At 34.9% G+C, this 71,245-nt stretch overlaps 6 protein-coding genes and 1 non-coding gene across 9 annotated transcripts; 4 read left to right on the top strand and 3 right to left on the bottom strand.

Moving 5' to 3' along the window:
- Positions 1–13,031: 13,031 nt before the first annotated feature.
- LOC118034523 (large ribosomal subunit protein uL14mz) lies at positions 13,032–15,460 on the bottom strand. 3 transcript variants are annotated; one of them, XM_073412117.1, is made up of 4 exons: positions 15,259–15,460; positions 14,196–14,287; positions 13,394–13,769; positions 13,032–13,195 (listed from the first exon to the last, which is right to left on the bottom strand). In XM_073412117.1, exons 1-3 carry the CDS (start codon positions 15,290–15,292, stop codon positions 13,395–13,397), a joined length of 501 nt encoding a protein of 166 aa, XP_073268218.1. In that variant the 5' UTR covers positions 15,293–15,460; the 3' UTR covers positions 13,032–13,195; position 13,394. The 3 variants fall into 3 exon arrangements, with proteins under 3 accessions (XP_073268218.1, XP_073268219.1, XP_034895739.1); XM_073412118.1 differs by having other exon boundaries at positions 13,032–13,061; XM_035039848.2 differs by having other exon boundaries at positions 13,032–13,769; positions 15,259–15,459.
- Positions 15,461–17,633: 2,173 nt separating this feature from the next.
- On the top strand, positions 17,634–19,114 carry LOC118034524 (transcription termination factor MTERF15, mitochondrial). Its single transcript, XM_035039849.2, has one exon. The coding sequence runs from the start codon at positions 17,692–17,694 to the stop codon at positions 18,823–18,825; it is 1,134 nt and encodes a 377-aa protein (XP_034895740.1). The 5' UTR covers positions 17,634–17,691; the 3' UTR covers positions 18,826–19,114.
- Positions 19,115–34,158: 15,044 nt separating this feature from the next.
- LOC118034526 (zinc finger CCCH domain-containing protein 34) lies at positions 34,159–40,260 on the top strand. The gene is made up of 7 exons (XM_035039850.2): positions 34,159–34,614; positions 34,700–34,845; positions 35,053–35,118; positions 35,405–35,524; positions 35,637–35,942; positions 36,028–36,345; positions 39,203–40,260. The coding sequence occupies exons 1-7, from the start codon at positions 34,527–34,529 to the stop codon at positions 39,575–39,577; spliced, it is 1,419 nt and encodes a 472-aa protein (XP_034895741.1). The 5' UTR covers positions 34,159–34,526; the 3' UTR covers positions 39,578–40,260.
- A 3,040-nt stretch (positions 40,261–43,300) lies between these two features.
- On the bottom strand, positions 43,301–48,288 carry LOC118034527 (GTP-binding protein OBGC, chloroplastic). Its single transcript, XM_035039851.2, has 7 exons — positions 47,183–48,288; positions 46,399–46,672; positions 45,635–45,926; positions 45,335–45,494; positions 44,363–44,471; positions 43,774–43,893; positions 43,301–43,569 (listed from the first exon to the last, which is right to left on the bottom strand). The coding sequence occupies exons 1-6, from the start codon at positions 48,250–48,252 to the stop codon at positions 43,798–43,800; spliced, it is 2,001 nt and encodes a 666-aa protein (XP_034895742.1). The 5' UTR covers positions 48,253–48,288; the 3' UTR covers positions 43,301–43,569; positions 43,774–43,797.
- A 3,637-nt stretch (positions 48,289–51,925) lies between these two features.
- Positions 51,926–57,436, top strand: LOC118034528 (probable serine/threonine-protein phosphatase 2A regulatory subunit B'' subunit TON2). Its single transcript, XM_035039852.2, has 12 exons — positions 51,926–52,281; positions 52,571–52,662; positions 52,928–52,990; positions 53,093–53,191; positions 53,486–53,644; positions 53,758–53,829; positions 53,967–54,099; positions 54,766–54,830; positions 55,599–55,674; positions 56,187–56,288; positions 56,409–56,601; positions 57,002–57,436. The coding sequence occupies exons 1-12, from the start codon at positions 52,143–52,145 to the stop codon at positions 57,237–57,239; spliced, it is 1,431 nt and encodes a 476-aa protein (XP_034895743.1). The 5' UTR covers positions 51,926–52,142; the 3' UTR covers positions 57,240–57,436.
- LOC118034583 (small nucleolar RNA snoR104) lies at positions 56,759–56,874 on the top strand. The gene has a single exon (XR_004685049.1). It is a non-coding gene; the product is annotated as a small nucleolar RNA snoR104 (small nucleolar RNA).
- Positions 57,437–60,987: 3,551 nt separating the features above from the next.
- On the bottom strand, positions 60,988–69,776 carry LOC140955995 (uncharacterized). The gene is made up of 7 exons (XM_073411720.1): positions 68,297–69,776; positions 67,113–67,888; positions 65,738–66,415; positions 64,816–65,464; positions 64,591–64,734; positions 61,990–62,102; positions 60,988–61,395 (listed from the first exon to the last, which is right to left on the bottom strand). The coding sequence occupies exons 1-7, from the start codon at positions 69,774–69,776 to the stop codon at positions 60,988–60,990; spliced, it is 4,248 nt and encodes a 1,415-aa protein (XP_073267821.1).
- Positions 69,777–71,245: the final 1,469 nt, after the last annotated feature.

The following is a 71,245-nucleotide window of genomic DNA, read 5'->3' as shown; positions in this document are numbered from 1 at the left end:
GACATGGTAGTGAAGGATGATGTGGAAGTTGTTATGGCGGAGTATGCTTGCGTGGCAGGAAGGATGACATGGTGGAGTATGCTTACGTGGCAGGATTGGTGATGTGGCTCTTCCCGCTGGTGTAGATGTTCTCGCTGACGTGTTACGGATGGCGTGGCTAGGGTTAATTAATTTTGCATTAGGAGTCTCTTGTGGTTGCTAAGTCCCTATGGTTTCTTTGTAACTGTTACTAGCGGTGATTGTGGAAAGAGGCGTGGCTGCTAAAGATGAAGAACTATTGTTGTCTCTTACAGTGTCGATCTACTCCCAGTCAAGCTAAACGCAACAAATGGCTGGTTGTGGCGAATGCTATGGTGGCGTGGTCTGAGGTTGTTGACACTAACTGATCTGTTACTACTGGTGTGGACAATCTAATGTGGAGGTGTTGCGGGGAGTGTTGGAGGCAGCAAGTTGGTGTGGATCTGTGGACTGCTTGTGATGTGAAGTGGTGGCTGGATGATAGATTTGCCACTGTCATGGAAAGTGACCTGCTATAAGGGAAGATGCAATATGTCGTCATGGATGCTGTAAAGATCTGTCTTGGGTTTTGATGGCTATTAGGGAAGCCCGATCTATTCTCTAGTGAGGATACCATGCTCTGCAGCGAGTGTTTGCTAGTGTGGATGGCTATCGTTGTTAATGGAGAAGATGAATGGGTTTTTTTTTAACTGTAATCAAAACAAAAGGATTAGAGAATATTTTTTTTTTTTTTTCAAATCAAAAAATTCCACAAGCCCTAATTAGATCGATTAATTGTGAGAACAATTAAAAATCGAAGGCTTTGATATCAAATTTGATGCAGAATAATGAACCAAAAAAATTAAAACAGAAAAAAAAATAAGTTTTTAGATAAAGAAGTTGAGAATTAAAAGCAAAGTATGAGAAAAATGAGGATTAGAAATGTACAACTCTACAATATTTTTAATTAATCATTAAAACTCCCTTATAAAATAAAAAACAATATATAAATAACATAACCCTAAAATATATTACTATTAGGCTCATCTTTTTAACTAAAACTCTTTAATATAAATAACTTAAATAAAATAAAATAAAAAATGAAATAAATTTAAATAAGCTAATCTCCCAACTAAAAAGTTACTTACCTTCTATGTTTCTAGTATCTTTCTATGTTGTTTCTTCCACATGCCTGCAAAATCTCACTTCTACGCTTGCTTTTTCATGGACACCTCGTGCAGGGATAAAAAAAGGGTGCTGTTGTTCTTGGTCTGCTAACCAGCCTTCTGTCTACTCAGCCTGGTACGTATTCTATTCCCTTTCTTTTATTTTTTATTAAAGATCAATGAACATGTTGGTGCCTTTTCATTTAGTTGGGACTCCTAGTTCTGAAATGTAGCTGCTGCTTTGCAGTTTTTTTTTTATTTGTTCCCCACTGTCCGTTTCATGGACTCATCTTTTTCACCTTGTTGCAATTGCGTGCCCAAAAGTTTTGTTTTGTTAACCTTCGTGAGAGGTCTGTGCCTCATTGCCCACACATGATCATTGTCCTTTGTCCTCCTGGTTTCGTTGGGAACCACGCAGAGAAAAAAGACATGATGGCATATATCAGTTACTGTTGAACCAGAAAAAACTACACTTTTCCTTTCTTAGCTTATACTGTAGCTTTCCCAGATTTGTTGGCCAGTTTATTTTTTTTTGGATTCGAGGAAACCCCACCCTCCACAAAGCGCACTTTGTGGGCCCAAATAAGCGAGTAAAACCCCGGCTGTTCCAGGCTCTTACAAGAAGTGCACGTCCTGACTCGAACTCAAGACTTGTTATGCAGATCTCAAGCCCTTTGCCACCACGCTACACCCCTTGGGGACAACTTGGGTTGGCCAGTTTATGCTTACCTGTTGTCCAGAAATGCGATACCTTGGATATCCCATGTTTGCTTCGGATCGAGAGTGTTGTCTCAGTTTACACCTCTAGGATGTCCTGTTCGTTGCATTTGCTTTTGAACTTCCCTGACTTTTCCATTGATGCCAGCAGCTGGGTTCTTAAAGCTTCGTCTATATACAGCGCACAAGTTCTCGAATTCCTCTTTGATCAATATAGTAATATGGACACAAACGCGGCGAGTCATCAACGTGGCCAACTTCTCCAAAACATGGATACAAGAACATGAATTCATGCAGGGAGTTCACGTCCAGAGTGTTGACACAGAAATGTTAGTTCATACAGGGACATATAGTTCATGCATTACTATAGAATGAACAACGTGGTCTGTAATAATAGAATAGTGGTGTAATTCCTTGTAAATTGTTTGTCATTCTGTTTGTTAATTCTGTTATCTTAATTCCTGTTATGTATGGCTATAAATGCCAATTAGTAATTTAATAGAAATATACAGAAAATTAACCCAATTATCACGATTCCCTCCCCTGTCTTCCTTCCTTCTTCTTTCTCCTTAAATTAATTCTATCATATAGATATAAACTTAAGATATGTGTTTGTGTAATTGTAAGATAATATAGCTAGTTGTTAGGAAGTCAGGATATAAGATTGACAACTGTTGTTTTAAATTTGATAAAACGAAGCTGAAACTCATGATAGAATGCCTTTAATTAATGTTCTTATTATGCTTAACATTATTATTTCTATTAAATTATTTGAAATTAGTAGCTCTCTTCGTAACAAAAGAATTATAGAATTGGTTTTCCTTTAGTTAGTCGCTGCAAACCTTTGGACAATTTGGAACGCCGTTCCGAGAGCCTATAGAGACAACAAAAAGAGCATCATAGTTGTATGGATTAGCAAGTAGTCCAAAAGGGTCCTCAGATCAGTGCTTGCGACTTCGGCCATTGTTGCAACACTGATGTTGTTAAGGATTGAGGTCGGACCTCAGCTTTGTTTTTGAAGTTCTCTTGAAATCTGATAATGGATTGATCTAATCATCTTGCCAAAGCACGTACTTTAAAAATGGTAATTATACCTGGATTGCCTCGGGTCATTCAACTTATCAAAATAAAAGATTGTTGTAGAAAAACTCAGATTGTTTTCAATGCCTCATGCCATACAAATAAGAAACCTGTTTAGCGATTTTTGCACTTCTTTACTGCTATCAAAGATGTGCAAATGATCAGCTTATTTCTTGATTCTTCTCCATGCACTAAATAACATAGTTCAGCCCGCCTCTGCACGCTGATGGACAGGTTACGCTAGATACAGAGAGAAGACAACGCCCCTACACCGAAGAAAAGTGCCTCGAATTCTTCCAAGAAATAGGTTGGCTCTCCTCACATACCCTAATTGTCTTCTATTTTGCCTCTGCGACTCCTGGCACCAATTCTCTAAAGATATTAGGTTCAGTTTTTCCTAGGACTACTGCTGCAATGCGTTTGTCTACATTGAAAAAAATGGTTCCATGGTCCAAGGTTACTAAATACATCCTGTTTACAGAACTGATAATAGTTTGGTCTTGAACTATTCCATTACAGTTAGCTACACTTGCTTTTGCCACCTCCATTTGCCATTTGCTTTAGTGTTCAGTGGATGCTTACAGGTTGCCTGATTAGATCAAAAGCGATTGATCATTGCTGCTTCTAAACTTTGTTTTTTTATAACAAAACAGAGGCCAGTGTGCATCTCCTCAGAAGTTGACATAGATTAAGGTTGGCACAGACCAAAAACAAAATTGAACTACCTCTCTTTGCAGTGAGTTCAGAACAGATAAAGAACCTCTTTGGCAGCTACAAATCCAGTTACAATGCCGGAAAGTTTCATATCTTAGTCGTAGTCGGTTCAGCAGTCTTTAAATAAGGTTTTGCTTGCATAGCCTGTGCCCGAATGCAGTTGCCATATTTGCAATATGAAGGCACCATGGTCTGCAATGTTCCAGGACCAATCTACACCTTCCAGAGCATGCCACAAATACAAAAATTTATGTCTGCAACATGATTTCCTTTAATTGTCATCATGCCTTTCCTACTTTTTGATTGCACACTTCAGGCTGGTTCGATTTGCGTATTGAGGTGGTATGTTTATCCTTTCATCGATACAAAACACTTTTTTCTTCCTTCCTGTTGCAGATGGAATGAATAACTAGGAATCTGCACGTCAACCACGTTTTGCTCACTACCATGTAGCTCGCTGCAACTTTTAGAACTTTTGGAATCATCGTGGACTACAGCTGCCAAAGTCCCTTCGTCGCAGCTAGGATGACAGTCGTTTGATTAGAATCGATGCAGCTTTTTGCTATTAGTATCTTGTCTGTTTAAAGTCTTCTCGTTGCGATGTATTACGATGCTTTAAACGCTAGAACTTAAGGTCGTCGGTGTTCATCATCATTGATGTATTTATGCAATCTCAAACCACTACTACTAGAAACTTAAAACCCGAAACACTCCCTTTATTGCGGATTTGGATTATTATATTATTTTGATTAATTTTTTTTTAATAAAAATGGCATGTTTTATTATTTTTATATATAATAAATCTTTGATTTGCGTGTTATCGAATTAACAAGGTTATGGATCAAGTGTCAAGATAATAACACGGCTCAAGTTGGTAATTAATTACCAATTGGGCTCTAATACCAAGGATGCATAGACATATACTCTAAAAGAGTACCGACACGGCCACCTCTCTGGGCACTTAACAGTTACTCACTAGAGTGTCATGTCTCTTCAGATGATAACAAAAGCTTTTAATTCACTTTAAGGTATTGTGCAAGGGGAGAAGGGACTTGAAAGATAGAGAATTAGGAAGGCACATTTTTTTATTTAAGAGACTTCTCCTTTGAGTTCTACCCCCCTAAGGTTCTACCTTAAAACATTACACACAGCCTCTATATATACTACTTAAAGGCTTTTGCTTACATCACTTATTACATCAACAAGCACTAACTAAAGCACACTCACATGACACTTATTTTAAATAACTTATGACGTGGCAAACACTAAACAGAAATGACAAACTAGTACAAGACATTAATATCTGCAAACAATAGGTTCATGATATGAAGAGAGATTCTGATCTGAAAGGTCATCCTGCCCATGAATAGTTTGGACTTGTAGGGCCAACACATAGTCTCTTCAGCAAGCATGTCCATCTCATAGGGTTCTAGAAGTTTTAGTATTCCCAAAATTATATGTTGGAGTTTTTTGTTGCGGTACTACATCTTCAAGTCATGAGGAAGAGCATAATATTGAGGATCAAGCAGATCATAGTCAATTTCTTCATCTGGATCTATTCCTTTAGGTCATATTTCATCAGGAATAATGTTGTTCTTAAGGCATATTGTTTTTTGCAATGCCCTAATGTCTTAGAGGTTAGTTAAGGGGTTGTCATATAGGAAGTATTGATGGGTGTTATATACTGCAGCCGGGGAAAACTCATAACCAAATTGTCTGCTGAGGCTTTGAAGGGCATGTGGAATAGGAAAACAGAGAACAAATAGGCAAAAGCTTGCTTAACAGATTTGTTGCAAAGTATATTGCAGTGTACTTCAATCCAACAGGTTTATGCATTAGGCCATTTGAATTTTTCCTGTTGGAGAAGAGAGATCCATTGTGTGGGGTTGTAAAACCATACGAGGAACTTTCGAGAATAGTTCTAAAGGTCTACCGGCCAAGATGGTCTGAGAAATCTGGAGATAAAGAAATCAGTGGAAAACTCGATAGCGATATGATATAGGTGACAGAAATACCATAAGAAAAAGTAGAGTTCTTTGGGGAATAATGCAGCAGGTTTGAATGTGAAAAGGTGAATAAAAAGGTATTTGGGATGGATGTTTAAACTTTGAAAACAAAAGGAATTCATATCATAGTTGAAAAGAAGGTGGTCTTGAAGGCTAAAAGTTTACCTTTTGCCTAAAGATCAAGGGTGTTATTAAGAACAATATCTTGAGCAAGAGGAGGTAATTCATTTGCTGGGAATTATGTTTCAGGTGGAGGAGGAAGCCATAAGAATCAATGGGAGTAATGTTTGTAATTTGGGTGGTCAGGCAAGCATGTCTGGGATCAAGTTCTTCTTGTCTTTTATATGCTCAACGATGAAGGTGTACTTGGAAAACCACTTAGCTAATCGCAAAAGTTGTGGATGAGAAAGCATCTTTCGCTTAAACTGTAACATTTTTGGAAATGAGGAACAATCCATGACAATTGTGAAGTGATAAGCTGCCAGGTAAAACTCAAACTTTTGGATGCCATACTTTACAGCTAAGATTTCCTTGAAAGTATATTGGTAGTAGATTTCTGACTCTTTGAAAAACCCACTTTTATAGCCACATTTATTGTGGTAGCCATCTTTGTCTTCGAGGAGTACAACACTCCCTAACTGGTCACTTAAATCAATTTAGAGTATGCGTTGTCCTGTTGATGAAATGACTAAAATAGGTAATTTTTTTGTGGTTGTCTTTAATTGTTTGACAGCTTGAGTCTGATTTTTTATCCAAGGAGCAACATCTTTCTTTAGCATGAGTTGAAGTGGCATTGTCATCTTTACAACTCTTGGGATAAAATTTCTAAGATATTGAACAATTTTCAAAAACTGTTGAACTTGCTTTCTTGTGAATGAGCTATCTGAAAACTTTTAAAGTTCTTCAGCAATATAGGTGCCAGATATATAAAGACCATCTTTGAAGATCATACTAGTAAACTTTATTTTCTATTGACAGATGAGCATCTTGCTTTCAGAAAGCATGATACCATGATGGCGAACAATATCTCCAAATTGCTTTAATAAAGTAGTATATGACTTCTCATCTTGTGAGAAAAGTAACACATCATCAATGTAGATTAAAGCGGATTGAAGCATGGGCTCAAATACTTTAATCATGACCTTTTGAAATAATGAGGGTGTTACTTTTATTCCAAAGAGCATGACTCGCCATTGATAATGATAATCTGGCATGCAGAAACCTGTTTTATATATGTTTTTAGGATGAAGTAAATCTCAATCCTCACCATTATCAACCACATATTCATTCTCCAAGCATAAGTGGTTACTTTACACTAAAAGTAAAATGGCAAGAAAGAAATTGAGCTCATGTTTCAATCCGTTTTAATCTACATTAATGATGTGTTATTTTTCTCATAAGATGAGGAGTCACATTCTACTTTATTAAAGCAATTTGCAGATATTGTTCACTACCATGGTATCATATTTTTTAAAAGCAAGATGCTCATCTGTAAAAAGAAAATAAAATTTATTTGCATGATCTTCAAAGATAGTGCTTATACACCTAGCGTCCATATAATTGAAGAACTCCAAAAGTTTTCAGTTATCCCTTTCACGAGAAAGGAAGTCCAACAGTTTTTGAGAATTGTCTAATATCTCATAAATTTTATCCCTAGAGTTGTAAAGATGACAATGCCACTTCAACTCATGCTAAAAAAAGTTAATGCTCCTTGGACAGAAAAGTAGGCACAAGCTGTCAAATAATTAAAGATAGCCATGAAAAATTTACCTATTTTAGTCATTTCATCAACAAGACAGCACATACTCCAAACAGATGCAAGTGACAAGTTTTGGAGTGTTGTACTCCTCGAAGACAAAGATGGCCACCAAAATAAATGTAGATATAAAAATAGGTCTTTTAAGGAGTCAGAAACCCACTACCACTCTACTTTCAAGAAAATCTTAGCTGTAAAATATGTCATCTAAAAGTTTGAGTTCTACCTAGCAGCTTATCACTTCACAGTTGTCATGGATTATTCCTCATTTTCAAAAATATTACAGTTCAAGCAAAAGATGCTTCCTCATCCACAACTTTTGCGATTAGTTAAGTAGTTTTCCAAGTACACCTTCATCGTCAAGCATATAAAAGGCAACAAGAACTTGATCCCGGACATGCTTCCCGACCACCCAAATCACAAACATTACTTCCATTGATTCTTATGGCTTCCTCCTCCACCTGAAACAGAATTCCCAGCAAATGAATTACCTCCTCTTGCTCAAGATATTGTTCTTAACAACACCTTTAACCTTCAGCCAAAAGACAAACTCTTTAGCCTTCAAGACCACCTTCTTCTTAACTATGATATGAATTCTCTTTGTTTTCAAAATTTAGGCATCCGTCTCAAATATCTTTTCATTCACCTTTTCACATTCAAACCTGCTGGATTATTCCCCAAAGAACTCTACTTTTTCTTATGATATTTATTGCACCTGTACCATATCGCTATCAAGTTTCCCACTAATTTCTTTATCTCCAGATTTCTCAGAACATCTTGGTCGGCGGACTCTTTAAACTATTCTTGAAAGTTCCTTGCATGGTTCTACAACCCCCCACAATGGATCTCTCTTCTCCAACAGGAAAAATCCAAATGGCCTAATGCATAGACCTATTGGATTGAAGTATACTGCAGTACACTTCATAATAAATCTGTTAAGCAAGCTTTTGCCTATTTGTTCTCTATTTTCCTATTTTACATGCCCTTCAAAGCCTTAACAGACAATTTGATTATGAGTTTTCCCCGGGCTGCAATATACAGCACCCATCCATACTCCATGTATGACAACCCCTTAACTAACCTCCAAGACATCAAGACATTGCAAAAAACAATATGCCTTAAGAACAACATAATTCCTAATGAAATATGACCTAAAGGATAAGATCCAAACGAAAAAATTGACTATGATCTGTATGATCTTCAATATTATGCTCATCCTCATGACTTGAAGATGCAGTACCGCAATAAATAAGTCCAACAGATAATTTTGGGAATACCAAAACTTCTAGAACCCATGAGATGGACATGCTTGCCAAAGATGACTATATGTTGGCCCTACAAGTGCAAACTATTTATGATCAGGATAACCTTTCATATTAGAATTTCTCTCCAGATCATGAACCTATTATCAGCAGATATTAATATGTGTACTAGCTTGTCATTTTTGTTTAGTGTTTATCATGTCATAAGTCATTTAAAATAAGTGTCATGTGAGTGTGCTTTAGTTAGTGTTTACTGATGTAATAAGTGATGTAAGCAAAAGTCTCTAAGTAGTATATATAGAGGCTATGTGTAATGTTTTAAGGTAGAACCTTAAGGGGGTAGAACCCAAAGGAAAAGCCTCTTAAATAAAGAATATGTTTTCCTAATTCTCTATTCTCCAAGTCCCTTCTCCCTTTACATAATATCTCAAAGTAAATTAGAAGCTTTTGTTATCATCTAAAGAGACATAACACTCCAGTGAGTAGTTGCTAAATGCCTAGAGTTGGTCATGTTATCACTCTATCACAATATATGACTCTACATAATAAGTCAAGTTAACAAGTTATAACTTGTCAAGTCATGCAGAGAAAGAAGAGAGAGAGCGCGCGAGTGAAAAGTGTGTGTGTGTGTGTAGAGAGAGAGAGAGAGAGAATAAACTAAAACAAATATGTAAATCAATGAAGAAAAAACACTTAGCATTAGGAACAAGTCATGGTGGGCTGCATTATCTATTTATTTTTCCATTTTGGCCATCAAGTTTTTAAGCTTAGCAATTCCACCCTCAAAAGATACAATACCATGGTGTTTTTTTATTATTAATAATTTTTTTCTATTTGCATTATCTCATGTGTTGAGTTTTGATGGATATTCCAATATGAATTGGGTTATGATTTTGCAAAATCATGATTTAATTAGGGTTGAAAATATAAATTATAAAAATGAGAACCATATTTGACAAAGAAAAAAAATTACCTACTTAGATTTAGTAGGGAAACTTTAGTTTGACCTCTCAAATTTTAATTTTCCCATCATTAGGTGTTTGTTGTTATGGGAATTCATGTTTTGATATCAAACTTTATCTTATTTACATTTCAATTCTTGTGTATTGAGAGAGGTGACATAAAGTTGTTGGAAAATTTTAAGGAGAGAAAATGCTCGAGTGACCACATTTCAACTACAAAAAATATCAATCTTTGTATCAATTAATTCATCTTCTCGAGTGGAGTTTAATAAAGATGATGTTTCCTTATAAACATGTCAGAAAAGTATATCATGGTCCGTTAAGTTTTTTATTTGTAAATCATTATAGAAAAAACATTGTATAATTGATTCATTATGGACCACGTTATTCATTTTGAATAGTGCATTTTTTTTCCATTTCAACCATCAAGCTTATAATCTTTGCAATCTCATCCTCAGAAGTTACAATACCATGGTTTTTTTTTCATTTCAATTTGCATTTTCTTGTATATGATGAGTTTTGATGGATATTCGAATATGAATTAGTCTTTGATTTTGCAAAATTAGGATTTAATTTTTGTTAAAAATACAAATTATAAGAACAACGATTAAATTTGATAAACAAAAAAATCCTCATTTAGATTTGTAGTGGAAAACTTCAATTTGATCTCTCAAATTTTAATTTTCTATTATTTGATCCATGTTATTCTAAACATTTATGTTTCGATACCAAACTTGATTTTCTTTAAGAATTGGTCATTGTGTTTGAGCGAGGAAAGAGAAAGACATTGCTGAAAATTTTTGTGAGCAAAAATGCTTGGATGACCATATTTCAGCCACCAAAATAATTAACCTTTATGTCCGTCTTCTCGAATGGAGTTCAATTGAGGTGGTGTTTTCTTATAAACTAAAATAATACATTAGGGTCCATTAAGTTTTTTTTATTCGTAAATCATTATAGAAAAAACATTTTAGCACTAAGAATAATTCATTATGGACTACCTTCTTCATTTTGAATATTGTGATTTTTTTTCCATTTCAACCATCAAAATTTTATCGTTTCAATTTCATCCTCAAAAGTTACAATACCATCATTTGTTTATTCATTTCTTTCAATTTGTGTTAAATTGCATGTGTTAAGTTTTGATGGATATTCAAATATGAATTAGTCTTTGGTTATGCAAAATCAAGATTTAATTAGGATTGGAAATAAAAACTATAAAAATAAGAATCATATTTAACAAAAGAACAGAAAATGCCCTATTTAATTTTTCATAGAAAACTTCAGTTTAATCCCTCAAATTCAATGGTCCTTTTTGTTTTGAAAATCCAAACTTCATTTTCTTCAGGTTTATGTCCTTGGTTGTTGAGAGATGTGAGAGAAAGTTGATAAAAAAACTTCAAGGAGAGAGAAAATGCTTGAATTATCATAATCTAGCCATCAAAAAAATCAATCTATGTCAATAGACTAGATTTCAACGGAGGTTGTGTTTCCTTATAAACATGCCAAGAAAAAGCAATCGGGATCTATTAAGTTTTTGTATTCCTTTAATTTGTTTTTAATTATTAGAGGGTGTTTTGATGTTAGAAAAAAATTTATTAAGGTTCTTAAATTTTTATAAGATTTTTTAGGTATTTTTAGGTGAAACCAAGTTGAAAAACTAGTTCTTGTGGTCCAAATACCTGGACCACGATTTTCTAATAAAATATATCTAACAGATGATAAGTTACTAGCCATAACAGACAACTTCTCGGTTATAAAAAAAAAAAAAACAAAAACAAAAATTAAAGCAAGCCAAAGACCTCTTAGATGCATGGGCATAAGCTACCAAGCCCATCACGCCTTGGTTTTTTTATGATAGGTCATGCTTTATGATTCAAAGAGATAGCCTATCCTAGCTCTCTCTTCTTCTTTTTTTTAGATTATTTTTTAAAATATTGATTAATGTCATCTCTCTTATTTTTCAAAACTATTTGGTTTAACTTTATTTTTAAATAGTGATTGATTTTTTTTACAAGTTTAAATAATTTAAAGGGATTCGTATAATTTGTCTCCAAACTTTTTCCTCATATTTTATATAAATTAGTTATATTTATATGATGCATTTACAAAAATATTATTAGCAACAACAATTAGCATCTAAGATAAAATAAATGAAAACAGCAGCCGATGTAAAATATTTCACGTGCATCTATTTTTTACTTTTACTATATAAAAAAAAAAAAAGTTTCTTGTTTGAGTATTTTGTTACCTATGGCAACTATTTCTCAATTTATCAGTCCATATAATTTTTAATTTATTTTATAAAACATAAACATTATATTTTCCTTTCTCCATTTATAAAAATAAATAAATATATATATATATATATGTGTGTGTGTGTGTGTGTGTGTGTGTGTGTGTGTGTGTGTGTGTGTGTGATGCATAAAAATGCATCCCTGACTTAGTCATTCATTTAGAAATTAATGCTACAAGTTTACATAAAACTACATTAATCTTAGTAAAAGATGTTTTAGATGTGCATGGTTCTAAGTTAATGCCAAAGAAAAACAGATATTGGTTATAGCTTTTCTTGCTATGATCCAGACAAGGTGTTACTTGTGTGTGGGTGTGTCTAGAATTTCCTAAAACCAAAATGGTTGTGAATGATGCTAATTGCTAGTTGTCAGGAAACTTCTTCAAGCTACGGCTTCTTATCAATTATTTCTCAATCAGGAGTTTTTATTTTATCTTATTCATTCATATTTACTAGGTTTCAAATATTAATTTAATGTTTTTTCAAGCAAACAAAAAACACTACTAAAAGCAATAGTTGTCAGACTACATGTATTACTTGAACAACACATTAAAATTGATATTATTTACATGTTTCAAGAAAATGAAAACAGCATATTAAAATAAAAATGGAAGTCATATTATATTAATAAGTGATTATCAATAAAGACAATGGAGAATGAAGGTGATTACTTTTTAAATAGATGGAAGATGGAGGTGATTACTTTCTAAATGCTGAAGATATTTCTGTAAAAACAATAATGCTAAATCTTATTCAAAATATTCCCTGAGAACAGTTGTAGAAAAAATCTCAACCATTGAATTTGTGGGATCCATCCATGAGATTCCCTCACAGGGTTGGGCTTGCAATGGGGGGGCAATTTTTCATTGAAGCATGGAAAAAAGATTTTGAACCAGTATGCATCTGAGAAAGATGTCCTAAAATTGACCCAGAAAGATCACAAGGTTCACAAATTCTAGCTCTGATGAAGTGTGTGTGTGTAGTGACGGAGAGTGTGTAGAGAGATTCAAGTTACAACCAGGTTGCTTAGTGACCCATTTGAGGATTTGCGAAGCTAGCCTCTCATGGACAGGAAGAATAAAAACTTGCCTTGATTCATTAGTTTCTTGTAAGAAAAACAAGATGTTAAAGACTCGCCACTTTCTTTTTTGCAGTTCAGTTGCTAAAGAGCCATGATTCCACAGTTTAATCATGCTGCAGTGCTCAGTGTCCAGCACTTCAATTAGGACAGGAAGGATCCTAATGCAAATTAAATCCAGGGGCAAAACAATGACTTTTGCTGCGATAACTAGTTGCTCAGCACTGGATGCCATAACATTCTCCATGAAAGTATAGAACAATTTTGTTCTCTTTTAAAAACTCTACCCATTTACCTTTTTTTTCTAAATGAAAAATTCTACCAGATGTCTAGAACATAGAAACCAAAGTAATCCATACCTCAGGCAATATGCTCTGCCAGAGCAAGGATCTTGACATGCTTTTTCTTCCTCAACTCATGTGGAACTGGCCCAAAAACCCTGCTCCCCACTGGCTGGCCTTGCTTGTCAATAATCACTACTGCATTATCATCGAACTTGACCTCACTCCCATCACAACGGCCACGCTGCATTGCAGCACGCACTACAACACCTCGCACAACCGCGCCTTTCTTCACTTTTCCATTTGGAGCAGCTTCCTTTACAGAGGCAATGATGGTGTCCCCCAATCTTGCCCCTTTCCTCCCCTTCAAAGGTTGAATGCACATCACCTTTTTTGCTCCTGAGTTATCCACAACCTTGAGAACAGTCCTCATCTGTATGAAAGTTCTTTGATGCTGTAAAAGTGTAGCAGGACATTCAGACCATGATCATGAGGAAGATAACAGAGAAGCAAATTAACTGATCCTAGCAATAACTGATAATGCTAGGCATTGGTTGAGATAATCTACGTCCCTCAACATGCAAGAAACGCCTTGTTTTAAGTACTCTCGAGGAAAACTAGGCACAATTGTAAGTCTCTTGAATCGAAGGGAGAGAAACATGGCTTTTTCAGGAGAACAAGTCTAGCAGCCATTCACATAGAAAATAGCAGAACTCCTTCACGATTTCAGAACCCAGTAAAAAAAGCCATTTTACTTGACAGTTTCTTGCACATCTAAATGCAACCTTTTCAAGTATATAGGAAATATACCTCAGGTTTCTGATACTTCCATGATAGAAGACACTTGATTAAATCAAAGTACATAGAGAAATAATCTGACCTGAGATAAGAAATTGCTCCATGTCATTTGAGTGGCTGTGCTCAGTAAATTAGAAACATTGGTACCAAGGCCCCTGAACAATGAACAGTCCCCTAGTTTTGTTCCAGTACATCATACAAAAAATATAGTAAGTGGATACATAAAATTTTGTTACTTAATCATGCAAACTAAACTAAGTTCTCGGTTTTCATGAAAAGAAATCAAGGAAATAGCATCACCAAGAAGTTAAAATAATTAAACAAGTACAAAAAATGCTCAAGAAAGCTAAAAAATATCCATATTTGGCTGGCTGTCTCATGCGTAATTTATTTTCATATCTACTTGGCAAGAAAAAAAAAAATTAAGGAGCAAGCCATCACTACTCCATACCAAATGAACCAATAATTTTCCATGCTATTATAGCTCAAGTGAATAACTGTGTGACAGTTACAGTAAATACAGCCTTGGGAAGTTATAGAACATGGCAGACTTTCATTGTTCTTAAAATGTAACAAAGCTGTCCAACACAAATCGTCCTTAAGCATCACTATTATGATCCCCCAAATCCAAGTGCCCCGTGTTGCACGAGGTGAAATAAAGCTACATCATAATTCCACTAACTGCAGCATTCTATGTATCATGGTAACTTTAGGACTTCAAGTACATATTTCTAATACATCCAACCAACATGAAGAAGTTGAAAAGGAATCAATTTAGGACTTCAAGGTCTCCATTATCGAAACCTAAAACCCAAGCTAAATGTCTCCTAAGGATACCTAATTCAACTGAAAACAAGCAGACAACTTATAGTCTCATCAAAAAGCTTAAGATGCACACAACCCAAGCCTTTTGAGCTTCAGATAGCTGCTTGCCTTGAGCATGGATTTGAATCTAAAACCCCCAGAGTAAAAAAAAAACCTACAAAGACATGTTGAATCCTAATATTGTATATTCTCCTAAAATGAACATCCAAGCTCCACAGAAAATCAAGCTATAAAAAATGTGCACAACACCGCACCACAGAAACTCGCATAAATGAAATGAAAGAAAGGAAACCCTAACAGAGTAATAGGGATTCACGCACCACGAGAGCATTTAGAAACGAAACTGGCAGCCATTTCTCTAAAAATCTGGGGCTCAAACGAGGAGAAGACAAGGTTGCCGAAAGTTACAGTGATGGCTGCTTGGAATGTGAAGTGTCTGTTTAGAGTACAGAAAGGGAGGGTTTCTCCGTTCTTTTATTTATTTCTTTCTTTCTTCTGCAGTGTTTTGAACTTGGACTAGGTCTAGGCCCCTCCCTACCAATAAAGCATATTATAATTATAATTATAATTATAATTAAAAAAAAAAAAAAAAAAAAACGCAAAGCCATGTGGATAAAGTAATGCAGCTAAATTCATTGTTCTGCAATCAGCAGTGTAATTTTATTTTTTTTTTTCGGTTAAAAATAATTTATCTTGATTGAGTTCTTATTATAAGTAACCCATATTATGCGGGGGGTTGATCTAAATTTTTTCAAAGAAAAAAAATAATATTTAAATAATAATAATCCAAGATAAATCAGTTAAATTTATTAAAGCATAACTCGAGATATAAAATCAAAACAACACATGGAAAGAAAAATAAAAAAAATCATAAAGTTCAAGATCTAATAACTTAATATAAAAAAATAATCAAAAAACATAATGGCAAAGAAGAAAACCCGAGTCAACTCGATCTAACTTGATAAACTCACAACCGCTATATAAGATTGGAATTAAAAAAAAAATTCAAAAGAAGTACCTAGCAAAAACAACAAAGTTCAACAAAAAAACTTCAAAAAAAAAAAAAACTGAGCTAACTCGAGTTAACTTTACCAATTCGCTATTATAATAACCAAATAAAAAAAAAACAAAACAAAAAAAATTACAAAGTTCAAGGGCAAATTAAAAATAAAACAAACTCATAAACAAATCAAGGAAATAAAATCAAACTCCCAAAAGAAGCACTTAGCAAAAAATACCAAAGTTAAATAAATAATAAAAAAAAAACTTAATAAGAAAATACAAGTTAACTCAGGTTAACTTTACCATCTCGTACTCAGGATAATTCATCATGTACTAATATGTGCAGCTATTTTTAAATAATATTTAATAAAACAAGCTCAAGGATCAATAATTCATGAGACTCAAATTATCCTGTAAAAGGTTGACAAGATAAATTCAAAAAGAAAGATCTCAAATCATAAAAATAAAATAATAATAATAATAATAAGGACTAAATCATGCACAAAAATAATTGAAAGAAACTAATTAGGGATTAAAATGAAAAACAAAATAAATAAATAAATAAACTAAAAAATTAAGGACCAAAATTGAAAACCAAATAAAATTAAATTAAACTACCTAGGACAATATATATATATATATATATATATATATATATATATAATGAAAAAGATAAAGAAATAGCAATCAAAAGAATGAGTACTATATTGGATAAAAAAAATATAATGAGATTAATGAGGGATGAAATTAAAAACAAAATAAACTTAAAGAAGCATCAAATTTAATAAAAATAAAAATAAAAAATAAGGATCAAATAAAAAATAAATACAAATACAAATTGAATGACATAATTGATTTTTTAAAAACTCTGCACGAATACCAAAGCCTAGGAAAGAGAAAATAATGGGAGAAGAGAAAAGATCAATTGTCATTGAACCGCTACTCAAATGACAAAATTTGTCACCCTAATAGATGTGACAAAATCACCCTATAGCGCACCTTCCCTATCAGGCGAGTAAGTGATTGACTTTTTTTGCCACTATAATGGCCCCCATGCGCTACAAGAATGGGGGGATTATTATAAAATTATTTGTGGATCCCTCATATATTTTTCTAATCATTTTATTTAATATTTGAATTGTAGATTTACATTGTAAGATATCGAGTCAATACTAAATATACATGTTTTTTTTCTTTAAAATTTGAGAAGAATAAAAAAAACATTTTAAAAATTCTTTATTAAAAAATTTAAAAATATATTTTTATTTATATAAAAACGATAAAATTTTAAAATTTTTCATACATATTTTATAACCATAATAGTTTTGTAGATTGTTAAGTTTTTTAATAACCATAATAGTAGAATGGATAGAAGACAATATCTCTTAGAAAAATCAGTCAAAAGTAACGGATTTGAAACGCCATCTTCAAATTCAATAAATGGAAGAACAAATGACATCAACATCTGTGCCGTTGATGACCTATAATTTTCATGGAAAATCCTCACTTTATGGCCAAGAATCCTTTCAAAGGTCTACATTTTGGTGACTTTTTCACCTTATCTTAAAGAAAAGAGAAACAGAAGAGGATTGGTTTGTGGGTCTGACATGTCCATCGACACCGATTCGCCCCGTTCTCTGCTGATATGTCCTAAACGTGTAGAGGTAGAGCTGTAAAATCAAGATTGAAAGAGAGGTAAGTAGCTTTGTATTCCTCAAGCTTCATTTCCGTTGTTTGAATCCACATGCAGAATGTTAGGGAGTTCTGTAAGAGCTTCAACAAATCATAGACAACACTATTTTCTCGAAAACCCTTCGTTATTATCATCTCTTAGACACGTCTCATCAAGCAAAAGCAATGGAAATGCAAATCGACACTCATTTACTGTTTCTTACCTCGTTAACAAATGTGGGTTTTCTCTCAAATCTGCATTAGAAGCTTCTAAACGTGTCCATTATGAAATCCCACATAAACCCGATTCTTTACTTAGCTTCTTCAAGGACCATGGCTTCTCAGAGAACCAAACTTTAAAACTTACCAGAAAATGCCCTGAACTGCTTTTGTACAATCCTGACAAAACCCTTTTACCCAAACTTGAGTTTTTGTATTCTAAAGGTGTTTCAACCGCTGATGTTGCTAAAATCATATCCTTCTACCCTTGGATTTTGAGATGCAGCTTAGAAAACCAGCTAGTCCCTACTTTTGATTTTTTGAAAAATTGGTTCCCAAATGATACCATTGTTCAAGTATTCAAAAGTACTCCTCTTGTTCTTCAACTTAATCCTGTTACTGTGAAATATATTTCCCAGATTTTGCGAGATAATGGAGTGCCTGACAAGAATATTGTTATGCTAGTTCGTAGCCACCCTAAAACATTGTTGTTGAGTCCAAAGAAATTTAACATGGTGCTGTGCAAAGTGAGGAAAATGGGATTAGATCCTTGCAAGACTCAATTTGTCGTTGCGATCCTAGCATTGACGTCCATGAGCAGATCCACATGGGAAAAGAAAATTGATGTATATAGGAGATGGGGTTTGTCCCATGAAGAGATTCTTGCAGCATTTGCAAAGTCTCCATGGTTTATGACCCTATCTGAAGAGAAAGTTGTGGCAGTGATGGATCTTTTTGTCAACAAATTGGGCTGGGAATCTTCTTTTATTGCCAAAAACCCAACACTTGTCTCGTATAGCTTGGAAAAGAGGCTCACTCCAAGGGCTTTGGTTTTGCAATTTCTAGTGTCTCAAGGTTTGATTGAGAAGAGTTTCAGAAGCACTACATTCTTCATTGCATCTGAAAATAAGTTCCTGCAGCAGTTCATAAATCAGCGTGCTGAATCTACCCAGATATTGAAACTGTACCAGGAGAAATTGAATCTTTCAAGATAAAGGATCATAGATGAAAAGGGTACCGTGGTTTTCTAGCAGTTCTAAGCTCTTTCACGTTTTAATCACAGTCACCACACTTTTCCTGTGATTGTTTCAACTGATCTAATCGTGTCCTTTGTTTCTAATTTCACCATTTGATTTGGATGGAAAGGATAGATCGAGGTCTTGCAGTTCTAAACTCTTATTATTTTTCTTGATTTAATTCTAGTTGTAAAAGTACTGTAAATGAGTTATTGAATTCTTTGTTTTCATCCAGATTGAATCTTATGCTCAACAAGGTCATCCATCATGATTGAATAACAATCCCTTCCCTGTCTTGTGTGAACTTAATGATTGTTTTTATGTGGTCACGTTTGTGAATGTAGTGGAAAAATCCACACATATGTTTATATGGTCTGTAGACTTGAGGAATATTTCGGCTTCTGCAAGGCACTCTGCTTGATGGAAATTGCTCTGAGATTTCAAAGATAACGGTGCAACCTTCTTTCTTTGGATTCTTGCTTTCTCATACTTGTGAGAAACTTCTTGTAATGGTGGAACTCAATTGTACTTGATTCTTACAGAAAAATTGTGGATGGATACTGTGCAGAGACACTTTTTTTGCTATATTATTTTGGTGGTGGGCGAGTAATGAAATTGGGAAACCACTAGCAAGATATAGCAGACATTCTCCGGGATTATTTCTTGATATAACTTGGGAAACTAATGCACAGTTGTTTCAATTTAGTTAATTTTGTATTTGGAAGCTTTCTTACTAAAATCCTTTGCTGCCATTGAATAATTACGAGTATGGCTTCATTTTACCTGGATATTGATCTTTCTGCGGCTTTTATTATTTGTGTAAATGAATCTCAGGATGTTATTGAGGCTTGATTGGTGCACGCTCGGTACCCTCCTTTTGGTACCCTTTGGATAGACCGATTCAAATAATAAAAAGGTTTAGGTTTGCGATTCAACCACATGTACAGGAGTGATGCAGTAGGATTGCTTTGCTGAGCAACTGAGAGAGTCTGAGAAGAATGACTTCCCTGCCGCAAAGCCACAGTTCCTCTGTAAATGCATGTGGCAACTTGGTTTGATGTTGAAAGTTGACGGAAAAATGAATAAAATAGCTCGTGACTGGAAGATCCAAAGAACAAGTTGCGAGGGATCTTGTCAATAGATCGGGCTGGACACTTTTGTATGTTGCCAAAAACTCAGCTCTGGTGGCACTTGAGGTCTTGGTATAGTGGTGGAAGAGGCTTGTTTTTTTCTTTTGCACTAGGGTTTAAATCTTATTATGCATGCCTGTCACCCCCGCGGTGCCTTATATACTCACTGGATTTGCAGGATGTTCAGTGAACCGTGGAATTAGTCGTGGTACGCGTAAGCTGGTCCGGACACCCACTTAAATAAATAAAAAAAAATTCAGCTCTTATAACATTTAGCATGGAGAAAAGGCTCACCGTTAGGGCTTCAGTTTTGCAATTTTAGTTTCTCAAGTATGTTAAATAAGAGTTTCACAACCTAGATCCTAATTAATCTAGATTAACTGATCGGTTGCATGTTCATTAAAGATAAATACCTAAAAATATGCAAAAATGACTTTGAATGATCAATTGTTTTAACTATTCAAAGAATTGTATATAGAATTTAAATATATATCAAATTTGTAAATCATTCCCCTAATCATTGAAGTATATGTGTGATTCTCGTGTGATTCCCATAAGAAGAAGAAATTGGAGAAGAGTTTTCCTCCAATTCTTTTGCAAGACACGTGAAGCAATAGTTCTAATTACCGTCCACTCACATATATTTCTTTCATATTGTATTAAAGACGAATTTTCCTTCTAATTTCATACTCTCATGTGAAGAGCATGTTGTTGTTTTTTCAAAAATTTTGTTAGCTATATTTAACAAAATGATACAATTCAGAAATAATATTTTTATGGTACAATTGACAAAAAATAAAATACTTTGGTTGTGTCGTAAAGTTTGCCTTTCTTTTTAGTTTTTGGTCATGTTGTGAACTTTGTCGGTGTGACTGTGACTGTTTTTATGTGTTTACTTTTGTTGATAAAGCCACTTAAGAGAATCATTGAACATATGGAGAAACAAAGTTGGGTGATGTTTGGTTCTGGTTCTACTCCAAGGTAAGGTGCTGAGCTTGATGCCATTGTATTTGCTGTGAAATATTAAATATAATGGTTATTAAAATAATGACTTGCTTTCTCATGCTCTTGCACAGCTTCTTCTTGTATGGTGAAAACATGCTGTGCTTTTTAACATACATGGATCTTATAGATAGGGTCAGTAAAATAATCTGATTATTTAGAATATGCATTAAATTAATAAAAAATACAAACCCGGGAAATCAAACTAAAAACAGGTTACAAAATTTATATATAAAAAATCAGTTTGGCAGTTTCGTATTTTAAAAACCAAAAAAATTGAATCAAGATAAAAAAAAAAAAACATAAAAAAATAAATCATTTATTTTCTAATACATGTAAAAGATTCAAAGTGACTACTAAACTCTTTCATCGTTCATATAAACAGTGAAGGAGATATATATTTATTTTTTTGCATCTTCCTTTTTTTCTTTTACTTTCATCCTTTATTTTTTAATTTTATCCTTCAATATTTACTTGATTTTGAATTTGTGTTCATAAATTATTTTAGTTTGTTTTCTATAAAATTATCACAGTCTTAAACAAATGTCTTGACATTTGGTTTGTTCTTTATTTTATGATCATCTATTTTTATCATCATTGAATTAAGTAAAAATAGTTTTTAAAAAAATATATAAAGTTCTTATAGCCAATGGAGTCTATCACCCGAATCGTAAATTTGATGGGTTAAGTCGTGAAACTTAAGTTGATCCAATATGATGACATCTCAATATTTCAAAAAAAATATATAGTAATCTTGAAATTTTTTTTAAACCAAACCACGTTTTTTACCATTCATCCGAGTTGCCTTTGAACTCGCCAAGTTGATTGAGTTTGTCACATGGTCTAATTTTAAACTCGGGCTAGCCAAGAAGTATGGTCAAGAGGTTTCACGGTTGATTCGTTGGGTCAGGTTCAATAACAATGCCAAATAGTTTTCTATGACATGGACATATTTGTTTTATATTTTTTCGTATTCAAGCGGCAACATAGTGTGGCATTGTAAACTAGTAAATACTAAGTTTCTAAGAATGTAGTGCTTCAATTTATGTTAGTGGCATATTTGAGTTGTTAAATCCATCCATTTTGCCCCTAGCATAATGAAATAGTAATCCATCTTTTTACTTATTATCAGCTATATAGCTCTTAGTTTGGTTGTTGAAAATAATTGAAAAGAGAGTAGGTAGGAAGAGAAGGAGAGTACAATGAAAAACCATTCATGTATCATATCATATTACTTTTCTAAGAGAATAAGTCCTATGAAAACTTGGACTTGGACTTAGATAAAATACTCTCAACACATATATTTATACTAGTCCATAAATAATTCTAGATATTTAGATAATCTCATCATTAATGCTCTACATACATGATGTAATCCTGGCTACAACATGAAAGAATCCATTAGGAATGTCCATTGGATCTATTATAAGACCTAAATTGAAGTGGATTCAAAAAGAGTTCAATGAGCTCAGTTAAAAGACTTGGGTTAAAAAGGTATAAATTTGCTAGTCTAGACCCCTATCCACTTTTTTGGTCATATATGAAACTAACAAATAAATTTGGATGCTATTCTAATTGGATTGGAAACTAGACATATGTACCTTTTTAACTATATATAATAGGTCATCTAATTCATCTGTATGAGAGAAAATGACATGCTTGAAGTTGAGCCTAGAATCTGTCAGCAAAGTGCAAAAAAATAAAATAAAAACATTGTTTTTTTAAGAGTTATGGATTCCATTCACTACAAAAAGTCTTTAATGCTATTGAAAACTTATGTGGCAGCCTTTGATTACTTATTTTACAAGGATTGCATATCAAACAAGAAGAACTAATTGGTTAGAAATTAGTTCTTATTTTATATGGCATTAAGCTTTTGTTCAATAAGGATTCTTCAACAATTATCTCTCTTGGTTATTTTTCACTATCATATGTACAAAGGGTGAAAAATAATCTTAAACTATTGTTTTATTTATTTTTATTATTTTAAACCTTATTTTAACTAGCTTGTGCTTTATTTAAATTGGGTGCATGTCTAACCCATTAGTTTTAGGGTTTTCTTATAAATACTCTTATATAAGGATTTTATTAAATCTTGACAATAATAACAAAGTTGTTGTATATTGTATGTGATGAGTGATTCTTATATGTTGGTTCTTGATTGAACTACTCAAACTAATTTAAAGATTGATCAATCTTCACGGTGTTTTCTATACTTCTTGTTTGCGTCTCGATATAGGCATAAGGTGAGGGTGGTCTTCTTTATAGTTTTGGTTCTTCATAACAAGGTTCATACTAGGTCAAACTCAAATTCAAACATGATCTTATCTTTCTTGGGAGGAAGTCAATTTGTCTATGGATTTGCGGATCTTTATATTTATAGAGTCTGCATCAATACATGTATTGAAAAAAACTAAAAGTACATTTTAGATATAGAATTCAAAATTAATCCTAACACTTTTCCTTTGATGAGAATCAATAAGCAACACTAAAGGATCTATTAGAGGTGTCGTTTAAGCTTATTACAAGGCCAATAGACAAGAAGATCATATATGCATTTAATGGCAGAATTCAAGATATTTGGGCCAAGTCAAGTGTTAAGATGATTTTAAGAAATGATAAGACTTTAATTTATATATTTCACATAAGAGGAGTTCAGAAAGTATAGTAGTTTATGGATTGGGCAAGAAATCTTGGTAGCTTGCAGACTAGATAAGAAGAAGTAGTTTTGAGCTAATTTTTTCTAATGTATAGTTTTATGCTAACTAGTATAACTTTTGATTCAACCATTGGTTCAAGTTGGAATTTGTCCAGAAGATTCTAAAGGTCTTATTTTCTATAAGTTTAAAATTTCATAATGATCAGACATCTAGAAGGCTTTGTAATAAAGCTAAAAAGCTACTATGTGAGAAATACATTATTTTTCTAATTGGTTTATAATTATTTTTTCTATTTTATTTAAAACTCTTTTGTTATTTTTTTAGCTTGTTTAAGACTTTTTACCTAGTATAATAGAGTTATTTAAATTGTATTTAGGTTTTTTTAGGAGATTTAGAAATAATATTGTCTTTATGGAACTCATCCTTATACTTCAATTTATTGATTCTTTATAATCAATGAGTTGGGGTTTTTTGTAAACACCTAAAAAAAAAAAAGAGAACTAAAGCGGAAATGACTCCACCATCGCTACCAATTTTTGAATCAGCAACGGCACAGTTTTTGGCTGTCGATTTCTAAATCGACAACAATGCAATTTTTTAGCTATCGATTTATGAATCGGTAGTGGCATAGTTAGTTATCAATTTCTGAATCGACATTGACGTAGTTTTGCTGTCGATTTTTGAATCGACAGCGAAAAATTTTTTTGCTGCCGATTTTGAATCGGCAATGGCACGATTGGCTGTCGATTTCTAAACCAGCAGTGACGCAGTTTTGCTATTGATTTCTAAATCAGCAACAACAAAAATTTTGGTTGTCAGTTTCTGAATGGACAACGACATAGTTTTTATTGTCAATTTCTGAACTGGTAGCAACAGTATAAGACCTAATAAAAATTAGAATTGACTAACCTATCCCAGAGGAGAATGGGGATAGAAACTAGCCCAAGATAACCTAAAAGGGGGTTAAGGATAACCTTGTTCCCAAACATCCCAGCACACTTTGGGGGCTATAAATACAAGGAGAGAAAAAGGATGGCTCCCCACTCTTTCCAAAATAAGCTGCATGCTCTTGCCCCCCCTTCCTTCTTCCCAAAACAAGGTACATGTTTTTTTTTCTTTTCTCCTTCTTAAAAAGAGCTCAACAATTCTGCTGCATGTGCCTCAGGCGTGAGAGAGAGAAGGGAGAGCTTGACAGGAGGCTAGACAACTATAAATATGAAGGGAGTAGAGGCCTAAAATCGATGGGAAACTTACAGGAGGAGTAGAAAATTGATAAAGAGAAAGAGGAAGAAGCAAATCGGAAACAGAAAGGGAGAAATGTTGTCAAACCAATCCCAAAAACACTAAATTCATGAGGTATGAAACATGTCCTTCTCCACTTATTCTTAAGGCCTTAAAACCGAAAGGAAGAATAAAACTATAAATGCATGGCCTAGGAATTTTACTCCAATTATTATGGAAAGAACTAAGCTAAAAGGAGAGATAAAAAACAGGGTTCCAGAATAGTTAATAAAAGAAATATTGCAAATTTGAATGCACAAACTTGGAAAGTTGGTCGGCCTTGGTGAGGGTTGGACATAATAGGGATTAAAGGAATAAAATGCATAAATGACACCCTTGTTAGAGATGTTAGATCAAGTGAAACCGAAACAGAATTATACTTGTGTTAATGGTGTGATTTAGCATGTTTGGTTGATGTAGTTATATGAAAATATATTGATAATAAATCTTGAAGAAACATGCTGCAGTTGAAATAAAAATTGCCCATTGATAATGCCTTAACTTTGTTGTGTGATGAATGGATTTGTATAACTTGAGTTAGTAGTTAGAAGAACCTAAATCAAATATGCACGTTGAGATTTGATGGTGCATTGTTCCTGCCTTTGTGATATGAATTGGAGTATGAATCAGCAGTGATAGGGGTTATGTTGATGATTTATGAGTTAGCAGCGACTTAGTTCTCGTCAACAATTTCTATATCAGCATCGAGTTAGTCTCACTGCTAAATTGTGTTGCCTGTAACGAGTCAATTTTTCCTGCCGAATCATGGTGTCCGCAGCAAATCAGTTTTCACTGCCAAATTATGTCATCCGCAACGAATCTGCTTTCACTGCTGAATTGTATTGTCTGCAACGAATATGCTTTTGCTATCAATTGTGTGGCCTGCAATGAACTAGTTTTCACTGTCGAATGATGATGCCGACAACGAATCAGTTTTCGCTGCTGAATTATGGTGTCTATAGCAAATCAGTTTTCGCTACCGAATTATAGTGGCTGCAGCGAATCGGTTCTGCCGCCAATTTGTGTTACCACCAGCAAACTAGTTTTGCTGTCAAATTATGTTGTCCATAGCGAATCAATTTTCGCTGCTAAATTCTAGTGTCTGCAACGAATCAATGTTCGCTGCCGCATTATGTCATCCACAATGAATTTGCTTTCACTATCAAATTTTGTTGTCCTCAACAAATTAACACGACCAAAAAATTGATGCCTTCTCCCAAATGCAGGAGTGTCGAAGTAATAAATAACCCGGCAAGACCGCGGTCGAACCATAAGGAGGTTAATTGTATAAATTATAAATAACAATAATACAACAACAACAATAACAATAGTAATAGTAATAGTAATAGTAATAAAGAAAAAGAAGAAGAAGAAGAATAAGTTGATGAGAGATTTGAGATGGAAGATCAATGTGAGAATTAAACAATGATAAAAACAAGTGTTAAGGTTAGAAGATCCACTAATGGTATTTCAAAGAAGTGTAGTGTAAACTCTTATTATCAACTGGAAACCACACACAAATGAGGTTCTAATCGGATTATAAATTGTTAACATGATTATATTAGTTATCTTATTTGAATAATGCTAATACTTGTAAATATTGTCAGGTATTCATAATTATAACTTATGTTAACAACAAATCAAGATCCTTTCATAGCATAGGTGTAGGTTATACCATACAGTTGGGCTATAAAAGTGCCAAGCATTTATTGTACCAAGTGTTATACAACACAAATCTAGATTAACCATTTAACAAACAAAGTGTTAAGAGTGAACAAGATAACAAATACAAAACATGTTAGTATCAAACATTAAAGTCCATGTTGAGTTTACACTATACTTATTCTTACACCATTAGTATAACCTTTTCACCTTGATATAATAAACTTAGCTAAACATAATGAAAGAGAGAAACATAAATAAATAAGATAAGAACATAACTAAGATACAAGTTAACCAAGTAAAGGAAAGGAAATGAAAAGCATAAACAAGATATTAATGAAAGCAAAATTTAAGCATTATAAAAATATAAAGAGAGAGAGTAAGAGCAAGTTCTTGATCTGAACAACCAAGCCCCTAAATGCATGGAAAAGGTCTCCTTTTATAGACCAAAATTTGGAACTATTGATTTGATGACTAATTGTTAAGTGGGTGGCCAACTCTTGACTTGGTGAAAATCCTTATCTTCTTGTCTGAACAAAATGTCATTGTTAACATCAGAATTGAAACTAATTGTACAATGAAAGTTGTAGGAAATTGTCTTATCTTTCCAGGAAAAAAAATTGAGGTCATTTGGACTTTTAGAACTCGAGATATGGGTTGAACACTGAACACTGAACAGTGTCTGGGCTACAGGATAGATTCAGACTTCTCCGTTGTTGCTATAATTTGGACTTGAAAACAGCCTTTTTAAATCTTGGACCCCCATTAATGTTTTAGGCCTATGTCTTACCTTTCCATCCATATAAAACAAACCTAAATCCAAGATCTACAACTCCAAATATGACACAATTACCGAACAGTGTTCCAGCTTGGACTACACCAACATCTCTTTTCTAAGTTTGGCACTCTTTTTGTCCTTTCAATTTTAGTATTTAAACTCATCAATCAATCCTTTTATTTATATGATAGACCTGCATTTAAGATGAACATTTACCATAAATTAAAGGTATCTTATATTATTAAATATGTTATTATAAAACATGTTTTAGTTAAGGAGTTATTGATACTTCAAGTGCAAAATGATGATATAAAACCTTGATAAAAATGCACTTTTAAATACTAATCAATATACATATAAGGTATTCATCAAATGAGGATGTCATGTTGTGAAATTACATGAGGTAAGGATAACGAAAGTACTAGTTGTGTAACTTGTTGTTCGACACTTTTGTATGATCTCGTAATGTTAACGAGACTAGAACAAAAATGTGAATTTATGAGTATGTCGATACAATGTAATATAAACCTATGAGTATGAAAATATAATATTATGGGCACATGTATTGAGAATCTGTTTTAAGGGAATGTTGATTTACATTATCCTACGTAGATTGTGCCTTGATAATGAATAAAATGCAAAGATAAATCTAAAGAATGATGTGGTGAAAAAAATCCAGAAACCGAACGAAAACAAAATTCCATCAATTTTGGCCTTGAAAAAGCCGGGCCGTTACATCTTTCATCTAATAACTCCAATTCCTAGGTTCTAGTAATTATTTGATTTGGTTATCTATCAATCTAATTTTAGCATTCTTGGGTTGTGTTCAATCTTGATTGTGGGTTCATTCTTACCCTTCAAGATAGCATTAGTTGATAACAGAGCAAGACTCTAAAATCAGGTTTTATATATCTATATTTAAATTTATACATTATTTGTTTTGATCTTTATTCTTGAATTTTTTGCGACCCTATAAAAAAGACAAGACAAAATTTTTTGTTATGTTATATCTATTTTCTAATAGTATAAAAGATGAAAAGAAAAGGTCGCATAAGTGTAACTTATGTTGAAAAAATAAAGATTACAGAATATGAATTTGGATACTTGAGAAATTATAATTTGCATAAGCTTGTCTTTGATTAGTGGGTATTGTTTGCTTAGAAATTAATTTCAGGTTGTTGAAACTATAAAATTTTGATTTAAGGTCCCAAAGAACATTACAAATCAATTATGCTAAATCAATGTTTCACTAATAGGGTCTATTGAAAATTTTATTTTAGGATATTGAGCATACATTGTTTTCAAGTTTCATAATCATTCTTGGATTTTGTTTTTTTATTTATTTTCTTTTTTTATTTCATTTTCATTACTCTTTCCTTAGTTGCCTTGTGTCTTGAAATCTTTGTTTAAAAAGTTATGAACTAAATTTTTTTAATTGTTTTTGGTTAGTTCTCTAAAGAACCGAAGAGAAGAGCATAAGAGGTAAAAGACAAAAATATCAAACTATTATTGTGAAAAGCCAGAATTTGAGTGAAACATGAGTGGAGTGATATTGTTAAGTGTAAACAGTTAAGGATAAAAATATTAGATTTGGTGATTTATTCCAATGACGAGTCATCACCAAGGAGGGAAGAACACATTCTTTTTATTATAGGTAATGCAATAATAATTTGAGTGTATGAATGTGGTTTTTAATGATATAAAGGATTGAATGGATTGACAAGATGCTATGATTACAAGTTTGTAAGAGAGACTAACAAGAAGGGTTCATAATACAAAAAAGACAAAAAGACATGTTGCCACACCTATGGATGAGTTGGTTAATGAAAATAAAGATGAAAAGCAAAAGATTTTGACCATGCATCATTTGATCAAGGTGGAAGATTTTAGGCATATAAAATGCATAACCTATTTCTGGGTTATTTTTCAAATTCATTTTCTTTCTTTCCAAAATAAAAAAATCAATAAATAATAATAATAATAATAATAATAATAGCAAGAAAACTTGTAGCAAAAAGAAGCTGATAGAATTTTAAATATAGAGGAAGATCAAGCTGCAATTTTGAATGGAACTGAGAGCATAATTGTATCCCCATTATACCCAAAACTGAAGAGACAATACAGATTTAATATCAAATTAAATCATTATTGGATGAATCTGCATAAAAATTAAGTCTAACGATATAATTAGATTTTTAATAGGCTAATTTGACTTAATCATGGGTCAAATTAAAGTTTAATTATATTTAAGAATTAATTTGGGATTAATTAAAGGATTTAATTAGGTGCAAGGACATAATTATAGTTTAAATGAGACAAATTAATTTTATTATGGGCTTAGTTGGTGAAAAATTAAGTTTGGGAACCCAATTTGAGCTTAATTGAGAAGATTTAAATTTTATAAAATAAACTTTAATTCTTACCAAGTCAATTTATTCAAATCAAAGATAAAATTACAAGAAAATCAAAAGATTTGGGTCAATTAAGGGCTCAATTAAAGAAATTCATAGCCAAGGATCATTTTGCAAAAGGCGTCAAACGTTGGGGACCCAATTGAAGTTTGACAAGGATAAAATTAGAAGTTTATGGTCAATTCAAGGTGCAATTGAAAGAAATTAAAAGACAAGGAATTAATTTTTTTTTTTCAAATCTCTAAATTAAAACTTTAAAAGCCAAAACAATATTATTTTATTTAAATAAAATCATGTGTTTTAAACAAAAACAAAAAAAACAAATTATATCTTAACTAGATAAGCTATAATTATATTATATCAAATGTACTCATATATATAGTAGTACGACTGTTAAAATAATATTCACCGCAACGTATGGAAAATTAATTAGTTTGTTGGGCAAAATATGAACGTCGGCTAGGACAGATTCACTCAGCCAAATCTTTTATAGCCATGTCTAATTTCCCCCTTCAATGTTACAATTCAACTCCCTTATTATATTACCTTTCCTGAAATAGTCATGGTAGTTTTAATAACTATATTTTGGGGCGAATAAATATATAGGTGCATTTATTGAGAGGATCATCAAATGAAATAGCTATCAAAATAAAAGATTAATGGCTATTATTATAATAATAGATTAACTCTCAATTTTTTTATTTACGAGTAAACTTTATTCTTAAATATATATCAAATTTTTAATCAGGATATATTATGGTTATTGTAAATACTTTTTAATTACTTGAATTTGTAACTAAATAAATTGAAGGAAAAAAAATTGAAATATTAATAATTGTTGACAAGCAAAAAAATTCTAGTACATTTTCAGGCAAATGTAGAAAAAGGATAAATTCATTAAAAACAATTCTAATATCCTACTTTTAAATTTCAACCTACTCTAACAAAACTCCATCATCATCATTATTATAAAAAAAACTAAAATTTTTATTAATATTACTATGCAGACAAAGACAATTCATTATGAATTGTAACAATTGAGCCACATTAATATTCAATTAAGAGTTTTAATTGCATGTCTTTTTGGTTTTGGACTTGCAACTTGCGACAATAAATTGTGGGTGGTTCAAACATCATGGGATGATAATAATTATGCATTAAAAGCATAGCACATTTGACTGGGTCCTTGGTCTTTAAACAACATTGGAAGAGCTGCTATTTATTAGATGTGATTAAACGTGTTTTTATGTCTAGATAGTTAGTTTGAGGGTTTTGGTTCCTCGTCACTCTTATTTCTCCTCTTAAAGCATTCAGTTGTGGACTTTTTCTTCTTTTTTTGGCTGCTATTTTGGTTTGGTTTATTTTTTATGCTATTTTTAGCTACTCTTTACTTTGTTTTTCTGTTATTTTCATGTCATATTTAATTATTATTATTTTTAATTAGGCATGCTATTGTTGTTCTTGAGTTTGGTAATATTGTTATGCTTCCACATCATTTATTTGGATTAAAGGGTGTGGATGAGTTCATTTATATTTTTTATTGGTTTTCTTACATGCCTCTCTTTTAGTCTACTTATGTTTTTTTTTTTTGGTACAGATTGTCTTTCGTTTAAGGGATAAGACTAGTTTTCCAAGCTTATTATTATTATTAATTTTTTTAAAAAAAATATTATTACTATTGAAAAAAATCATAGATTTAGTTTGAAGGGTAAAGTTTAAAATTATTATTATTAGTAGTATCATTATTCTTATTGTTAATATTAATACTATTGTTGCTGCTGCTTCTACTATTATTATTATCGTCGTCGTCGTCGTTAATAAAATTTTTTAAAATATTATTATTGTTGAAGAAAAACCATGAATTTGATTTGAAGGGATAATAATAATAAGACCCACGTTCCATGAGTATGACATCCACTTCCAAACCCAAGTAACCGGGGTCTAGCGTCACTGTCAGACCTTAGCTTATGGGGTTCGGTCGTGCCACACCCAAGTTTTCGTTGTCTACCAGAGCCAAACCCAAGTTTTTTGGATATGACATCACCTTCCAGACCTAGGTAATTTCGGCTAGTGTCTCAGCCAGACCCAATTTTCTGGGGTCTGGCTCCCTTAATAATAATAAAATTAATAATATTTATAATATTAAATTTATCTTACCAAAATTCTTATAGTTTGTAATCCATTCAAATCAAAGTTATGATTTTTCTTCAATAATAATAATATATATTTTTTTTCAAATTTATTAGTGATAATAATAATCATAATAATTATTTTTAATTTTATCATTCAAATAAAATCTATGGTTTTTTGCCGGAATCAAGTAATTTGGGCCTGATATTTCGGCCAGGTTCAAGGCTTTTGAATTTGTCATGACCGCCAAACCCAAGTCGCCTAGACCTGACAGGTTGCCAAGTCTAACTTGAATATTAAAATGTTCACAAATCTAACTTTGAACTGCCATGACAATAACAATTTATATTGTTTATGAATTGAACCACAACAACGCGTGAGCTATCTATCTAGTTATATACTAAGAGGACAATGCATTTCACTATAGCAATAAAAAGTGAGTGGGATGTAAGGCCTTTTTTACTTGATCCTCAAATTTTTTTGAAGATTTTTTGTTATTTTTAATTATATTCTCCAAACATTGCATTTATTGTGTATTGGACTTTATAATTTGTTTTTATTTACTTTATATAGAGTTATCTCGGGCTTATAAACTCGAGTCATGAGTTAGTCGTGCCGACTCAAAATCACTTTTTTTTTCTTTTTTTAATTTTCTTTCAACTTCATTCTTCAATGTTGGATTGATTGAGAGTTGAATTTTATAATTATTTAATTTATTTTTTATAGAGTTATCATTGTCTTAAAACCCGAGTCACGAGTTTTGCATGTTAGCTAGGTTGACTCAGGTTTTTTTTTTAATTTAATTTTTTTTCAATAGTATTCTTCAACATTGAGTTGATTGAGAATTAAATTATATATATATATATAGTATTATATATATATATATATATATATATTATATATTATTATGAGATTATCTCGGTCTCATAACTCGAGTTACGAGTTTGGTCAATTAACTTAAGAATTTTTTGTGTTATTTTTTAATTGATTTTTAAAAAAATTTCATCATTTAACATTGAATTGATCAAGAATTGAGCTTTACAATTTGATTTTATTTGCTTTCTATAGGTTATACTAGTCTCATGACCTAAGTTTGATAGGTTAACTTGAGTTGACTCGACTCCTTTTTTTATTTGAGTTTTTGTTTACAATTCATCATTCAATATTGGGTTGATTGAGAATTGAGTTTAATAAAAAAAAATTATTTTCTATAGAGTCATTAGGGTCTCATGACCTAAGTAGAGGATTTGACAAGTTAACCCGAGTTGATTCAATTTGATCTAATATGTTGTCATGTCAATATTAAAAAAATGTTGTGATTATTTTTTTAGCAAACTATATTTTTATTGATCATTCAAGTGTTTTTTGGACATGCAAAATCGACCAAATCACAGCATATCAATCCTCTTATAGTTTTAATTGTTTTTCTGCTAAGAAACCCTTAACAATACAATATTTTTTTTACTTTCATTTTTTTAATCTAGTATACCCTAAATCTCTACTTTTGACATGAAAAGATAATCTTTTTCTTTATAAATAAAATTTTTAAAAAGAGACGTAAAGTCAAAAAATACAAAAAATTTAATGGTATTCATATTTTAATTAGTAATATCTTATCAGTCACTCTTGAACTTACATTAAAAAAAGAAAAAAAAAAGAAAGAGACACAAAGATAAGATAGAAAATGAAACACATGACCCCTAAAAATAATAAAAATATCTCTAAATTTATTTCTTATACTTGTATTTATATTTTTAAAAATAAATTCAATAAATAATTCTACTAGTTATTTAGTTATTTAAAGAATACATAATTTTTTTTATTAAAAAAATACTATTCATTTTCCAATTTCAAGGAAGATCCTCTTTGCATGCCACGCATAGGAAAACACCTCTCCGCACTCACTGACACTGGATTAATTAATCACTTAAATTAATATTCGTCCCCGCATTACCCTTTTTGTAATAACCCTTTATGAAAAGACAACTCTCTCCACCCCCAACAGCCCATCCTCAGACAAAAACCGAGGACACTATCGTCATCTCGAGCTCACAACTACAGAACTAAAGTAAGTTGGTTATAATAATATATTTCAGACAGTCTCATAAAAAATAAAAATAAAAAGGTCCGTAAATAAATATTATAAAGTCACACTTTTAATTTATTGCTTTGCTTCTTCTTTTTTCCTTATTACCTTAAAAAGAACAATTATTTTAGGTTCTTACCGCTCTGTTTGGCGCGTATATAATAAACCACCAACAGCATGACGCACATTAAAGAAGAGATCAAACAACAACTATCGCTGCGAGAGAAAAAGTGAAAGCAAAGGCACAGAATCCATAAACCTCCCTAAAAAAAACAGAATACCAAACGCTGTCTCTCTCTCTCTCCCCCCCTGTCTCTCTCTGTACGTGTTTTTCCTTGAAAAATCCAAAAAACAAAAACATCTAATCAGTAGTTTATTTTTACTTTCCATCTCTAGAAGCAGAAACTATAACGCAGGAACGGTTTCTCTCATTGATCGGTGTCTCATTTTGTAACTGCGAAGAAAAGAACCGCAGAAACTTGCTTGTTTTTCACTTGTGTTTCCGTCCGGTTCCGATAAATTCGGGGTTGGTCCGTACGAATGGACCGGTACGGTCGGGCACAAGAAGGCTCGCAATCCGATCCGGCACTAGAATGGACGGGTTCAGGACAGGAAACCGGACTTGAAGGTAACCTACATTAATTCAATGTTAACTTAATAGTGATCTGTTTTTTGTTGAGTTTGATTACTTATGTTTGGCGTGGTTGATGTAGAGGGTGTTTGGCAATTGGGATTAGGGGAAACAGAATCGGAATACCCGGAAAGACCTAATGAGCAAGATTGCATGTATTACTTGAAGACCGGGTTTTGCGGGTACGGAGCTAGGTGTCGGTATAATCATCCACGTGACCGGGCTGCGGTAATTTTGACTGACTTTACTCGAATTGAGTTTGAAATGATTTGTATTTAGTAATTAGGTTTGATCTTATGGCTTTTGGAATTGTGATTGGAGGAGGGTTAGTTTTGTAATTTTGTTAAGTGTGGAGGAGGAGGTCTTTGCTTGCTTTGTAGTGGTGTTATGGTAAGATCCGTATGGTTTGATTGTGGTAGTTGATGTTGTTTTTAGGTATTGGGAGCTGTGAGGACTGGTGGAGGGATGTTTCCTGAACGAGTGGGCCAGCCTCTTTGCCAGGTACTCGACTTCACTGGTTTCGAATGATTACTGTGATTGCTGTGTATGCAAATGGTTGATTGTGGACAATGTGTGTTCATTAATGATAATTTCGGCCAAGTGAGTGCCGATGCAATGTCTATTGATTACGTTACATTACCCTGTGTCCATCTCTTACTGAATGAATTGTACATTCTTTCACTGAATTAGGACCTTTGCTGATTAGCTATGCCTTTGGTTTGGTTTAGTTTGATGTTTCATGGGATTCCTGGTTGTACTGATCAAACTGCTCTTACTTTATTTGCAGTATTATATGCGGACAGGGACATGTAAATTTGGTGCTTCCTGCAAGTACAACCATCCTAAACAGGGAGGCAGTTCTGTTAGACCCGTGTCACTAAATTATTATGGATACCCATTACGCCCGGTTTGTATATCTTTACATAGGCATTCAAGATTTATGCCTTTGATCATGTTGGTCTTTTTTGTACCGAGTATGAAGTCAAGTTTGCTGATTCCTTGAGTTTAATTAACAACAGGGTGAAAGGGAATGTACATACTACATTAAAACAGGGCAGTGTAAGTTTGGGGCAACATGTAAATTCCACCATCCACAGCCAGGTAACATGCAAATTCCAGCACAATCACTGGCTCCACAAGTTGCATCGGTGCCTGCCCCTACTTTATATCCTACAATGCAATCTCCGTCTGTTCCTTCATCTCAACAGTATGGCGTAATGGTTGCTAGGCCTCCTCTGCTACCAGGCTCCTATGTACAAGGTCCTTATGGTCCCGTGTTGCTTTCCCCAGGCTTAGTTCCCTATCCAAGTTGGAGTCCATACCCGGTAGGTGAATGGAAATTCCTCTATTTCATTAGATTTTGACAAATCTACTTCTATTCATTTTGAGATGCAATCTCTCCTGGTGCAGGCACCTTTAAGTCCCGTAGCCTCTCCTAATGCTCAGCCTGCGGTTGGCTCAGGATCAGTCTATGGAATATCACCACTATCTCCTTCTGCACCTGCTTATACAGGAGCATATCAATCCATACCTACTGCAAAAGGTCCTTCTAGCAGTTCCCAGAAGGAACATGTGTTTCCAGAGAGACCTGGCCAGCCAGAATGTCCGTATTACATGAAAACTGGCGATTGTAAATTTGAATCCTCATGTAGATATCATCATCCCCCAGAATTGGTAGCGTCAAAAACAAATGTTGTTCTTAGCCCCATGGGCCTTCCTCTACGCCCAGTAAGTATTTTTCTTAAAAATACCTCATGTCAGGGCATCGATTACTAGTTTGTTACTTGCTAAAATTGCAAAATGTTATAATTAATCAGACCTCTAGTGATTGTTGCTTGCTGCATAGCATTTATGACTGGTTTGGTGGAGGTCATTAAAAGCATTTTCTGAATTTATGAATGTATATTTGTTTTGAGCGATGCAATCACAATGCTGCAATTGTATACTTGCTCTTTCTTTCTCTATCTTTTCCCTTCTTCATTTTCCTCAGAGAAATTCTGACCTTCCTTTTGGTAGTTATTTTTTTCTCATTGAGTCCTAGTGAAACAAAGTTCATTTCACATGGTTAGAACCTTGAATCTTACTCAACTCTGGCATACACCTGCCTGCCTCCAGTATGATATTTTTGAGATCTTATCAGAGTAGGTGATTATGTGGAACTTGCCCTTGATCTCTGGATGCTTTTTTGGAGGTCCATCCGCACCACTTCGATAGTGAGTCTTTTCACTTCAGTTTTATTTCTTGAAATAGCTGTTCTTTTGCCTTGGGATGCTGGTGCGCCATGTGAGAATGATATTTTGACAGTGGAAGTTTTTCAGTGGCATGTTGTTCTGTAGATTGCATCTATCATGCATGTATAGAACATTACCATTTATGTTTGTGTAGTTGAAGTACAAGTAGCAGCATTGCTTCCTTGCTTCTCTCTATGGGATATTTTAACTTATTAAGTAGTAGGGTCTATTCCCATTACATGGCAGCCTTTTTCCACCCATTAAACTGAATAGTTTTTCAAGTTCACAGCTTTGCAGCTGAGTATTGCATTGAATTAAGCTACAATGTCATGGGAATGACCTTTTCAAAGAAATTTTTATATTCTGGCCTAGTTCAAAATAATATTACATCTTTAATTAGTGTTAAGCTGAAAAACAATCCAACCAGCTTTTGAGTCTAACGAACAACATTTAATATCTGGATTGCAGTCTTCACTTCACCTTCCTGCTTTATAGGGTGATTTGATTGCATGGTGAAGTAATTCCACGTTTTATTTTCTGGAAACTTCTTTCTAAACTTTCTTCATTGCTCATCATACTCCTCTGGATGCTGTTTCTTTGTTCTTTACCAATTATTTCTGATTTATTTCAATATTATTTGGGAGATAATATGTGCTAGCCTTCCTTTCTGTCTCCTGATCAGTCACATATTCCGTGGCTTACCATAAGCCTGGGGCATCTTCTATATCATCAACTGAACATGGAATTGTGATTTACATCCTGAGATAATAGCTACTATGACACAAGTTTTATCTTTGTAACCTCTTGATTATCTGTTGAATGAAAATTTTTATGCTGACATGATGTTACACAAGCTATTATATATTTAACAGAAGAAAAAAAAATTAACAGTGTTTTGATCTTTACATACTGGGGATAGAGTCCTTGTGGGGAACGTCTCCATGTGCTGTCCAAATTGTATGTCAGGAGTGTTATTCTCAGAAACGATGAAAATCTGGAATATTTTTAGCTACTGTATTTGGTTTTTGCCACTCCTCATAGGTTTTGGGCCATTATGGGAGTTTGGAGGAGGATTAGGTTCCTGTGTCTTAATGTTTTTATCATCATCTTGCTAAATGTCTAGGTTAGGAACTGCATTGACATGTTTGTTCATCCTTGTTACTTTGTTTTCTTCTTAATTTGGTGGATGTGTTTGAGTTGTGAATTGGGATGGAAATTTTGTCAGTATGATTCTGAAATGGATAAATTGAACTCATAAAGGCATGCTTTTAAGCTGTTCTACATTCTGACGAAGAGAGATCACAATAGAGATTAGGGCAGAGAGGTAATTGATGCATTGATGCTACATGTTATTGTCTTTATGATGTACTGGACTTTGTTGCATCTCTTAAGCAGCTTTAGGGTTTTAGGTAGTCAATTCTTTTTTTTTTTTGGTCTTTATTCCTTGCATTTACTTATTTGCTTCAGCATACTATTTTGGACTTATTTTACAAGTGGTGCTTGCTTTATTCTCTGTAATTTGCACTTGTTAGTCATTGCAACAGAGTCTGGGATCATGCTCTATGAAGACTGTTAGTGGGACTGGGTGCTGGGATTAGTTTTTTTGTCTCCAGTGTCTCAAAGTTATCTGGTCATGGTTGGAAAGGTGAGGGTTCATTGCACAGGCAAATTTGTATCGGGGATAGAAGATTGTAAAACAGTTGTTATCATCTATTTCTTTAGCTGTCATGTCACATTTTATCATTGTTAATTAATTTTCTCATGCTGAAGCAGATCTTGTGATTGGCCTAAGAAGACTAAAATCAAAGACCTTATGTTGCCTTTACATGTTCAAACTTCTAGGTCATCATCAAAGTGATATCATTTTTAAATGTCAGGCCGTGACATATTGATTTATGTTTCTCTTTAGGACCTATAATTTGATTGAAATTTGTAGTTTGTTCTTTAAAATGCATTAGCATCGTGTGAAGAATCGAAAGTTTTTCTGTATGGTTGGTCATTTATTCGTGCTCTTTTGCGGTTTCTTATGTCATTTTTGCTTGTGCTCTAACAATTACCCTTTGACCTATGTGCGGGGTTACTTTTTAGTCTGAAAATGTCATTATCCTGCTTTGTTAGCTGTGCATCCTCTACATATTCATTTTGCTTCTCAAATTCCAAATTATATCATTAAGCAAGCTATATATGTGTGTGTGTGTTCTTTTTTTTCCCTTTTCGATCTGGAGTAAGCCATGAATAAGGTAATATCAGGGTGTGCTGTTTTGTAGGCTTCCATATGTTCATATGCTTATTTACAAGTTGAATCCCAACCTAGTACAGTATCATGCATCTGATAATTCATCCATGTTAATCAGGGTGCGCCAGCTTGTACCCACTATACACAACATGGACAATGCAAGTTTGGGCCTGCATGCAAATTCGACCATCCAATGGGAACACTGAGTTACAGTCCATCTGCATCTTCTCTTGCTGACATGCCAGTTGCGCCCTATCCAGTGGGATCTTCAATTGGCACTCTGGCCCCGTCATCCTCATCTTCAGATCTGCGGTCCAAACCCAGCAAGGACTCCAGTTCAACCAGGCTGTCTTCGTCAACAAGCACGCCTAGCGGATCAGTTGGTTCAAAATACTCGAAGAGCGGACCCGCTTCTCATTCGAGCATTCAACTGTCAGGTCCTTCAACCACCAGCAGCACCAGCACCAACACAGGGGCACGCACCTCATGCTAAGAAAAGATATTAAACAGTTCCTGCTCATTCCTCTTTTTGATCAAATTCATGAAAAACAGCATTTTTTTTCTTGCTTCAGCCGTCAAATAGGAGGCTTTATTTTCCCAGCTCAGATGGTTCCATGATTCAGGTCTAGCATACATTAGCTCTGATATTATCTCTGTTCATATAATCTTGTGGCCATTGTTTTTTATATTCAATAAGCTATGGTCATTGCCCAAAAATCTTAGCAAACCCCGCATAGCCTTCCACTCTTCTTTCGAATAACCATGAATCTGCAGTTCCTTAAGGCAGATCTGTATCCTCTCCTTTTTTTGGAGCCTGTTAATTTATATCCCAATCCTTTCTCAAAAATGTAAGAGATAAATCCTAAAGCATTCTTCCTTTTACATCAGCCATGTCTTCATGTCTATCAATTTATGATTGCTTCAAATCTGGGAACAAGCTTCCAATTTGTCTAGAAAGGAATTTGAAGGTTGCTTGTTTCCCTTCTTTTTTGTCATCTGGGGTTTATTAAAGACTTGAAGGAGGCATGCATCTCAGTGCTACCTTACATGTGATTAGGTACACAGTTATGTTGTGACAATTGAAATGCTTGACATTTTTATTGATGGATCTATTATGAAATACAAATATATGAAGAGTCACCTCAGACTGTAATAATCATTCCTCTCATTTATTCCTGTCCTTTCCCATATTTTGTATGTGCTTTCTTTATGCATGCCATATCAGGTAAATTTTGCTAGAGAAGAATGATTATCATCTGATTGTAACTGCAGAAATGATGGTTTCTGGAAAAATTTACTGGTGTTTGCTCTCTGTCTCTCCCTCCCCCTCCCTCTCTCTTGTTGGATGTGAGGTGAATTCAAGGCCTCGTGGGTAAGCAAAATAACACAGAAGCCGAAATATTTCCAAATAATTTTGTAGTTATGCAAATTAGAGGATTGTTAGTGTTTATTTGAGGGTGTGATAATGTTTAATTTTTAAAGTATTTTTTATTTAGAAATATATTAAAATAATATTTTTTTTATTTTTAAAAATTATTTTTAATATTTACGAAGCTTATGTGAAAGCTAATTCTTGCCATTATTGATTTGTGAAAACCTTCTTGCCATTATTGATTTTGTGGAAAACCTTTATGGAAAGTGCAGCGCTATCATAAGTAAGAGCTACTTCATGAGCAGTATCAAAGGTGTCATGCCAATGCTTTTCTTTGGTTGGCGGCTCTCTAATCTCATGGTAGGGACACACTAGATGTGAGACACGATTTGCATATGATTATAAAAGATGAAGGAAAGCTTATGTTTTTTGGATTTAAGTTTTATTAATTAAATTTTATTTATATTGGATGATTTTATTTAGTAGGCTGAGCCCAATAATTGATTATTTTAGAGTTTATTATTTATATATTAATTAAAATTACACTTGTTTATTAAATTTTTAAAAAATTTTAATTTACATCATAAATTTTATATGCATGCAAATACTTAATCAGCCTTTTAATATTTTTATCATCTTGAGAATCTAGTCATCCAAGGTCAAGAGAGCCCCTAAAAACTTTGGATTTAGAAAAACCCAATACTATTTCCGACCATTGGATCGAAGAAAATGAATGACGATATGTATGTGCGTTTATGGAGATTGACAAAAACCAGATCTTCAACAACTTTAATTCTTGAACTCGAATGAGACAAATCAAGATTACCATTTGTTTTTATTGTGATTTCAAATTTTAGCTTTATAACTGTTAATATAATAATCACTAGGGACGTACATAATTATTAACTTCAGATCTTATAAAATTAGATAAAACCAACAAATAAAAATTTAACATAAAAAAAATGAATTTTTTCCTTCCCAACAACAATACCTCTTAGAAGGCAACAATAGCTCGTCAGTGCCCTGCGTCGCACTCGCGACACCCTTTAAAGCTCAGTCATTTCTTTTTTCAGTCAGTCACTTTTTTTTTAGGAAGTCAATACGGTTGTAAACCTTTACCATACTTTACTCAATTAACTCCAAGGCATGGGTTTGAGCTCCTATCTGCCTCTATAGTCTAGAGTAAGCAGTCTTAAGAGAAACCATCTCAATATCTTGAACAATTTTTTTTCCTTTAAATTTGTGTACTTTAAACTTATCAGCACAGTATTATTCAATGGCATCATTCATGGCCTTTTTCTCCTTAACCCACCTACTTTTGGAGTTGACACATATTATAAAAGTCTAAATAACCAAAGAGATAGGATAAGTTCATATCTTTCAAAATAATATGATAAAATGAACAAAAATATGACTTAATTTGTTATCTTACCTAAAAAGCCATCTGTCTAGTAATAACCAAGTAGTGTTGGAAGCTCGGGTTAGTTAATCCTTTCACATTTGAAGAAAAGGTGAAGAGTTTATTTAATTTCTCCATCATATCTAATTCACCAGGTTCTAACGTAAACCTCCCCTCGATAATAGTCTCTATTATCCTTATTTATTCCTCACTTATAGTAGGGAAAGAGAACATGATCCAACTTGAGATTGAAAAAAATATCCTTTATCCCGGTGGGTGTAGGAGCATGGCTAGAGAACACATGAAACAAGTAATTAGGGTTTATGGGAACATGAGTGCTACGTGGAAAGGGAACAATCACCCCATCATAATTAAAAGGAATGAAAACTCCCATTCTCTTTTATTAAGAGGCTACCTCGAGAATAACGAGGTTGGTGTTGGCACCCTGGCCCCTTGATAGGCGCTCTTCAATACAAATCCAAATTCCTTTTTCCCGTTTCCTTTCCTGTTGCGTGCCTTTTCCCTCTTCTTTTGGGTGCTTTTATTACGTTGTTAAGCTTAGGCATTTAATTCTCATTTAATGGATTTTTGTTATGAAAAAAAAAACTCATAGCCAAAAACGTTAAAGCTTAGGCATTTAATTCTCATTTATTTTTGCATTTTAAAAATTTTATAAAAAGTTAAAAAAAAAATATTTCAAATTAATAATTTTCTGGTGTTTTCGGAAATGATGTTAATGTACTAATATAAAAAATATTTTTTAAAAAAACAAAAACAATAATTTAATATATTTCTAAACAAAAAACATTAAAAAACAATCAAAAATCTCTCTTAAAAAAACCTAATGAAGCAATAAATTGATTATTTTAGCCTTTGTTCACTCATAATAAATCTATTTTGTATAGAAGTTGCGTAGAGAAATACATTTTCGTTCAAGACTAGGTTTCGAACCTTGTTTGCAGCTGTTTTATGCATGTCTAACTGTTTTTTTGCAAGATCTGTATCTGCCTCGCATTGCATTTTATTTTTTTTAAAATTCAACTTCTGTTTACAAGATATCAGTTTGAAGAAAGCACCAGGTCTCTAAGAGCTTTTCTTTCTCTGTTTTTTAGTCAAATTTCTTTGACGTTATATGCACTTGTTGCTAATCTAAAATTGATTAAAGCTTGTGCAATGAGACAATGCAAGTTCTGTGGCTTTGTTTTTTTTTGCTGGATTGCTTAGATTGAGCCTAAGGGCTGCCTTCCAGCACACATAACAGCTAATGTAAAGCTTTCCCCATGTACATACGACCGAAACATTTTAATGTGTCCATAGTTTATTTCAAATTCCCATTTATCAGCCATGGAATTCCAGCTTAATCAGGTTATTTCAAATCTCCATTTATCAGTTTTTTTCTTGTAGAGCACTTACTTTGCCGGAAAAACTTAACCAGGCTCACAGCATAGCGCAAATCACCTATCTAGTTATTACAATTTAAGCAAGATTGACTAAACAATTGCCCCTGCTAATAACAAAAGAATACATTATTTGATCACTGACCTCTAGCACTTTGTACTGAATCTATGATTTAAGTTCACTGTCTCAGGAGATCTCATTATCAACAACAGGATTGGGCCACCTGAGCTTTGAACTCCACTTACATTTTCCTTTGCTAGAGGTATAACTCCATTAATTTGAAACATCGAGTGCAAAATCTCCAGCTTCAGATATCCTGTATCAGAGACCAGAATGAAACAAGGCACTGGTATCACATCTTCCCGGAAGACATGTTTTTATTGTAGGGTTTGCTTTCAAATATTCAAGGCAAAGGTTTACTATTCTCTGAACAAGTCCCCATTTTTGTCAACAAGCAGAACAATAAATAAATGTATTCTATCATTATAATCACAATAATAAGAAATTTCAGTCACTATACCTCTTGGTATTAAGAACTGGAGGGTTACTTCCACTCTGGCCATTTGGTTGGATCAAATGATCCCCTCTTCACTTTCGATAGACCAGAACTCTGAGGATAGTCATGCCACACCATTTCCATCTGGAAAGAATTAAAGAGGATATGATCAATCAGAATTCTGCCGACAATGAGTTAGAATGAGGTTCTACCAACAATGACAATCATTGAGAAAGAACTTCAGGTAGACACAAGGTTGGCTTGAGAATAGAGTGCAAGGATATTTTAACATGAGTTGTTTTCCACTTGAAAAGTGGAATCTCTGTTGGAATAGTTACAAGCTTGAGTACTTCAATTAAAGACTCGAACTTGACTATGTAACTACCTGAAATACATGGTCTCATTGATGTCAATGGCAACTAATCATGATGGAAGTTAGCATACTAGAATCAAAGAGAAAACATACTTTGAGCACATGCGTGTCTGTATGTGTGTGTGTGTGTATGAGAGAGCGAGAGAGAGAGAGTTTAAGGATGTCATGGAGTGCTACTAAGGTGATGCATCACTGGGAGGGGGGAGATGCTGCAGTGAGAGGATATAAAGCTCCACGCACCTCTCCAACAATCACAGTGTCACCTTCCTTGACTCCCATCTTCAAGAGTGACTTGTTCACACCACAAGCCTCCAACACATGTTGGAATCTTGTGTCAGAATCTTTATATCTGTTCAAAATTATGCGTTAAATACTTCAGATGCAAAATGGAGTAAAGACAACCAGAAGGAAAGGATATTATCTCAAAAAGGCAAGACATGTATTCCAGAATATGCCAGATCTAATGGAAACTGACAAGTATGGCATGAAGTAATGATCATGCACAAGCATTCAAATTCGGGCAAATTATGTCCTATCCTAGAGTAGCAACCAAATCATAGATGTAAATCTACAAACAAAACAGGAGAAAATTGATTCTTAGTAGAAAATAGAAGCAGTTGAATAAATCCAAGTTCTTAAACAAGATGGAGATTTTTTTCCAACCCATAGCATCCTAATAAAAAGCAGGCAACTAAAAAGGCAAACAATAATACAGAAATGAGAATAGCACACTGTCAAAGTTACCCATTCGCTGATGATTTGTAGCAAGTTCCATTCATTCTGGCAATGTTCTAGTGAGCCTAATCATTGGAACGGATACTAACAACCACAAATGTTCATGTCAACTGAAATAACCAAACCAGGTAAACAATGCAGGTTTGTGGTATGGTAATCCATTGGCCAAGATAGAAAACAGAATAAGAAAAATTCTATTTGAGATTCCAGTAAAAAAAATGGTGTGCGTGGATTTTGCACCCTTCCTGTATCTGGACAGAAACCTAACTCAGTCAGCATTACTTTGCTAGGTTTACTGGAAGAGTTACATATGACCAGACAGAAAGCACATCAATACATACAGTATAATCTGAAATCATATTTGGCAAGCTGATGTGAGATGAACGAGACCATTATCGACCAAAGATGCTAACACAAGAAAAGAGGTGACTGAAAAAAATAGTGAGAAGTAATCAGAGAGAGAGATTCATAGCCCACCGCCAATTTGTCATCTGAACAAAACGTTGCAATCCAGCCCCAATTACTTGCCATGTTTTGGACGCATTGTCATAAGAGATTTCAAAGTCATTAATAGGAGCTCTTCGCTGCCTTTGTACCATATCAGCTACATGATTCAAATTTATCGGATGGGTCCAACCTAACACAGATGAAAACTTTTCAAGACACTGTAGGGTTGAAAATAATGGATATGCAACATAATTTTGAGTACTCTAGCATGATCAATAGGCCATATTAAAGTCAATTTTTTTAAAAAAAAATCGAAAGTAGAAATTTGACCTTCAGACCCCTTATTGGCTTCTTTACTTTCTTGCAGAAGCTTATGAGCAGCACAAATCACTTCATGTGTCCCTTCTCTCTTCACAGCACTCATGCAAAAAGTCTCAATCCCACGTGCTTCTAGCTTTTCCTTGAATAACTGCCAGTTTTCATATGCCTCTGGAAGGTCCATTTTGTTATAGGCAACTACATAAGGCTTCTCTGCAAGTTCAGGACTAAACATTTCCAGCTCAAGACGAACAGCATCAAATTCGAATTCTGGCTGCTGTGAAGATCCATCAACAACATGTACCTGGGAGTCCAAAACAATGTAGATTCCATCAGTTGAAATATCAAACAAATAATAGGAGGGTGAGACCCATCCAATTATCCTCAATGTAAAAGATAAGGAATGAAGGAAAATAATAGAACCATGGGTGAAGAGATAGTAGATATGGATCACATTGTTACCATCACTTCAATTATCATTCACGAGCTCTCTTTAAAATCACTGCTGTTTTCATCAACATGAACCAAATTTTTTCTTCTTACATCATGCATAGAGTCACTGACACAAATATCAGAAAAACATTTTGCACGTCACATCATTTCCAGAGACCCAAAGACTTGAGGATAGAGAATCTTATAGAATAAGGTAAGGAAGTGAAACATAACACGACAAGCTCAAAGTAGAATAATTCACTGTTACAATCACAACAGGAAAATGAATTTCTCTATAAATCTCATCATTAAATTAGTTGCAGTTCATGACAGAAAGCCTGTACCAGGGCAGAACACCTTTCTGTGTGTCGTAGAAACTCGTGACCTAGGCCAAAACCCCGATGTGCTCCTTCAAGTAAACCTGGAAGGTCTGCTACTACCATTGTAGAGTCATAATCAAATGAAACTACACCCAGGTTAGGAAGTAGAGTAGTAAAAGGATAATTCGCTATTGCTGGCTGTGCAGCACTTATGACACTCAAAAGTGTGCTTTTCCCAGCATTTGGGGCACCCACTATTCCAACATCTGCGACCAGCTTTAGCTCCAGCTCCAACCACCTGTTCATGCATGACATTAATTCTATTGAGCACGTATCAAAACAAACTCTTCCAGAACATATAACTACATCCCTTAAGCCTGACGAACTATGAGATTTAACAACTTTATCATATTGACCTTGACGTTTTAATCAAGCATAAAATTCATAGGCATGCTGCATTAGATAAACCACAACGAAAACAAACCAAGTCCAGCACATTACAAAATGCAGAACGTTAGCAGAAAGAACAAGACCAACTACAGTTCAAAACTTATATTCTACTGAGCCGTCACCATTCTCATCACGATCACTTTAATCAAAGCAAAGCAGAGCAAGATCAACCAAAATAAATCATAGTACTACGAAACCCATTGGAACAACAACGCTAAGCTAACAAATCATTTCAAAGGCTTAAGAAGACACAATTTATAGCGCGCACACAATCACAACACAATTCAAAAGGCAACCAATAAAAGGTAGCCAAAACACGTAATGGTAAAACACAAATCACAATTAAAAATATACTCACATTTCCGAACCCTCTTCACCATTTTCGGCAATCCTAGGTACCTTATTACTCCCACACTTAAATGCAGCATTCCCTCTCCCGCCTCTCCCGCCAGGCAACACCAAAGCCCTCTGTCCTGGAGACAACAACTCCAACAAAACCTCCTCGTTCCCAGCCTCCCTAACAACCGTCCCCGGCGGCACTTTCACCACGATATCCTCTCCTTTCGCTCCATCCATGCATGACCCTTGACCGTGAGCCCCTCTCCCCGCCCTATAATGCACTCTATTCCTAAATGGCAATAAAGAATTTATCGAGCCATCAACTTCTAGATACACGTTCCCTCCTCTCCCTCCATCCCCTCCCGACGGTCCTCCCAGTGGCACAAATTTCTCGCGCCGAAAAGCCACCACTCCATTCCCACCATCTCCGGCTTTGACATAGATTTTCGCCCGGTCAAAACACCGCATTACAGCCGGCACTCCCTTCTCCTTCACACCTTCTTCTTCACCCTCGAAATCTGACAAATTCACATTCTCTCCGTCAGCAAACTCCTCCAACTCTTCTCCTTCATAAAAACCATCACTATTATAACTATTAACACTTTTGCCATTCACTGTTTCTTCTTCTTCTTCTTGTTCCTCCTCGCTTTCATACTCATAATCCTCGTCCTCTTCCTCTTCGAAATGTGGATTAACTTCAAATCTCCCGTAATCCACACGTAAATCACCATCCATTCCATCTTCGGTTCCAAAACGCTGAGATTCACTGTCACTATCCTGTTTGACTACACTAGCATCAGAGAGCTTGATTTCTTCTGGTGGTCTAGATCCGAGGTTCAACGACGGGACTGTGAAGTCTTCTAGAGGAGGTAAGCGAGTGTAACTAGTGGCTTCGCCGTCGGTGGAAGTGATTGTCTGAGGCGGGGATTTTAATTTGGCCTTTTGAGGTTTGAGCTTGCGGTTTCGGTTGGAATTAGGGCTTCTTGGTGAGGCATTGCTAGGGATAGGGTTAGATTTTCGGGATTTAGGGCGGGAAATTGCTTGGAGAGAAATAAAGGAGGAGGTGGTTATTGTGGATATGGAAGCCATCTCCGTGCTTACTGGATATCGATCCTGTTTGTCCCTCTGTTTATAATTTTCTTTTTTATGGGCTGAATTCCGTCCCTTTACTTGTACATCTGGTCAAAATAGATCCTCTACTTTTTTGCATTGTATCAAAATAGCCCTTAATTTGACTAATTCTTGTGTCTCTACCATAGTTTTTAAACCCGGCCCGGCCCGGCCCAGTGGGTCAATCTAGGACCCGACCGACCCGGGCCGAGTCTAAGTAAAAACCCGCTAAGGATTTGACCCAGCAAAACCTGATCGAGCCGAAACCCGGTTAGTTACCCAGGTAAATCCAATTGAGAACCCAGCTTTTATATATATATACACGCATAAAACAATCATGGCCTTTTATGATTAAAACCACACTACAAATCAAATTATCTTCATGATCCAAAATAATCACATCAAAAATCCCATTTTTAATGCTAACTTTAGGAGATAAAGCAAAAAACAAAGGCTTTAAACTATTTTCAAGATTTTTAACATGATGGATATCATCTCTTTTGTGGTAAGTCAATGGAGATGAATCAGAGCCGTTGATTCAATTGTTGCAATTAATATGAGCCATGAGATTCCAAAAGAATAAGAGGAGCTAGGAGGTGACATAACTCGATTGAGAAAATCCAGTCTAGTTCACGTTTTTAATAGATAAAAAGAGTTGTGACTTGAGGAGACTCGACAAGTTGGATTGGGGAGTCAAGGACTACAACTTGAAGGAGGTGAGTTGGGAGTATGAGGTTAGGGATTGTGAAAGAGAGGAAACAAGAGGGGATTATGGTTTCAAAAGTTTTTATATTAAGGGTCATTGAGTCAGGATTTAGAAGAAGAAGGGGTGAGAGAAAGAAAGGAAAATCACTAATTTTCTCAATTTGCTAATTTAAAATAAGGATAGAGGAAAGGAAGGAAAAAGAAAAGGATGGAAGGTGATGTGAATTTAAATAAAACTTCATTACTCAATTTGCTGAAAAAAGGTGTTGGACAAGCTACATTGGAAGAAAAGGGCACAAACTCGACTTTTTTTTTTTTGTTGATCTTAATTAACCCATTTGACATATGACCCGATTATTATATCTGGTTGATCATAAAGTCAGGTTTAAAAACTATAATCTCTATAAGTAAGACTTCGAAGAGTGGCCTCATAGTTGCAAGAGATATTTTCTTACATATAATGGTAAATTGTTGACAAGCATAATCTACCCAAAATATGTTTTGAAAAGATTAATTGTAACGATTTGATTTTGTACGTAGAAACTTAAATACAATTTTTTTTTTTTACAAAGGTCAAGAATCAATTACATGACATATATCAATTATTTTTTCTATTTTAGAAGTATTTTTTGAAAAAAAATAAAATATTTTATTTTTTTGAAAAAAATTAATTTTGTTATCTTTTCATATCATTTTAATATGTTGATATTATTAATTTTTTTAATTAATATATTTTTAAATAAAAAAATTTTAAAAAACAAATATCCTAGAATAATTAGACAATCCACGCATATATACAATGAAAAACAAAGAATACAATGCTATAAAATCACTTCAAAAACACAACATCAACATAACTCAAGCCAGAACCAAACATCTAAGCCACCTAAAAGCAACACACACAAAAATACATAGAAGATACTGAAAGGAACTCTGATGTAATCCATTATAGTATATGCATACAGGGTTTATTTGTTTTTGTATTTTAAAAAAATTAATTTTTTTTAGTTTTTTTTTGTTTTAAATTAATATTTTTTGGTGTTTTCATATTATTTTGATGTATTAATATTAAAAATAATTTTTTTAATATTTTAATATATTTTAAATAAAAAATACTTTTAAAAACAATTATTACCATACTTTAAATACCCGTGGTGTTTCAACAATAATATTAGCTTATTTATTTATTTATTTATTTTTATTGTTTTAGGTTAATCTTGTATGCAAGGTTGTCAAAATCGCGTTTCGACTCGTAAAATCGTACGATTTTACGAGTCAAAAACATGCATTACGAGTTGAATCGGTTGAAAAAATCGAAAATGGGTAAAATCGGGTTGAAATAGGATAAAATCGTAAAAATCGGATAATATCGCGCAAAAATCGCGATATCAGAACCGATTTTACGATTTCAATATAATTTCTGAAGGCCCCACTCCCAATATAATTGCCCCTCCCAATATTATAATTGCCCCCCCCCCCCCCAATATTATAATTGTTCATTTGCTCCCCCCCCCCAACCTGAACCCCCCCCCCCTAAAATTAGCCTTGATTTTTGTTATTGGTTTCTCTTTTTAGGTTTTCAGTAGGTGGGATTCATTTTCGTGGATCTCACTAAAATTATGGCAAACATTTTGTACAAGTAAAGTATTTTTGTTAAGAGGCTTTTTTTCTTGGTTAGAAAAATGTTTTTATAAAAAAATATTATTTTTATTTTTATTTTTAATGTTTTTTTTATTTTCATATAATAATATCAAATTATTTTTCTAACATGTAACTAACTGTTTTTGCGGACTTATAAATGAAGTAACATGTAGTGTATATATATTATTGTGGTGTATGTTGCTTTTAAAATTAATATTTATTTAAAAATATATACTATAATAATGCTGAATTTATATTTTTTATTTTTATATCAATATTTTTTTTTTATTGTGATGAATGCTTAAGGAATGATGAGTAAGATGAAGGGAATGAAGCTGGTTTTAGTTTACATGACACACCAGCAGATTGTTTGTTTTAAGTTTGTTGATTATTAGTTAATGAAAAGTTATTTTATATTATATATGACTTTTATTTGAATCCTGTATTTTAAAATGTTTGAACTATATATGAATTTTTATTTGAAGGCTTAAAATATGTATGAAGTTTTATTTGAAATATGTTTTTTAATGTGCTTGAATTATGTATGATTTTTTTTTAATGTATTTCAAAATTCCTTATGATTTTACGATTTTACGATCCGTTTTTACGATCCGATTTTGTGAAGGGCTTTCCGTTTCGTTCTAAAATCGCGATTTTAACAACCTTGCTTGTATGATTAACCTTTCTTATATTTAGAATCACTCTTTTTTTGTCTCATCCCATGACAATAATTGCACACAAGGTAGGATCTATAAAATTAACCGTTTGTAGTTTTTTAAGTTTATGCCATGGAAAAATAATTGTTATGACAGTTAAACCACAAAATTTATTAATCAAAGTAGAATGGCATAATAGATAATATCATAAATGTTGGGGTGTTTAAGTATAGTTGATTAAATACCAGGACTTAATCAACATTTGAAAAACTTGCAGGTAACGTTTGAGATTTAAACAATTACTTTTAAAAATATTTATTTAAAAATATATAAAAATAATTTTTATTTTATTTTTAAAAAATTATCTTTTATACCATTCTATCACCAACAATTTAAAAATATGTTTTTTTAAATAAAAAATAAATTAAAAATTTATTTGAAATTATGGTAATTTTAGTTTTTAAAATATTTTTTACTTAAAAATATATTAAAATAAATATTTTTTATTTTTTAAAAATTATTTTTAATATTTATATATCAAAATAATTTAAAAATATATAAAAAAATAAAATTGATAGAATTACAATTTACGTTTCCAAAAACACACCCTTTACCGCACACCAAATATTTAATGTACTTAAATTCGATTTCCAAATAAAAAAAAAAACATCACGTAAAAGAAAAACTCCATCTCTTCGTAACTTTTGAATCTAACAGAAGAAGCTAACCAATCGAAAAACCGGATAGAAAGAGAGAGAGCTAGGGTCTTTGGTTTCCAAATCAGTAATGCACGTAATTCTAGTGTCTTAACTCGCCGATTGGAACTCCGAACTCTCCCGAGACAACTTGGATTACTGTAATTTGGCCATGTACAGTGGGTCTAGCGATGGCGAGAGCCACGAGGCAGCTCAGAGGAGGATCCCGCCGGCTTCGTCAATGCTTTGGGTCCGTAACCTCCGCCGGTTCATCGGATCCGGTACCGGGCTCGGATCTGAAGCTCTCATGGGTCCGTTTCTTATTATCTTAGCTAATTTTTATTCTTAATTGTATATTTTTGTTAATTGTTTATGAAATTGAAGCAAGATTAGAGCTGTGACTGTACTTATATAACGATCAATGTGAAATGTTGTCCTCTTAATTTTGTAATCAGAGTTCTCAGTGTTTGCATGATTTGTACTATTACTTTGATTGATGATTTATAGGTTGATTAAGGCTAATTAGTTATTTTCTTCAAAGATATATTTGGGTTTCTAAAAATTAAAATCTAACTTGGTTTATTTTCGCTGGGATTGTAGAGCTTGAGACGAAGAGAATATTGCTAGATATTTTCAAAGAGAAGCAACAAAAGAGTGCTGAAGGTGGTACAATACCAAGTTTCTACAAGAAGGCATGTTGCTGGAAGCCCTTTTCTTTTGATTTTAAACTATTTTATAAATAGATACAAGGCTGTTACTTTACAACTTTAATTTTGGTGCGTTCTTCTGTTTAAGGATTTACTAAATAAATTCTGGGTTTCACTTGTTTTAGATGGAATGGAAGAGTTTTATTGATTGGAAGCTTAGATTTTGACTTGTTTATTGTGATGGTATTTTGTGTTTCCCCTTATTATTTGCTGATTTTCTTATATCCGTTTTCATGTTTTCTTTACTTAGAAACCTGAAGAAGGATCAATTAGTCATAGAGTCCAGAGGCTGGCAAAATATCGGTTTTTGAAGGTACCATGTTTCCCCTTCTGCTTGTTATACTTGTTACTTTTTGGTGGCCTAAGCACATGCTGGTCTGCTTTATTGGTAACATGATAAACTCAATTCTTTCAGAAACAATCAGATCTTTTACTAAATGCGGATGATCTCGATGCAATGTGGGTTTGCTTGAGAGAAAATTGTGTGATTGATGATGCCACTGGTGCAGAAAAGGTTTGTGAGACTTGCTGTGCCAGTCTGTTTTTGTATTATACCAAATGTTGTTAATGTGCTTGGCAGAATTCTATATTTCAGTTACTAAAATCTGTACTTGTTTTCATTGAAGAATGTCCTAGCTTAGCATTATCAGATAATGAGAAGTTATGCTAAACTACTACGTGATGCCTAGGCACTTATTTTTGCTATTTACATTTGTTAGGCTAGATTTGTTCCACGATGTTTTACTCTATAACCTAATAATTTTTTTTCACTTTAAGCTAACTTATCTTCTGGATTATCATGTTGTAGATGAATTATGAAGATTTTTGTCACATAGCTTCGGTATGTACAGAGCAAATAGGCCCCAAATGCCGGCGCTTTTTCAGCCCATCTAATTTCATGAAGTTTGAAAAGGATGAATCTGGACGAATTGCTATTTTACCATTTTACCTTTATGTGATGCGCACTGTGAGTAGGGCTCTTTAGTACCATGCTATTATTCACAACTTTCTTTCCTTTATCTCTCTATTGAAGTTAATCCTTTTCTTTTTGAGTGCTGATTAATGTTCATTGTTGTTCAGGTTTCGCTTACACAGGCCAGAATTGATATGAGTGAGCTTGATGAGGATTCTGATGGATTTCTTCAGCCTCATGTATGACTTTATGCTTTTTTTTTAGCACCACATTTGGCTATTGGGTCTACCTACTATTAGATCTTTATGAACACATTTATAGTAATTCACTTTTACAATCTTTTGTATAAAACAAGGACTACTTTGTTCTATTTCAGGAAATGGAGGCTTACATACGAGGTCTTATCCCTAATTTAGCACAACTACGGGATATGCCTGCTGCATTTATTCAAATGTATTGTCGCATAGCTGCTCACAAATTCTTCTTCTTTTGTGATCCTCATAGGCGAGGTTTGCGTGGTTACCCCCTTTTACTACAACAGAGTTTTTTTCCTTTTCAGTTATTCAATAATGATAATTTATTTCCCCTTTAATTCATGCAATCATTCATGATATTGGATGGTTACAGTAATAACATATGTTTGCTTATTACCACAATCTGTAGGTTCTCTTTAAATGTTTTATTAGAATATAGAGTATGAATTTACTTTTTGGTACATATACTTCACGGTCTCCTCTTAACTAGCTAAATAAACGCTTGAAATCTAACTTTAGTGAGGATGGGGTTTCAAATTTTGAAGTCATTCTAACATTAGATGTTATCATTTTGCTGATGACCAAGGCTGATAATCAGTTACTGCAAATAACTTGAAAAGCTGAAGATAACATCAATCACCTAAATGTGTAAAGAGTGAGTTGCATAATCTTTCGGGGCTTGAAAGGGAAACAGACGCATATATTGATCTGCCTTTTAAAAGATGTTAGTTTAATGTATGGATTATGGAAATTCTTGTAATTGTGAATGTTGGGGAAACGTGGGTAAAGATTTAAATGGTCTAATTGTCACTTTTCTCTGTCTGGTTTTCCTCTTTGTAAGATTATGGTTATTTTGAAGGTATTCTGAACTTCCTTTTCAACTGGCTTTTCAGAATAGTTGACAGTTAGTTTTCTTTACAGGGAAAGCCTGCATAAAGAAGGTGCTTCTTAGCAACTGTCTCCAGGAATTAATGGAATTGCACCAGGTGGGTTATAGATTTATATGTTTTGAATTTCTAGTCGCATGGATAAACAATCGGTATTTGTTTTACACCTGCTGGTTTTTTTCTGACACTAAACTCCTTTGCTAGATTCTCCATTTGTTTTGTCCCTTTTCCGTCTTCCCCCCTTTTTTTCACGACTCTGTGACTATGCCAATATGATTTAAGAAGAAACTAAATGAAAAGATTGCGGGAATTTAGGATCTTCTTTCTTAACCTCACGAAAGTTGAAACATAGAAATGTGGAGGAAAATCAGGTAGGTCTCATTGATGTATTTTGTGTAGTATATGTATATACATGAGTTGTACATAAGATAAGTCAGGAACTAACTAACAGATACATCTAAGCAATACAATCCTATCAGCAGCTAAGGAATCCTTTCAGATACATAGATTTTTTACTTTCAAATTCCATCCACTACTTTACTTCCAATATTGAAAACAAAAATCTTGCTGCATCTTTCCAAGTCATTTTACTATACAATGCTAGAAATAGAACTTGTTGCCTAGAGATGATTTTCTTAGAAATATAATTGACTTGAATGTTGTCGATGCTTGTTACAAGGGAATACAAGTGCCCAGTTCTTTCCTGCTTTCTTTATCTGATAAATAATTATTGCTTAAATGCATTATAGTATGCCTATTCCATTCTCTACATCCAGTTAAAGAAGTGCAAGACAGTACTGTGTGTGAATAACCCCATACATCTTGGTTGGAATCTAAGTTTTCATTCTAACCTTTGTCTATAAATAGGAAAGTGAGGAGGAAGTCACTGACAGTGAGCAAGCTGAAAATTGGTTTTCTTTGACATCCGCACAACGCATATGTGGCGAGTGGTTTGAATTTTTATTATCCTTTTATATTATCGTCCAAACTACTACTAAACTGTTGTCTGTTTATTTAGTTGTTTTTTTTTTTTTTTTTGTGATGGTTTGATGTGTGCGTGCATTCATTTACAAGCCTTCTTAACTATGTGATTAAGCATTAAAAAGAGATCAGTGCAGTTTGATAATCATCAAATTATCAAATGGTAATGACATAAGATTATGATAAACATCACAAAAAGAGGTAGGCAATACACGAGTAAATGATTGATAATAGCTGAGAGTCCAGGGCAGAGGAAAGATAGAAGTGAATGTAAACTCTCTTGACGTTCACCTGTTGACTATGTCTACAAGGTACATCGATTGAAATTGCTAGTGGTTAGTGATGCAGAACAATTGACTATGAGTTTACAAGGTGTAGATTTGATGATCCAAGTTTCAGGAAATGTTGTGATTTGGCTTGGAGCATGAGGTTGAGTCTTAGTTGTGTATCTAATCACAGTTCGTTTTTCTGTAGATATGTTCCTTGCCCTTGATAAAGATATGAATGGAACACTGAGCAAGCAAGAACTTGGAGAATATGCAGATGGTACGCTGACAGGAATCTTTATTGAGAGAGGTAGGAGTTCTTATTCTCCTATCAGAATCTATAATGCTAGACCTTTTGGTTTTGTATCTTAAGAATGTAATTTACCCTGAGATTATTGTTTCCATTCCGTGTTTGTTATGCTTTTTATAGTGTATGATGAGCATGTCCGCCGTGGAAAAGGTGGTGGAGGGAATACTCGGGAGATGGACTTTGAAAGTTTTCTTGACTTTGTTTTGGCATTAGAAAACAAAGACACTCCTGAAGGGTTGACATATTTATTTCGTTGTCTTGATCTTAGTGGACGGGGATTTCTCATCACTCCTGATATTCACTCACTTTTCAGGTGAACATTCTTTCAGCATTTAAATTAGCCTGAACTGCATTGCTTCAATTTTCATGTTTGTTTTTATATTTATCTTCTTTGGTTGCTAAGAGCGAGTTTGTGAAACTTCAATTTTCATCACGAGCAACCAATTTTAAAACAACATGGAAGTAAAGAAAGGGAGCATCTAAAAGCTGAGAGCTACCTGATACAACCTTCCTAGAGAAAACTCTGTGGTTTCCTGCTTGGAGTGCTTAAGCAAATTCTGCAAGCCTCAAATGTTCAGAGACATGAACCTAGATATTAGATTGAAAGGCACATAAAGATCACAGTTGCCATCCACTGGTCCTTTTAATTTTACAGTTTCAGCTGTTGGTATAAACATCTTCCCACTTAAACAAGTTTTTTACTTGTCAAACAGAGATGTACACCAGAAATGGATCGAGGGCGGTAACTATGAATTGTGCATTGAGGATGTGAGGGATGAAATATGGGATATGGTCAAGCCAGCTGACCCATTGAAGATCACCCTCGCTGATCTGCTAGCTTGCAAACAAGGAGGGACTGTAGCCAGCATGCTTATAGATGTGCGTGGTTTTTGGGCACATGATAATAGAGAAAATCTTCTCCAGGAAGAGGAAGAACCAGAAGAAGAGTGACAGTGATCTGCTGCTATCTAGAAGCCATTCATGCACTAACACAAATCCGTTTCCTTCCTTGGGATTCAGAGAGAAGGTATTGTTTGATGTGTGCTTTTATGAGCTAATGTCATGTAAAAAGCTGTAACAATTGATGCATTCTGATAGTGAAGAGCTGGCAGTATAACAGACTGTTTCGAGAGGAAGTTTCTTTTTTCCTTTTGGCCCCTACTAAGTAGAAATACTAGGTTGACAAAAGTAGAGATGCCCCTGTCAAGAATAAAGAAGTATCAGAAAAGAAAGCTAGTGCTCTCCAATTTCTTGAGTCAGAATACAGAAACAGCTAATGCCTATTCATAGTTCAACTGTCAAATTGCTCAAAATAAAACCTTCTCTTGATATACTCTGAAAGTTCAAAAACATGAAATTAGAATCAGTAGGAAGAAACAATAAGATCAAACAGATTTTCTAACAAACAAAGAAATGGTTCATAACATTTTTCCTAAAAAGGGAGAAGAGCGAAGCACATCATACCTGATGCAATTTATTTTCTGGTAATGTATGAAAGCAAAAGTAGGAAGCATCCACCTTAATCCATAGCAGGAAAAGGCGAGGAATGCATGCAGTCTCACAAAATAATCACTTCGCCAATGTGCTTGTCAAAAATACACAACACAATAATTGAGAGCTCGATCAATGCAGGTTTGGAAGAGAATACCTGCTCGAGACAATTTCTGGAGGATATAAGAACAGCATGCAATCTCGATTATATATTCTGCACATGGATCTTTCTTTTTTTTTTTTAAAAAAAAAAACCCAATAATTTGAAATAGCACCATATCAACAACACCAGCAATGAACTCTAAGAAAGATGGTTCAAATTCACTCATCCTCTCTCCAATTAATTAGGGTACCTAGCACGCCACTGAAGCTTTCTCTGAGAATCCAGTGATCGCTCCCCAAATGTTCGCCGCCACGGTAATAGCCTACTTCTCCGATTAGCAATTTCTAATTCAGCTCTGCATATCTCTATGTTACACGCCCAAAATATTTCAGTAAAATGAGGCCACGTAAGCTAAGGAGTTAGTTAATTATTAAAGGGTATTTTTCTGTTATGTTTATTTTTAATTCAGCTATTATGTAATTTATTATTTGAAACAATGAGTTTGTAGACACAATTTTGTGCACCTGAAATTAAACAAGCACATGTGTACAAGTATATGATTTTATTAAATATATGAATTGGTACAATCTCTATGTAATATATTCTTTCAAAAGAATATGACAATCCTCTGATTCTTCCCTTGGATTTGATGTATGGTGACTTGATTTATTTGAGTAATCAAGCCATGATTTGTGCTTTGCAAGAACGCGAATTTGAGCGTGTATTGCGAAGCGAGATGTTGTGATTTCATGCTTTGAAGAGTACCTTGATTTGTCTTCAAAATATTGTCGAAGAACTCTTATGGGGTGTTTCTTTGTAGACTTCAAGCGTAGATGAAGGAGGCTTTAGAACTCTTTGAGAGAGAGCTTCCTTGCTTGAAGAGAAAAAGAGAGAGCTTCCTTACTTGAAGAGCTTGTCTTGAAGAAAATTTGTATCTCCTGGAATCCAATCCCCTGCCTTTAGGTTGAGACCCTCTATTTATAGAGATCTGTAGGGGCTCTCAGGTCCTTTTTCCAATACCACGTGGCATAATTTTATTGGCTGGTCTTTATTGACGGGATCTTGCATTTATGACAAGATATCTTGAATATCTCATCCCAAGTGTCAACTTTTCATTGGCCAATAAATATATGAAGGCTCATTTGTTTTCCATGTCATTTATTTCAATTTTATTTTATCCTTTCTTTTAAAGAATAAAATAACACATGGTGAAATTTGATTGGTAGAAAATTTATGTTTCTACAGATGCCCCCTCGAGACAAGTTCACTAACTTTTGGAACAAGTGGGCACGTCTCGAAAAATATGGTTGAGAGGGTTTTATATTTCCGACTAAAATTTGATTTCATCATATTAGATTTTCACAAGAAGCAGATAAATTTTATTGTGAAAATAAAATATGATAATCAAAATTGAAAATTTATGAATCAATCTTGATTGAGATTTATCAAATCAAATGATAGAATATTCAGGTCCAATACCTCATTTGAAACTGTTGTATATTCAGGACCAAACAAAATTCATCTTTATACTCGAATAGCAACCAACACTTTGACCGGGCAGTAGGAATTTTTTTTTTAACTGGAAGTAGTCACTGTAATATCTTGTTGTAAAGATCTCGTTGTTCTGAATCTCATGACGCAATCTGTTTGTGATTCCGAGTAGCGGTTAATGAATTATCACATATTAAAGATTTTGATTCATATTCTCTTTCTTCTCTTGATATGCGTGCACTCATTGTTTGATGAATTGTTTGCTTCATTCCCATTTAAATGTTCTTTCCTTTATAGCATCTCCAATGAGAAATGCTATTTTAAAGAGGCAAATTGATAAAATAGCATTTTGAATAATATAAATATAGCTTTTTTTACCATGTATATTCCAATAGAAAAAAGCCATTTGAAAAGCCAATTCTATTAGAGTAGAATAAAGAAGTGTTTTATTTTTTTTTTAATGATTTTGATGTTATTTTTTTTCCACATGGCTAGATTTAATTGGTTTATTCTTTTGTTGGCCCCACTTGATTAATTTTGGCTCTTTTGAGAGATATGTAGGAATAATATTTGTGGGAGAGAAAAGACATTTTAGCATTTTGTTTGGCTTGCCCCTTGGAGTGTGCAAAACAAGTAAAGAAAAGCCAAAATATTAGTTTTTTTATTTTTAGCTATCCTTTAGCTTCTCCATTGGAGATGCTCTTATAATTCCGTGTATTCTTAACCGATTGAGAGCAAAGACTAATCAAATGCTTTTCAAGTTAGCAAAGATAGTTTGCCTTTTCAACAGTATAGGAAAAGAACTTTGCCTGGGGTAGCATGTCACAACCTTTGTTTCTTGAATGAACTGCCGGAAAAGGGCAAATGAAGATTGCAGAACCGAACAGGAATTATTGTTTTTTTTTTTTTTTTGCTATGACTTCAATAGGAAAGATCTGCAGAACTGAATTGGAATTATTGCTCTGGTTTCAGAAGAGGAAAAGCAACTTGCACAGCCGACCTTCCTATCACAGAATAAGAGTTTTTTTTCTTTTCTTCTTTTGTAATTTGGCAACGGTCTATAGTGTGGCTATAAAAGGCCATTACATTGTTTTTCTTTATGCTGTAAATAGCACGACTCCTTCTCTTCTTTGTTTACCTTTAACACAGCCTCCACCAGCAGGTATACACGACTCCTTTTTATTAGTGTGAATTTACTCTCCCTTTTTTTTTGATGAATTGTTGTTTTTTAACGTTTATTAGCAGGCGTGCATGGCTCTTTTTCAATTTTTTTTTTTAGCATGTAGGTAAACATAATTATGGCATTTCAATCATTTGTACAGAGCTTTTGGAATATTTCAATGACTTCAACTGCAGGCAGGCAGTCTCAACTGATAGCTTCTTTGTGTTATCTGGACGTGGATTCATCTGAAGACTTTAGGAGTTTCAATTAGTGAACATGACGGCTTTTACAACACACCTCCTTTCTCAAAAGTTTACAGAGTTATCAGCAGAAAGCCACATGTAAATGAAACCAAGCACACGTTGTCAGCAGAAATCTGATTTCATTGGTTTTAGTCTTTGGAGCAGGAGCGGTAGCCTTCAGAAGTGGTTGAAGAGCCTCGACAATAATGCTCATATTTGGCCGGAACTCAGCTTCATACTGCACTCATTATGCTGCCACAGCTGCCAACTAGGCAACCCCTTTAGGGGGTATTCTCCTTTCAGCTTTTGATCTACACATCGTTTAACTTTGTCTTCACTCAGTCTTGGTGTAACCCATGTAACAAGACCCTGCTGTCCACGAGGCATGGTATGATCCACGGGTTTCCTCCCAGTAAAAAGCTCTAAGAGAACTACTCCAAAACTGTAACCATCATTGTCCATTATTGCATATTCAAGAGCATGATAACCAAAGGTTCCTAAAACTCGAGTTGAATGAAGGTAAGCAGCCATATCATGAACATGATTCGAAAGGTTAAGATCTGCGATCTTGGCTTTGAAGTCTTCAAACAGGAGCACATTGCTTGGTCTGACCTCTCTCTGTGTATTACATGAAGTTGTACTTTCTCACGCAAGTAGCCGACCTTTCTTTCATAAGACATGAAGATCTTCTTCTTTTTTTCTTGTAATCAAGTGAAGATCCTTGGTGTGGCTATAAAAGAAAACCTATGTTACCAAGCAACATCATCACACAACCTCTCGTCAAGTAAATGCCCTTGCTAGCAACTCCCCATATCTTACTTGTGTCGTCTGCATCAATTGTAATAGGTATCCAATTTCTTGTTCCACTCGTGCATAACGTATTTTTGTTTTGCGAAGTGCGTCGACTTGCTCTCCTGATCTCAGGTGCTTACGCGTTGAATGTGACCTGGAAACCCAATCTCTGGTTCAAATAACAAGAGGGACAAGTCACTAATCATCCTTGTATAATCTCTTAAAGCATCGGTGACAAGAATGATATGTCCCTGTATAATTTTTTTTTTCTGTATCTATGTCATTGCAGATTTTTCCTCAGCAAGTCCTGCCCCCTAAGGCTCGTGGTAATATTTTGCATGCAAGGGCCCACTTTTATCTTCCCAATGAAACAATAACAAGTTGTTGCTGCAGCTTCTACCTGACCAGTCAGTGGGAGGCCTTCTTCTTCTGTGGCAGTGTAGCTTGCTCAATTGCTGCAGCTTCTACCCGACCAGTCAGTGTGAGGCCTTCTTCTTCTGTTGGCAGTGTAGCTTGCTCAAGTAGCTCAAGTTCTGCTTCAAGAAATGTCATAACATCAGCAATAACAGGCGCTACAACAATGACCTTCAGCTACCCAAACTTTCCTGGCAATGGAACTCGATACTTGGTAATTTTGCAGAATGGTGCGTACCAAATTCCAATCCCTGCATATGTTGGGGCCGCAACAACTTCCAAAGGAACCCATCCTCAAGCTGTGCCTTTTTTTCAATGGATCAATTTTATTCTTCTCGAATGCGAATCCTTTACAGTTTCAGCGACAATAACAACCATTAATATAGACACAACAAGGCCAACAAGGTCATCAAAATCCAAGTATTTCCAGTGGCTCCTCATCATCCCAGAAGCATTTGCAGAATCAGCAGCATAAACCACATGAGAGTGGATAAGGTGGAATCAACAACAGTCATTCAGATCCAATCATTTGCAGAATCATCAACAGAATCAATCTGTACCGAACAAGCAGCGGTAGCTGATACAAATTCAAAATGTTACTCCCCAAGCCCGTACAGTCCATCAACTATTGACAGTCAAGTTTCCGGCTCAAACATAAGTATTTATGGCCAGAATTTATTGCGAATACATCTCGCGAACTTTGCTTTGATGAATCCCACACCAATGGGTGGTGCCTATAGCGCAAGTGGAAATACCAGTGAAAAGAAACCTGTAACACCCCACCTCACTAGCAAGATATTGTCCGTTTTGGGTCCCACAGGCCCGCACGGGTTTGTTCTTGCAGAAGCGAGCCCACCGTGGGGCCTGACTTCCCAAAACGCGTCTTCCAAGTTGACATGCTCACCATAACCTCACTAGCAAGATATTGTCCGCTTTGGCCCGCAGGCCCTCACGGATTTGTTGTTGTAGCAGCGAGCCTACGGCCTGACTGCCCAACACGCGTCTTACTAGTCAAGGTGAGCATGCACTTATAAGGCCCTGGCTTTGGACACTCGCTTTCGATGTGGGATCTTACAATCCCCCCATCTTAAGACGAGTCGTCCTCGGCTCTGATACCAAATGTAACAACCCGGCTTTCCAAGCCCAAAACAATAGAATTTTTTTTTTCCTTTGGGTGTTTACATTCTCCCCTCCTAAATATGAATTTCTTCCTCGAAATTTAAGAAGTTTCACACTCCATACCTGGTAGTTCAAATAAATTGGGGTACTTTTTCCTCATCTCAGCCTCCCTCTCCCAAGTTTCCTCTTCTACTTGAGCATTTCGCCATAAGATTCTGACGATGGGGATCTTTTTGCTCCGTAACTCCTTCACTTCTTGATCTGGTATCCTTATGGGCCTCAATTCCAGTGTTAAATCTTCCTTGACTTCTATTGGGACCTGGGGTAGAACTCGGAAGCGAGTGTCCAGAGCCAGGGCCTTATAAGTGCATGCTCACCTTGACTAGTAAGACGCGTTTTGGGAAGTCAGGCCCCACAGTGGGCTCGCTTCTGCAAGAACAAACCCGTGCGGGCCAGTGGGACCCAAAACGGACAATATCTTGCTAGTGAGGTGGGGTGTTACATTTGGTATCAGAGCCAAGGACGGCTCGTCTTAAGATGGGGGGATTGTAAGATCCCACATCGGAAGCGAGTGTCCAGAGCCAGGGCCTTATAAGTGCATGCTCACCTTGACTAGTAAGACACGTTTTTGGGAAGTCAGGCCCCACGGTGGGCTCGCTTCTGCAAGAACAAACCCGTGCGGGCCTGTGGGACCCAAAGCGGACAATATCTTGCTAGTGAGGTGGGGTGTTACAAAACCGCAGCAACCACAAACACTAGCTTTTAAGTCCTCAGACATCTCCTCCTTTTGCAATTTCATTTGCCTCCATCAATGGAACCACAGCTTCCCCAGGTTTTGATGTTTCATTGCTGGTATAGAATCATGCTCTTCTCCAAAGCTCTCAAGAGGCAACAAGGTATGGCTATCACTTCATCGCTGCAACCCAAGCAACACCCATTAATTGCTGGGCAATCAATTATGTTCTCGCGGCCGGATTCAACAGACTCCCTGAAACCGTAGTATGCTGATGGTTTCTTGTGCTTTGGATATTTTCTGTTTTGGTAACACTAGTTTAAGATTTTCTGCTGAGACTACATCCTTTATGTAATAGAATTTTTCTTTCTATTCATAAAGTCTATATTTTTCATTCGCTTGTATCTTTTTATCCCTCTTTTCCATGTGAATAATCATATTGACTCAAATAGCTTTAAAGGATGGTGTGGCTGTACTTAGAATAATTTCTAAGTTGCCTACGTACCTTTATGGATAAAGGATCAAGTCACAACGTAGTTCAAAAGATTTTTTTTTTGAAAGAGTTTTTTTTTTTGCGTGACTGTACTCGGAATGAATTCCAAGTTGCCTACGTACCTTTTTGGATAAAGGATCAAGTCATAACATAGTTCAAATTTTATTTTTTTTAATCTTTTTTTTATGCCTTTCACAGTTTTAGCTCGTGCGGGCCAGGAGCTATATCAGATTTCAAGCATAGTATCTTTTCAAGAATTTACCATTGATAGGCCCAATCCTCAATTCATTCTCATTAACAATTTTGTAAGCTCCATTGGTGTAGACTTTTTGAACCACATAAGGGCCATCCCATTTGGAGAGGAACTTGCTGCCCATGCGTTTCGACATGATTATCGGGTGTCGTACTGCCAAGACAAGATCCCCTTCTTGAAATGAGCGTGGTCACACCTTCTTGTTAAAGGCTCTACAGAGTCGTGCTTGATAACATTCTAGTCGTTGTTGTGCCTCAAGACGTTTTTCATCTAAAGCTTCAAGCTCTTCAAGGCGTAGGCGAACATTGTCTTCATTAGAAAGTCCTTCTTGGATTGCAATTCTTAAAGATGGAATCTGACATTCTAGTGGAAGAACAACTTCAACCCCATATACCAAGGAGTATGGAGTAACTTGAGTTGGTGTTCGGAATGTAGTACGATAAGCCCATAGCGCCTCCCCAATTCTCTCATGCCAGTCCTTCTTCGAGCGATTCACCACCTTCTTGAGAATGTTGCATAAAGTCTTGTTAAAGGCTTCTGCCAAACCATTAGCTGGAGCATTGTACATAGAAGAGTTATGTTGTTTGAAACTGAACTGTGCACACAACTTGTTCATGGTTGTATTGTAGAACTCCTTTCTATTATCGGTTATGATGTATCTTGGTACCCCATAACGGTAAATGATGTTTGTTTGGATGAAGTTTACAACTGTCTCCTTCTTGACCTCTTTTAATGCTGCAGCTTCTGCCCACTTGGAGAAGTAATATGTTGTAGCCAATAAGTAAAGATGCCCCCCAGAGCTTTTTGGCAATGGTCCTACCACATCAAGTCCCCAAGCATTAAAGGGCCAAGAGGCAACTGTCGGGTGTAAAGGCTCGGGTGGCTGGTGGATTAAATTAGCATGCAATTGACAACTTTGACATTATCTAGCATAGTTGATGCAATCCTTCACCATTGTTGGCCAGTAATATCCCATTCTTTTGATCCAGAAGTGAAGTTTAGGGCTTGATTGGTGTGCTCCACAAACCCCTGAGTGAGTTTCTTCTAGTGCTTTTATTGCTTCTTCTTCTCCGAGACAACGCAAAAAGACTCCATCAAAAGAGTGTCAATAAAGAGTGCCTTGGAAGTATATGAAGAAAGGAGCTCTTCGCCTCACCTCTGTCTTATGGCGTAAGTCTTTAGGTAGCTTTCCATGTCTCAAATAATCGATAAGCGGCTGACGCCAGTGTTCTCTTTCAATCTCGTAGACAGAAACTACGGTCACTTGTTCTTTCTCTTTTATGTCATGATTTAGTGGTGGAACGACCCATCTTTGACATATAAGGACTTTTATCTCCTCACTACATGATGCTAATGTTGACGCCAGATTTGCTAAGGCATCGGCTTGCTTATTCTCTTTTCGTGGTACATGTTCTAAAGTGACACAATCAAGTGATGTTATCAGTTTAAGTGCATACTTGTGATATGGGATGAATTCTGGCTTCTTGACTTTATATAGTGAGAGGAGTTGTCTGATGACTAATTGAGAATCACCAAAAACTTTAAAGCGAGACATTTTTATATTCACTGCCATTTCTAACCCAAGAATCAAGGCTTGATATTCAGCCATGTTATTAGAACAACATTTGGTAAGTGAAAAGGAGAAAGGCAAGACCTCTCCTTCTGGTGTGATGAATATAACCCCAGAATCAGCTCCATCTTGTTGTGCTGCGCCATCAAAGAACATTTTCCAAGGTTCTGATAGTTCAATAAACAAAACATCCTCATTAGGTAGGTCTTCAGAGAACTTCCATTCATCAGGAATAGGATGATCAGCCAGAAAATCAGCTAGTGCCTACCCCTTAATAGCTTTTTGTGAGGCGTAGACAATTTCAAATTCTTGAAGCAATAAAGCCCATTTTGCCAATCTTCCTGATAATACCGGTCTTGAGATGATGTACTTGAGAGGGTCAGCTCGGGAGATTAATCTTACTAAATGCGTTTGGAGGTAATGCCTTAGCTTCTTTATTGCAAACATAGAGAGGATGATCGGGAGAATAATTCAGTTCAACTCCATTTAATGTCCTACTAAGGTAATAGAGAGCACTTTCATTGCCTTCATCATTTTGTTATGCCAATAATACCCCTAAGGAACGTATTTGAGCCGCAATGTAGAGGATAAGTGGGCGTCCCGGTATCGGTGCTTGAAGGACAGGTGGATTCAACAAATATTTTTTTATCTTGTTGAAGGCATTGGTACAAGCTTCATCCCAATAGAATGACGTATCCTTCTTCATTAAGTGGGTGAATGGTTGACATCGACCTGCTAAGTTAGAAATAAATCTTCGTATATAGGCCAACTTTCCTTGGAGACTCTTTAACTCATGGATGTTTCTTGGCTCCGGCATTTTTAGAATGGCCTCGATCTTATACTGGTCAATCTCGATTCCTCGATGTCAAACTATAAACCCTAGGAATTTTCCTAAGGACACACCAAATGCGCATTTTAGTGGATTCATTTTTAGCTGGAATCGACGTAACCGTTCAAATACCAGAGGAAGATCTTGCAAATGATTTTCTTTTTCTTTTGATTTCACCACGAGATCATCAACATAGCATTCAACATGTTGGTGAAGCATATCATTAAAAATCTTCTGCATCGCCTTTTGATAAGTGGCACCTGCATTCTTTAAGCCGAAAGGCATAACTTTATAGCAATATATCCCTTTTGGAGTTCGAAAAGCCGTCTTCTCCTCATCTGCTGGTGCCATTCGAATTTGATTATAGCCAGATGAACCGTCCATGAAGGTTAATCTCCCATGTCTCGTGGTAACATCTACCATGATCTCAGTAATTAGAAGTGGAAAGTCATCTTTGGGACAAGCATTGTTAAGGTCTCGAAAATCCACACAAACAAGTATTTGGCCATTCTTCTTTTTCACTGGCACAATATTTGAAATCCACGTAGGATACTTGACCTCACAAATGAAACCTGCTTGGATAAGTTTATTGACTTCAGCCTCAATCTGTGATATGAGTTCAGGACGAAAGCGACGCTGAGTTTGTTTTACATGTCTAGCTCCATGTTTCACTGCTAGTTGGTGGACAACAACCCTTGGGTCTAAACCTGGCATTTCATCATAGGACCAAGCAAAGATATCTTGATACTCCATCAAAAGTTCCATGTAATTCGCTTCCTCTTTAGGTGATAAGTTTGCATTGATGAAGGTTTGTCGTGGGTTTTCAACAGTTCCTAAGTTAACCTCTTTAAGTTCATCCATTGTAGGCTTATTTTCTGATGCAAGGGAAGGTGGAGCTTCCTCAACATCTTCTTCGACGACAAACTTGTCATTATCACTTCTTCAATAGTGATGTGATTTGAAGTGTGACATATTATTTCATCTTCTTCTTCTTTATTAAAGGGGTTTGTTATCACTATTGTGCGTGCGTGTTTTTCTCTTCAATGTCTCTTTAGCACTCACCACCCATTCACATTGTCTCTTCATGCGTGAAGGTATTTTGCTACAAAGAACCTTTGAATTACCCATCAAACTTGCTTGATGATCGAGTGCATGCTTGTCATCTTTTAACATGGATTGTCCAAGTCTTGCAAAGACTGGTGTGCGTTTTAGCGCCCTTCCATTATTTTGGGTTCCAATCCTGGTAAAAACAGAAGGACGACTTGTAGTTCTACCAAGACGATCCTAGATTGAAGCTCTAAGAGGTGCCGACTGACTTTGTTGTTTGTCCTTCATTTCTTCCGCACTTATGTATCGCGAGGCTTCTTTATTAATCTGAAAATGCAGTGGTGTGGAAGAGTTGTATCCAAGACCAGCCCTCAAAGTTTTGCCAGAAGTTTTCTTCTCTCTCCATGCCTTTTTAGTCCTTACAGAAACTTGTTTACCTTCAAGTTGAGTCATATCACCATCCTTTGCTAACTTGTTGATGTCCTCATGACTATAACCAACCCTGGCTAAAAGCTTATAGGCATTGGGATCAAAGCCATTCGCCCATTTATCAGGGAGTCCTTCAGAATTTATCACCCCCGACTCAGTTTGATGAACAAACCCTTTTAGTAAAGGTTTTGAGACCTTGTTCAAGGCGAGATTAGTAGCTGGCAAGGTCAAGTTTTCAAGCCCCTTATTAATCTTTTCTTCATCCTTTGCAAAAGAAGACTGACCCTCTTTTCTTGCTGATACTGGAATATATCGGAGTACTGTGGCTTTACATGGTGGTTTATTGTCAACAAAGTTTTCTACCACCTTTTCTTTTCCTTTATTCTTTATTGGCTGAGACACCCCTTCATTTGCAGATGACTTATGCCCTTTTGACCTTTTGGAGTCAATTATTCCCTCTCCTAAATGGTCAGGTGGTGATCGTAGTTCTTCCATCATATTTGACTTGAAATAGAATTTTGCGTCTGCAAAGTGAGCTTCAGCTATGGTGAAGGGATCGATGTTCGCCATTATCTTTCTTACTTGTCCATCTCGACAATAATTAAAACATTGGTGGAGTGTTGAGGAGATGATACCATTTTCATGTATCCACGGTCGCCCAAGCAACATATTGTAGGTAGTTTTGGCATCTATGACATGGAAAAGTGCATTGGATTCCATATCTTCCATGTGCATCGCAAGTCTTATCTTTCCTATGGCATTTTGCCCTCCTTGATTAAAACCTTGAATCATCAGATGACTTGGGAAGAGTTCATCCATAGGAATCCCTAGCTCTCTTATAGTCTTAAGAGGTAGTATATTGACTGCCGAGCCATCATCTACCAAGATGTGATTCACTATCTTTTCATCAACATATCCTTTAATGAAAAGAGGTCGGTTATGGAGTTTTGATCCAAGCAATAAGTCTTCATCGTTGAAGGATATCTCTGTTGTGCATACATCGTGAGATAAGTTTGAAGAGTCATCATGACTTTTCTTCATGACATATTCAATATGATTTTTCTCTTCATCAACATGATAGCAAGCAACAAGTACATTTTCAATTCTTTTCATCTCTGTTGGCATGTACTCATTCAGTGTAACATGCTTTCTTAGACTTTGAGTTGAAAAACCCTCATTTCTAATTGGTATGGATTTTTGTTGAGTCTTTCGGCTTATCGGCTCATCAATTAGCTTCCTCACTATTGAGATCCTCATTCTAGTTGGCTTTGTCATTTGCATGTGCTTCCTCCTTCCTCTTCTACGCGTGACTAGAGTCATCCTTCAATTTTCAGACGATTCAGGCTTCAAGTTGTCAACTTGAGGTGCGAGGGTTATACATGGAGCTTGACTTTAGGATGCAGTGAAGCTTATCGGGAAAATGGCATCAAGTCTTATAGGTTCAAAGGAGTCAAAACTTATTGTAGAGAGTGATTGACATGGTCCTAAATTGACCGTGGTTGTGATATTAGAGGCTGCTATTTCATCATAAAAAATGATATCTCCATTGTCGGGTAGCCTCATGATCTTGTCTTTCAACACAAAACACTTCTCTACGGGATGACTGATTAAGCGATGATATTTGCAATAATTTGGATTATCTACTTAGTTCGCTTCTTTAGGGCGTTTCACCTCCGGCAACTTAATGATATTTGCCTTAAGCAGATCATCCAACATCCTAGATATGTCTGAGTCAGGGAATGGATACGCTTTTTCTTGTCGCTCTTTCAATGATGGTTTCTTTCTTTCACCCTTTTGAAAAGTAGTCGGCGTTGCATGATCATTCCTCTTAACTCCAGTCGGTACCCTTATAGCAGCCGAGTTAACTACTAAAGATTGCTTTCCCTCGATCTTGAGAGTGATCTTTTCGAATCTACAACCTTCAAGCTTATTTCTTTTAGGCTCTAGTATAGGTAATAATGAACTTTCAGCTGCCACAATGCTAAGTTCCATATCGTGTGCATGAGTAGCCAATTCTTCAAAAGCCTTTGGTTTGATGCCTTGTAGGATATATCGTAGTCCCCAATGCATCCCTTAAATACACATGTCTAGCGTATAAGTTTCGGTGAGTCAATCTCTACAGTTGAGGCTAAGGTTTCTCCACCGATGAATGTAGTCGATGACAGGCTCTTCCTTCCACTAACGTGTATTAGTGAGTTCAATCATGCTAACCACACGACGAGTGCTGTAAAAGCGGTTAAGAAACTCATGCTCCAACTGCTCCCAAGTATTAATCGAGCAAGACTCCAAGTTAGTGTACCAGTCGAAGGCATTACCTTTCAAGGAACAAACAAACTGTTTTACCATGAGATCACCATTAGTCCCGACATTGTTGCAAGTCTCCACAAAGTGAGTTATATGTTGCCGAGGATTTCCCTTGCCATCGAACTGTTGAAACTTTGGTGGTTGGTAACTTAGAGGCATCTTTAACAGGTTAATTCTTTGAGTGTACGGCTTCACATACGAATATGAGGGTTGGATTGAGCTTTCCACCTGGTCTGTGATGGCTTCCTGGATGAGTTCTTTCAGTTGATTTGTGGTGAAAATGCCATCAGTAATACCACGTATATTCTTCACAGCTCCAATTGCAGACTCTTCATTGACATCTAGTTGATCTACTTGAAAAGCCTTGGTAGTCGAGGTTTGGCCTCCTTCGTTCAAGCTCTCAAGTTTGTTCAACAACTTTGCTATCTCGTGGTCTTTTGCCTTGAGTGAAGTCGAAAGCCCCTCGACGAGTTTTGTCAAGTTAG

This window comes from Populus alba, chromosome 10 (genome assembly GCF_005239225.2).
Source record: "Populus alba chromosome 10, ASM523922v2, whole genome shotgun sequence".
Taxonomy (NCBI): Eukaryota; Viridiplantae; Streptophyta; class Magnoliopsida; order Malpighiales; family Salicaceae; genus Populus; species Populus alba.
The sequence above is the reverse complement of the archived record's forward strand: the minus strand, read 5'-3'. Positions and strand labels throughout refer to the sequence as shown.

Coding starts and splice junctions, on each gene's coding strand:
- LOC118034523 (XM_073412117.1), bottom strand. CDS start 15,292: ATGGCTGCCAGTTTCGTTTCTAAATGCTCTCGTG. Junction 14,288..15,258: donor CGTTTCTAAATGCTCTCGTG/GTGCGTGAATCC, acceptor GAACAAAACTAG/GGGACTGTTCATTGTTCAGG. Junction 13,770..14,195: donor GGAGCAATTTCTTATCTCAG/GTCAGATTATTT, acceptor ACACTTTTACAG/CATCAAAGAACTTTCATACA.
- LOC118034524 (XM_035039849.2), top strand. CDS start 17,692: ATGTTAGGGAGTTCTGTAAGAGCTTCAACAAATCATAGACAACACTAT.
- LOC118034526 (XM_035039850.2), top strand. CDS start 34,527: ATGGACCGGTACGGTCGGGCACAAGAAGGCTCGCAATCCGATCCGGCA. Junction 34,615..34,699: donor ACAGGAAACCGGACTTGAAG/GTAACCTACATT, acceptor TGGTTGATGTAG/AGGGTGTTTGGCAATTGGGA. Junction 35,119..35,404: donor TGGGCCAGCCTCTTTGCCAG/GTACTCGACTTC, acceptor CTTTATTTGCAG/TATTATATGCGGACAGGGAC.
- LOC118034527 (XM_035039851.2), bottom strand. CDS start 48,252: ATGGCTTCCATATCCACAATAACCACCTCCTCCTTTATTTCTCTCCAA. Junction 46,673..47,182: donor GGTGAAGAGGGTTCGGAAAT/GTGAGTATATTT, acceptor ATGCATGAACAG/GTGGTTGGAGCTGGAGCTAA. Junction 43,894..44,362: donor ACACTGTGATTGTTGGAGAG/GTGCGTGGAGCT, acceptor AATTCTTTCCAG/ATGGAAATGGTGTGGCATGA.
- LOC118034528 (XM_035039852.2), top strand. CDS start 52,143: ATGTACAGTGGGTCTAGCGATGGCGAGAGCCACGAGGCAGCTCAGAGG. Junction 53,645..53,757: donor ACCTTTATGTGATGCGCACT/GTGAGTAGGGCT, acceptor ATTGTTGTTCAG/GTTTCGCTTACACAGGCCAG. Junction 56,289..56,408: donor AGGAATCTTTATTGAGAGAG/GTAGGAGTTCTT, acceptor TGCTTTTTATAG/TGTATGATGAGCATGTCCGC.
- LOC140955995 (XM_073411720.1), bottom strand. CDS start 69,776: ATGACTCTAGTCACGCGTAGAAGAGGAAGGAGGAAGCACATGCAAATG. Junction 67,889..68,296: donor AATGAAGGACAAACAACAAA/GTCAGTCGGCAC, acceptor TCGTCGAAGAAG/ATGTTGAGGAAGCTCCACCT. Junction 64,735..64,815: donor GGCACAACAACGACTAGAAT/GTTATCAAGCAC, acceptor TTGTCTTGGCAG/TACGACACCCGATAATCATG.